The following is a 72089-nucleotide window of genomic DNA, read 5'->3' as shown; positions in this document are numbered from 1 at the left end:
CACCTCCTTGTGTGAGCAGGTTCTGGTCTCGGGCACCCTCTTTCCAGGTTTTTCACTCTTGTCCTCCATCAATTCTTCCAAGGTAGGAAACTCAATTTGAGACATGATTTTAATTGCAGTTTGGCAGGAGTGTTTCTTTCTTTTTTTTTTTTTACTCATTCATTCTTCACTGTCGATAACAGGGGTGTACACTACCGTCAGTCTCTGCAGCTTGGCCTGACTCCAACCCCTAACCACTAAACCACAGAACAGACTCAGGGATGTCAAAGTCTGGGCCACACTGTATTGTACTGCACCATGATGTGCAAAGAGAAACATTGTATGTGGAGCCCAGAGCCTTCATTTTTCTCATAATGTATTTTGATAACAGCTGCTTTTTTTAAAAAAAAAAGATTTATTTATGCATACAAGAGCTGGGGCACAGACCAGAGATGTGGGTGTGTGTGTGAGGACTCACCAGAGAGAGAGTGGGGAACAGACCAGGCAGACCGACTGACGTACACTGTTGAGGGGAGCAGTGGGTGAGTCAGGAGAGGTCTGTTGCACCGTGTGGGATGCTCCTTGGCCAGCCAGGTGATGGAACTCTTGCAGCAGTCTGCGGATTGCTTCATAGTGCGGTGCTTAACCCCTGTGCCACCAAGGAGGCCCAATAACAGCTGCTTTTTAATGTTTGCAATAGGATCCATTTCAGGATCTGCAGGTAAATGACATATAGTTGTGATTTATTTTATTTTAATTTTTACAGATTGATTTACTTATTAATACAAGAGCTGGGGTGCAGGCCAGAGGTGCGGGGGTGGGGTCAGGGGATTCACCAGAGACAGAGCCGGGAACAGAACAGGTGGACTGAGGGGAGCAGCGGGGAGACAGGAGAGGTCTGTGGCGTCCTGTGGGTCACCTTCCTGGCTGGGGATGGAACTGGGGCTCCAGAGGCTATGGATGGCTTCACAGTGCGGTGCTTAACCCCTGCACCCCAGGATGGCCCCTAGTCATGCTGTTATGTTAGCTTCAGGTAAGGGGATTTTCAATAATGATTTTAAAAAAAATCTTTCCCAGAAAATCCAGCAACCTTGTTTGCCGTTTCAGTGACAAGGTTGCCGTTTCAGCAACCTTGTTTGCTGTTTCGGGACTGCGAGGGCTCCCTGCCAGTCCTGGGCCTCCCTCCCTGCGGGCCTGTGCGTTTCCATCCCGCGGGCTACAGTGCAGTTTGGGGAATGGGGTTTCCACTTTCCCGGGGCCCATCCCCCTCCACCCCAGGTTCAGCAGGCAGAAGGCCGAGCCGCGTCCAGTCTCCCGGGTGCAGGCTCTGACCAGCGGGCTGCGTGGGCCTGGGGCTCTGCTTTTCTCTCGGGGTCTGGGGCGCTGCCCCTGCCTGGGCCCACGTCTGAGGGCTGAGGTGTCACTTCCCTGTCGCGCAGCTGAGGTGGCTGTTCAGAGCCTGGAAGGGGCTTTCACACCTGGAAACTGCCTCAGGAGGCGACTTTTTTTTTTTTAAAGATTTATTTATGCATACAAGAACTGGGGCACAGACCAGTGGTATGGGGGGTGAAGATTACTAGAGACAGAGCGGGGAACAGAGCAGGCAGACTGACTGAAGTCCACTGCTGAGAGGAGCCGCTGGCGAGTCAGGAGGGGTCTGCAGCACCATGTGGGTAGCTCCCTGGCTGCCTGGGCATCAAACACAGGCTGCAGATGCTGCAGATTGCTTCATAGGTTGCTTCTTAACCCCTTGTGCCACCAGGGGAGGCCCTAGATCTTAATCTGTCTCTTCTGTCCTTCTCACATGCCACAGGACCTTCGTGGACACCCGGCTTGGATGGATACTGAAACCATGAAGGCTGTGCAGGCAGTTTCAGACCCATCCCGCCCCGAGGCTGCTGCTGCAGCCAGTTCCGAGTGTCAGCGAGTGGCGGGTACTGGTGTGATCCCGTCATGACACCCTTGTGATTCATGTCCATACTCTCTTCTTAGGAATATACTTTCTTTGCCTTAGAATACAGGAGACAAACTTGTCAAATGCAAGAGGCCGGGATGCTCATCTTGGGCCGGGGGCGGGGGGGTGGGAGGCGCCAAGAGAGACCTATCCCTGCACCAGTCTGGGGTCCTATCTGCATTCAAGTGCTCTATGCGTGAATAGTATCAGTATTTTTCACATACTGTCTTTTATTCCCGTCTTCATTTTCACTTAACTTTTTTAAAAATAGCACATACACGTCTAAGTACTAACCTCTGTATGCACTTAATACAAATATAGCCACGCCCCCCCACCCCTGTCTCAGACTCTAGAGAGTCTGTGGCCTGAGAAGGTCAGAATGAATGACCTCTGACTATGAACGCACTCCTTGTGACACACCATGGGGGCACTGGGATCCCGGATTCTGGTCGGGGTGGGTAGGTGCTCAGGTGAGAGTAGCTTTTAGATTTCCTGTGGAGGAGCCTCTGTTCTGTGTAGCAGGATGGGGGTACACACTGGACAGTGAGCAGGAGCGCCCAGAGACCCATCATTGTGAAAACGAATTAGGAAGAGCAGCTGGGACACTGCTAACTAAACACTAGCTGAAGAATCAGAGATTCAATCACAGAACTTGGGAACACAGGTGCCTTCAATGTAAATAAATTATGTCTTCTCCAGAGTAGCTTTGCACCATAGTGTAACCTCGACAGGCAGACTCCCCAGCTGGGGTGCGAGTCCTCTGTGCAGATCAGCTCTGCTGTTCCTTTGTCCTGATACAGCACAAGTGACCCTCATCCATAGTTCCCGTGCATTCCATGGGGGCTCCCTGGCAACACCAGGAATTCCCCACTTAGCAATGATGGGGGCTGAGGATTGTCACACACTAGGAGGTGTGACAAATCCATCAGGTTATATTTGGAAAAAAATTATTTTTTGGTTTCCCATTCAATTTAAATAATGTAGACTCAGGCCTCCCTGGTGGCATAAGGGGTTAAGCATCAGCACTAAGAAGCAATCTGCAGCTACTACAGCATGAGTTTGTTCCCCGACCAGGGAGGTGACCCACATGGCACAGCAGACCTCTCCTGTCTCACCCGCTGCTCCCCTCAGCAGTGGACTTCGTCAGTCTGCCTGCTCTGCTCTCCCCTCTGGCTCTGGTGAATTCTCTCACCTTCCCGCGCTTCTGACTGTACTCAGTGCTTGCATAAATAAATAAATAAATAAATCTTTAAAGAAAAAAAAAGATATAAATTATAGCACAGCAGAAAGGATAAATAAAACAAAAATTTTCAAAGAAAAATCAGCTCCAAAATACAGCTCTCTCTTTTCTTAAATCATATTTTCAGAGTGCGTTTAGGAAAAAAGAAATCCCCAGAAATGATCTATAACCATCACACACTTGAATATACCCTGATTCCAGTAAGATAATGACAGACCATCCGTCAATTTCAGTGTATCTGTGGCATCCAATTCCTAATTCCTAATCCAATTCCTAACCCTAACCCAAATCCTAAACATAACATTAACCCTAAACCAAACCCTAACCCTAACCCAAAACCCAACACTAACCCTAACAATTACCCTAACCCTAACTCAAATCCTAAACCTAATCCTTACCCTAACCCTAACCTGAACCCTAACCCAAATCCTAACATTAACCCTAACCCTAACACAAATCCTAACCTTCACCCTAAACCTAACCCTAACACAAAATCTAACCCTAACCCTAACTCTAATTCTAACCCTAACCCTAAAGTTAAACCTAACACCAACCCTAACCATAACCCAAAACCTAACACTAACACTAACATTAACCCTAACACTAACCCTAACACAAATCCTAACCCTATCCCAAACCCTACCTAACCCAAACCTAACCCTTACCCTAACTCTAACCTAACCATAACCCAAATCCTAAACCTCACCCTAACCCTAACCCAAATCCTAACCCTAAACCTAACCCTAACCCAAAAACTAACACTAACCGTAACTCTAACCCTAACCCTAACGCTAAACCTAAACTAACACTAACCATTACCCATAACCTAACACAAGCCCTAACTCTAACTCTAACTCTAACCCTAACCCAAACCCAATCCTATCCCTAACCCGAACCCTAAACCTAACCCAAATCCTAACCGTAACCCTAATGCTAAACCTAATATTAAACCTAACCATTTCCCATAACCTAACACTACCCCTGAATCTAACCCTAAACCTAACCCTAACCCAAATCCTGAACCTAACCTTAACCCTAACCCAATCCTAACCCTAAATCTAACCCTAACACAAATCCTAACCCTAAACCTAACCCAAAACCTAACCCTAACCCTAACCTAAAACTTAACACTAACTCTAACCCTAATACTAACCCGAACCCAAATCCTAAACCTTACCCTAACCATAACCCTGACCATAACCCAAATACTAACCCTAACACTAACCCGAACCCTAACCCAAATCCTAACTCTTACCCTAACCCTAACCCTAACCCTAACTCTAACCATAATCATAACACAAATCCTAATGCTAATGCAAACCCAAACACTAACCCTTACCCTAACCCAAATCCAAACCCTAACGCTAACCAAAATCATAAACCTAACCCTAAACCTAACCCAAAACCTAACCCTAACCTGAACCCAAATCCTAACCCTGACACTAAACTTAACCCTAATCCAAATCCCAAACCTAACCCTAACACTAACCCAAATCCTAACCTTAACCCGAACCCTAACCCTAAACCAAATCCTAAACCTGACTAACCCTAACCCAAAACCTAACACTAACCCTAACTCTAACCCTAACCCAAACCCTAATCCAAATCCTAACCCTAAACCAAACACTAATCCAAACCCAAATCCTAACCTTAACCCTAACACTAAACCTAACCCTAACCCAAAACTTAACACTAACCCTAACTCTAACCCTAACCCAAACCCTAACCCGAAACCTAACCCTAACCTAAAACCTAACCATAACCCTAACCATACCCACATCCTAAAACTAACCCTAACCCTAATCCTACACCTAACCCTATCCATCACCCTAAGGCTAAACCTAACACTAACCCTAAGCATAACCCAAATCCTCACACTAACCCTAAACCTAACCCTAACCCTAACCTGAACCCAAATCCTAAACCTAACCCTAACCCTAAACCTAACCCTAACCCAAATCATAACCCTAACCCTAAACCTAACCCAAATCCTAACCTGAACCCTAACCCAAAACCTAACCCTAACATTAACCCATATCCTAACCCTAACACTAACCCTAACCCAAATCCTAACCCTAACACAAATCCTAACCCTAACCCTAACACAAATCCTAACCCTAACCCTAACCCAAAACCTCACCCTAAACCTACCTCTAACCCTAACCCGAACACTAAACCTTACCCTAACCCTAACCTAACCCAAACCTAACACGAACCCTAACCCTAACCAAAATCCAAACCCTAACCATAACCTTTACCTTAACCCTATCCCAAATCCTAACCCTAACCCTAACCCAAAACCCAACACTAACCCTAACTCTAACCCTAACCCAAAACCTAAACCTAACCCTAACACTAACCCTAACCCAAAACCTAACACTAACTCATACCCAAATCCTAACACCAACCCTAACCCGAACCCTAAACCTAAAACTAACGTTAAAACTAATACTGACCCTAAACATAAGCCAAAACCTAACACTAACCCTAACTCTAACCCTAACCCTAACACAAATCCTAACCCTAAACCTAAACCAAAACATAACACTAACCCTAACTCTAACCCTAACTCAAACTGTAACCCAAATCTTACCCCTAACCCGAACCCAAACCCTAACCTAAATCCTAGCCATAAACCTAATCCTAACCCATACCCAAATCCTAACACTAACCCTCACCCTAACCCTAAACCTAACCCTAACCCTAACAATAACGATAAACCTAACACTACCCTAAACATAACCCACACCTAACACTAACACTAACTCAAACCCTAAACCTAACCCTAAACCAAATCCTAACCCTAACCCTTACCCAAATCCTCACCCTAAACCTAAACCTTACCCAAATCATAACCCCAACCCACACCCTAACCCTAACTTAAATCCCAACCCTAACCCAAATGCAAACCCTAACCCTAACTCTAACCCAAATTCTAACCGTAACCCTAAAACATACCCAAAATCCAACACTAACCCTAACACTAACCCTAACCCTAACCTTAATCCAAAACTAACTCTAACCCTAACCCAATCCGAACCGAAATCCGAACCGAAAACCTAACTCAAATCCTAACCCTAACACTAACTGTAACCGATACCCAAATCCTAACACTAACCCTAACCCTAAAAATAACCTAATCCTAAACCTAATGCTAAACCTAACACTAACCCTAACCATAACCTATAACCTAACACTAAACCTAAATCTAGCCCTAACACTAAACCTAATCCAAATCCTAATCCTAACACTATCCCTAACCCTAACCCAAATCCTAAGCATTACCTAACCCTAACCCAATTCCTAACCATAAACCTAACACTAACCCTAACCCAAATCCTAACCCTAACACTAACCCTAACCCTATCCCAAATCAAATCCCTTACCCTAACCCTAACCCTATCCAAACACTAACCCTAACCCTAACCCAAAACCCAACACTAACCCTAACTCTAACCGAAAAGCTAACCCTAACCCAAATCCTAACCCTAACCCTAACACAAATCCTAAACCTTACCATAACCCGCACCCTAACCACAACCATAACCCAAATTCTAACCCTAACCCTATCCCGAAATCTAACCCGAATCCAAACCCTATCCCTAACCCTAAACATATCCCAAAACCTAACACTAACCCTAACTCTAACCCTAACCCAAATCCAAACCCTAACCCTAACCCAAATCCTAACCTACCACTAACCCTAACCCAAATACTAACCCTAACCCTAACCCAAATACTATCCCTAACCCTAACCCAAATCCTAAACCTTACCCTAACCCTCACTCTAACCATAACCATAACCCATATCCTAACCCTAACCCTATCCCGAAACCTAACCCGAATCCTAACCCTAACCCTAACCATATCACAAAACCTAACACTAACCCTAACTCTAACCCTAACCCAAATCCTAACCCAAACCCTAACCCAAATCCAAACCCTAACCCTAACCCAAATCCTAACCTAACACTAACCCTAACCCAAATTCTAACCCTAACCCAAATACTAACCCTAACCCTAACCCATACCCAAATCATAACACTAACCCTAACCCTAACCATAAACCTAATCCGAACACTAACCCTAACGCAAAACCTAACACTAACCCTAAACATAACCCAAAACCTAAAACTAACCCTAACTCTAACCTTAAACCTAACCCTAACCGAAACCCTAACCGTATCCCTGACCCTAACCCTAACCAAATCCTAACCCTATCATAAATCATAAACATAACCCTAATCCTAAAGCTAACCCAAAACCTAACCCTAACCCTAAAGCAAATCCTAACCGTAACACTAACCCTAACCCTAACCCTAAACCAAATCCTATCCCTAACACTAACCCTAACCCAAATCCGAACCCTAACCCTAACCCTAACCCTAACGCTAAACCTAAAACTAACCCTAACCATAACCCAAAATCTAACACTAACCCTAACACTAACCAAAACCCTAAACTTAACCCAAATCCTAACCTTAACCCTAACCCTAAACCTAACCCTAATCCTAACTCTAACCCTAACCCTAACACAAATCCTAACCCTAACCCTAAACCAAAACCTAACCCTAACACTAATTCTAACCCTAATCCTAACCCTAATGCTAAACCTAACCCTTACCCTAACCCAAATCCTAACCTAACCCTAACCATAAACCTAAACCAAAACCTAACACTAAACCTAACTATAATACTAACCCTAATACTAACCCTAACCCTAACCCAAATCCTAACCCAAACCCTAAAATGAACCCTCCCCCTCCCCCTCCTCCTCTTCTTCTTCTTCTTGCATTTTTTCTTCTTCTTGCCCTTCTTTTTCTTCTTCTATCCATAACCCTAACCCTAACTCAAACACTAACCCTAACCCAAACCCCAACCCTAAGCATAACCATAACCCAAATCGTAACACTAACGCTAACCCTAACCCTAACACTAACCCTACCCCTAAACCTAACTCTATCTCCAACCCTGAACCTGACCCAAATCCAAACCCTAACCCTAACCCTAACCCAAATCCTAACCCTAACCCTAACCCCAAACCCAACAGCAACACTAACTCTATCCCTAATCCTAACCCTAACCCAAATCCTAAACCTAACCCTAACCCTACCCGAACATAAACCAACATCCAACAGCAACACTAACTCTACCCCTAATCGAACCCTAACCCAAATCCTAAACCTAACCCCAACCCTAACCATAACCATAACCCAAATCCAAACCCTAATCTAACCCGAACCCAATCCCAAATCCTATCCCAAAGCATAACTCTAATACTAACCTTTACCCTAACCCTAACCCTAAGCCAAAAATAACACTAACCCAAACTCTAAGCCAAACCCAAACACTAAACCAAATCCTAACCCTAACACGAAGCCTAACCCTAACCAAATACTAACCCTACCTCTAACCCTAACCCATACCCAAATCCTAACACTAACCCTAATCCTAACACTAACCCTAACCCAAAACATAACACTAACCCTAATTCTAAACCTAACACAAAAACTAACCCAAATCCTAACACTATACCTAAACCTAACCCTAACCCAAATCCCAACACAAACCCTAACCCTAACCCTAACCAAAAATTTAACACTAACCCTAACCATAAACCAAATCGTAACCCTAACCCTAAACCTAACCCTAACCCAAAATCTAACACTAACCCTAACTCTTACCCTAACCCTAAGGCAAATCCTAACCTTAATACTAACCCTAACCCTAAACGTAAACCTAACCAAAACCCTAACGCTAAATCTAACCCTAACCCAAAACCTAACACTAACCTTAACTATAACCCTAACCCAAACCCTAATCCAAATTCTAACCCTAACCGTAACCCTAACCCAAACCCAAATCCTAACGCTAACACTAAACCTAAACCTAACCCAAATCCTAACCCTAACCCTAATACGCTAAACCTAACCATAACCCTAACACTAAACCAAAACCTAACACTAACCCTAACCCAAACCCTAAACCAAATCCTAACCCTGTCCCAAACCCTAACGCTAAAACTAACACTAAACCTAAACATAACACAAAAACTAACACTAACCCTAACTCTAACCCTAACCCTAACCCAATCCTAACCCTAACTCTAACCCTAAACCTAACCCAAATCCTAACACTAAACATAACCCTAACCCTTACCCAAATCCTGACCCTAACCCTAATGCTAGCCCTAACCCAAAACCGAACACTAACCCTAACTATAACCCTAACCCAAACCTTAATCCAAATCCTAACCCTAACCCTAAACCAAAAACAAATCCTAACCCTAACACTAAACCTAAACCTAACCCTAACCCAAATCCTAACCCTAACCCTCACCCTAACCCAAATCCTAACCCTAACCATAATCCAAAACCTTCCGCTAACCCTAACCCAAATCCTAATCCTAACACTAACCCTAACCCAACCCTAACCCAAATCCAAACACTAACCCACACCCTACCCCTATCTTAACCCTAACCCTAACACTGACACAAAACACAAAACTAACCCTAATTCTAACCCTAACCCTAACTTATACCCAAAACCTAACCCTAACCCTAACCATAACCCAAATCCTAGCCATAAACCGAAACCGAACCCTAAACCAATTCCTAACCCTAAAACTAAGCCTAACCCTAATCCAAAACCTAATAAACCTAACTCTAACCCTAACCCAAACCCTAATTGAAATCCTAACCCAAACCCAAACACTAATCCTAACCCAAATCCTAACAATAACCCTAACCCATACCTAAATCCTAAAAATAACCCTAACCCTAACCCTAAACCTAATGCTAAACCTAACACTAACCACAATCATAACCCAAAACCTAACATTAACACTAACTCTAACCCTAACCCTAACACTAACCCAAATCTTAACACTAACCCTAACCCTAACCAAAACCTAAACCTTACCCTAACCCTCACCCAAATTCTAACCATAACCCTAACCCGAACCCTAACCCAAATCCTAACCGTAACTCTAACCAAAACCTAACACTAATCCTAACTCTAACCCTAAAACAAAAACTAATCCAAATCCTAACCGTAACCCGAAACCGAAACCTAACCCAAATCCTAACCCTGACCCTAAACCTAACCCATAACCAAATCCTAACCCTAACACTAACCCTAAACCTAACCCTAAACCAAACCCTAACCAAAACCTAACACTAACGCTAACCCTAAACCTAACCCTAACCATTACACAAAACCTAACACTAACCCTAAATCTAACCCTATCCCTAACCAAAATCCTAACTCTAACCTAATCCTAACCCTAACTCTCACCCTAACCCTAAACCAAAACCTAACCCTACCCCTAACTCAAATTTTAACCCTAAACCTATATGCTAAACCTAACCCTACACTAACCCTAGCCCAAAACCTAACACTAACCCTAACTCTAACACTAACCCAAACCCTGACCCAAATCCTAAACCTAACCCTAACCCACAACCTAACACTAACCCTAACTATAACCCTAACCCAAAACCTTATCAAAATCCTAACCCTAACCCGAACCCTAACCATAACCCAAATCCTAACCTTTCCCTAACCCTAACCATACACAAATCCTAACACGAACCCTAACCCTAAACTTAAACCTAACCCTAACCATAATGCTGAACATAACACTAACCCTAAACATAGCCCAAAACCTAACACTAAACCTATCTCTAACCCTAACCATAACCCTAACCCAAATCCTAACCCTAACCCTATCCCTAACCATATCCCAAATCCTAACCCTAACCCAAAACCTACCACTAACCCTAACCCAAAACCTAATCCTAACACTAATCCTAACCCTAACCCTAACCCAAATGCAAACACTAACCCTAACCCTAACCGTAACCCAAATCCTAACCCTAACCCTAACACAAAACCCAAAACTAACGCTAACCCTAACCTAAACCCTAAACCTAACCCTAAAGGGAATCCGAACCCTAACCCAAATCCTAACCCTAACCCTAAAACTAACTCTAACTCTAATCCAAAACCTAACACTAAAGCTAACTCTAACCCTAACCCAAACCCGAATCGAAATCCTAACCCAAAACGAACCCTAATGTTAACCCAAATCCTAACAATAACCCTAACCCTAATCCATATCCAAATCTGAACAATAATCCCAACCATAACCCTAAACCTAACACTAACCCTAACCCTAACCCAAATCTTAACACTAACCCTAACACTAACCCTAACCCTTAACCAAACCCTAACACTTACCCTAACCCTAACGCTAACCATAATCCAAATCCTAACACTAACCCTAACCCGAACCCTAACCCAAATCCTAACCAAAACCCTAACCCTAACCCAAAACCTAACACTAACCCTAACTCTAACCTTAACAAAAAAACAAACCCAAATCCTAACACTAACCCTAACCCTAACCCAAATCCTAACCCTGATCCTAAACCTAACCCATAACCAAACACTAAACTAACCCTAACCCTAACCTAAAACCTAACACTAACCCTAACCCAAATCCTAACCCTAACCCAAAATCGAACAGTAACCCTAACTATAACCCAAATCCTAACCCTAACACTAAGCCTAAACCTAACCCTAAACCTAACACTAACCCTAAACCTAGCCCTAACGCTAAACCTAACACTAACCCTAACCATAAAACAAAACCTAACTCTAACCCAAACTCTAACCCTAACGCTAACCCTAACCCAAAACCTAACACTAACCCTAACTCTAACACTAACCCAAACGCTAACCCAAATCCTAACCCTAACCCTAACCCAAATCCTAAACCTAACCCTAAACCTACCCATACTCAAATCCTAACACTAACCCTAACCCTAAACGTAATCCTAAACATAAACCTAACACTAAACCTAACACTAACTCTAAACACAAACCAAAAACTAACACTAACCCTAACTCTAACCTTAACCCTAACCCAAACCCCAATCCTAACCCTAATCCTAACCCTAACCCTAAACCAAAACCTAACCCTAACTCTAATTCTAAAAATAAATCTAACCCTAACTCTAAACCTAACCAGAACCCTAACCCACATCCTAACACTAACCCTAAACCTAAACCTAACCCAAAACCCAAAACTAACCCTAACTCTAACCCGAAACATAACGGTAACCCAAATCCTCAATCTAAACTTAACCCTATTGCTAAACATAACCCAAATCCTAACACTAACCCTAAACCTAACCCTAACCTAAATCCGAACCCTAACCCTAACCCAAATCCTAACCCTAACACAAACCCTAACCCTAAACCAAATCCAAACCCTAACCTAAAACCTAATCCAAAACCCAACACTAACAGTAACTCTAACCCTAAACCTAACCCTAACTCTAACCTAACCATAACCCAAATCCTAGCCGAACCCTAACCCGAACCCTAACCCAAATCCCAACCCTAAATTTAACCCTAACCCAAATCCTAATCCAAATCCTAACCCTAACCCGAATCCTAACCCTAACCCAAATCCTAACCCATATCAAATCCTAACACTAATACTAACCCTAACCCTAACCCTAAACATAACCCAAAACCTAACACTAACACTAACACTAACTCTAACCCTAACCCGAACCCTAACTAAAATCCTAACCCTAACCCTATCCCAAATCCTAACCCTAAACCTAACCCTAAACCTATCCCAAATCCTAACCCTAACCCTAAACCTAACCCAAAACCTAACCCTAACCCAAATCCTAACCCTAAACCAAATCCTAAACCTAACACTAACCATAACACTAACCATAATCCAAATCCTAAACCTAACCCTAACCCGAACCCTAACCCAAATCCTAACCCTAACCCTACACCTAAACCTAACCCAAAACCTAACACTAACCGTAACTCTAACTCTAATCAAAACCCTAAGCAAATCCTAACCCTAACCCGAATCTTAAACCTAACCCAAATCCAAACCCTAACTCTAACCCATACCCAAATCCTAACACTAACCCTAACTCTAACCCTAAACCTAACCCTAACCCTAACGCTAAACTAACACTAATCCTAACCATAACCCAAAACCTAACACTAACCCTAACTCTAACCCTAACACTAAAGCTAACCCAAAACCTAACCCTAACCCAATCCTAACCAGAACACTAACCCTAAACCGAACCATAACCGAAATCCTAACCCCAAATCTAACCCTAACCCACACCCTAACCCTAAGCCTAACCCTAACCCAAAACCCAAATCTAACCCTAACTCTAAACGTAACCCTAACCCTAACCCAAATACTAAACCTAAACCTAATCCTAATTCTAACCATAACCCAAATACTAACCCTAAACCGAACCCTAACCCAAATCTAACCCTAACCCAAACCTAACCCTAAATCTAATCCTAACCATAACCCAAACCCTAGCCTAACCCTAACCCGAACCTTAACCCAAATACTAACCTTAATTTTAAACCTAACACAAATCCTAAACCAACTCCTAACCCTAACCCGAAACCTAACCCTAACCCAAATCCTAAACCTAAACCTAACCCTAACCCATACCCAAATCCTAACACTAACCCTAACCCTAAACCAAAACCTTACCCTAAGCATAACCCTAAACCTAACGCTAAACTTAACACTAACACAAAACATAACCCAAAACCTAACACTAACACTAACTCTAACCCTAACCCTAACCCAACCCAAATCCTAATCCTAACCCAAACCCTAAACCTAACCCTAACCCAAAACCTAACCCTAACCCTAAGCCTAACCCTAACCCAAAACCTAACACTAAACCTAACCCAAATCCTAACCAGAACACTAACCCCAAACCTAACCCTAACCGAAATCCTAACCATAACCCTAACCCTAACCCAAATCCTAAACCTAACCCTAAACCTAACCCTAACCCAAAACCCAAAACTAATCCTAAATCTAACCGTAACCCTAAACCAAATCCTAAACCTAAACCTAACCATAATGCTAAACATAACCCAAATCCTAACCCTAACCCTAATCCGAACCCTAACCCAAATCCTAACCCTAACCTTAACCCTAACCCTAAACCAAAACCTAACCATAACCCTAACCCTAACCCAAATCCTAAACCTAACCCTAACCCTAACCCTAAACCTACACTAACACAAATCCTAACCCTAACCGTAACCCTAACCCAAACCCTAACCCTAAATCTAACCCAAAACCTAACCCTAACCCAAATCCTAACCATAACATTAACCCTAACCCTAACCCAAATCCTAACCCTAACCCAAACCCGAAAAATAACCCTATCCAAATCCTAAAATAAACACTAACGCTAACCCTAACCCAAATCCAAACCCAACCCTAACCCTAACACTAACCCTAAACCAAATCCTAAACCTAACCGTAACCCTAACCCAAATCCTAACCCTAAAACTAACTCTAACCCTAACCCTAAACCAAATCCTAAACCTAACCCTAAACCTAACCCAAATCTGAACCCTAACCCAAACCCTACCCCTAAACCAAATCCTAAAACGAACCCTAACCCTAACTCAAATCCTAACCCTAAACCTAACACAAATCCTAACCCTAACCCTAAATCAAAACCTAAACCTAACCCTAACTCTAATTCTAACCTAAAATCTAACCCTAACGCTAAACCTAACCCTAACACTAACCCAAAACCTAACCCTAACCCTAAACCTACCACTAACCCTAACGCTAACCCTAACCTTAACCCAAATCCTAACCCTAACCCTAAACCTAACCATAAACCAAAACATAGTTTTCTTACACACCTGACACGGGTAGCGCTTCACTCCCGTTTGAGACTGTGGATGTAAAGTGAGGGCAGTCTTCCATGAGTAAGTTTTCACATAATCGTTGGGGCCAAACAGCTTCACTGCAGTGAGATTTCTCTGGTATCCCCTCTGTAAGGAAATCTCAGCGGTGCCCCCACACTCATCAGGTTGATCGCCTGCTTGTGTTTTCTGATGTTCAGTCAGAACAGAGGTTTTAGAGGCCGCTTCACCATATCTCTTATATCCCAAATTATTCTTTCCTATCTGGGTACTCTCACGCGGATAGGCATGAAATGTGTTGCTGAGACTGGCCCCACTTTCATAACATTCCTTCTGCTCATGTTCAACATACCTAGGAGGATTCAAATGCACTGGAGTCATCTCCGCAGCTCTCCCCTTTTCATTACAACTGCAGCGAGTCTGTCCTCCTTGGGTTCTCTCTCGGACAACGAAAGGTACCTCATCACGGGTGTCCCTGCACTCATTGCACTTACGGACAATCCCTTCCAGAAGGGCTCCTCCAGGTGTAAATACTGTTTCTTCACTCACGACTTTTCCTTGTTCACGAAATTCAAAAGGCTGTTGAAAGTTCTGAATCACCTGGTGAGTAAGGTGCTCAGGATACTTGATGGGTTTCCTCATTCTACTAAAGACCTCCTCGTTCTCTCCAGCATGCCCTTCATGAGGCTCACCAGGGATCATCATGGTCCTATGTATAGTAAAGTTCTCAGGCATCATTGCTGAATTGTTTTCATTTTTGATACTATGGTTCAAACAATGACTTGAGTGCAAATTGCTTTTTTCCATTAAGTCAGTTCTCTCGTTGGATGGAATTTTGCTGCTGGTGGTAAGAACTTGCCACACATGTCTGCCCTGATTTGCAGGGCTGTCCTGAGTCAGGTGATCCACAGTATGGACATCTAAAGTGAGATAAAAATGACCATGTCTCTAAAAAGGAAGCATTCTGAGTGAATACTACTAAGCGGCATGAAAGTTCCTATATTACAACATAATTTACAGGTATTGATTTTCTGATTCATGCTTTTTGCCCGTAGTAAATTATGGGGAGAATAGATTTTTTGGTATTTTTTACTTTAGCATAGGAGATCTGGGGTGTAGGCCAGAGGTGCAGGAGTGGGGGTGCTGTAGGGGAGCGTGCTGTAGGGGAGTGTGTTGACCAGAACAGGCGGACTGACTGAAATACACTGTTGAGGGGAGTTGCGGGTGAGACAGGAGAGGTTTGCTGTGCCAAAGTCGGTGAACTCCTTCACTGTGGATCAAACTCAGGCCATAATAGTGAGAGCTAAGAGACTTAATCCCTAGGCCTCCAGGGAGGCCCCAATTAACAGATTTTCTAATGCCAAACCAGGATAACAAAGCAGTAAATCTAATTTTACAATGGTTTTATAAAATCATAAATATTTGGTAAATATAGTCTTTTAACTATAGTTGTCGATTTTAACCAGAAGCATTTCACCCAACATAGATCCTACACACTTTCTTTCTTAGACTGACCCTGTGCAACTCTTGAGGGTACTTTCTGAATTACCAAGCCCTGCAGAGGCCATGGCTTTCCCAGAAACCTGTGGACTGAGAGACCCAGTCATTGCCCAGGCACTTTAAGCAAGAGGCCTGCTGAGACACAAGGACTCTGCTTCTCCATTTCCTTAGTTCTTCCTTCGACCCCAGCCCGGGCCACGGTCACCTGCAGAGGTTCTCAGAGTTATGCGCTTCCCTCCACGGCAGAGACAAGTCAGTTCATATTTAAATATCATATCACATAAGGCTCAGAATCCTAATACATGCAGCAAACTCCGCCTCATCATTGTGTCCCACATTCCTGCTAAGCGATAGGAAAAAAGTTCTGCATCCATCCTGTGCTATCAGCGTTAAAGTCTTTTCTCACATCCTTCTGAGAGCAACACCCTGGTGTTCTCAACGCACTCCCTGAAACCTGTGTTTCTGCTTTGTTCATAGCAGCTCCAGTTTCTATGTCATGTGTGACTCAGCTACATCACACTGTCGTCGATTCCTTTACTTTCCTCCCAACGATTCCCACGAGAAGGTGGAATTGCACAGGTCACACTGCTCCCCAAGGTATGAGCCCCCAACCTGAAACTCTTGGTGCCATGGCTTTAGAAACCACCACCTCAGGTTCCCCCTCCCATGTCACAGAACATCCCTTCCAATGCTGAACAATTCTGGGTCCTCCTCAGCCTCACAATTACTATGAGAGTGGTCACAAGGCTTGCCCCTGAAACACTACTCATGTTCTAAATAACTCTCCAGTCAACGCCTCTCTATCTCTTTTGAGTTAGTCAATGGCTCAGTGACATCTCCAATAGCAATACATAGCCTCTATCCCAGACTGCGGAGGGAAGTATAGATATGACATGTCAGTGCAACCCATTCACCTCACCTGAGCTCTGAAAGAAAAGAATTAATCTCTATAATGATGCGTATGGAGCACACACAAAAACAACATCCTCCACTTTGTTTCACTCATGCTGGTCAAAGATCCTCTGTGGCTTTACCTCTCTATTAATAAATGTATTTATTACATATTCTTTCCTCACAGAGTATATAACTTCAGAATGTAAAGATCATTTCTGTGAGTACTGTTGCTCTCCCCTCTCAGAAAATTTACCACTGGCTAAACTTCCCATAATCATACAGAAAGAATAAAAAAATTCCTCAACAGGAACCTAAAGAAAACAGTCTATGAGAATACACTAAGAAAGAGAATAGAGATATGTGATTACTGCAGAATCATCCCCATGTATCAGAGACTGCATACTGGTTTAAGAACATAGACAACCATCATTAAAAGAGCAGGACGAAATTCACAAGAGAGTAATATTTGGAAACTGAATAAAGAATCATTTTGATATATGCAGACACACCTTCCAAGGTTGGACACTGGAAAAGCACCTCAGTGTGGCCAATATCACTGGCCACACTCCCAGCCTCCTCTCAGCCTCCCGGCCTGGCAAGCACTGACTGACCTGAGAGGTCCTGGTTTGGGGGATCGTCCACAGTCCACGGCTGTAATCCCTGCTCCGACCTGATGCTCTCCTCAGGATCGGTAACACAGTGCCCTGTGATGAGAAACAGTGTTGGTCTTCGATCAAGTTCAACTTCAGTCTTTGAAAACTAACAAATGCAGTGTGAAGAGCTGTGCAAAAGAGGCCAATCTGAATCTTTCCAAACGAAAACCGAAACACCCACAATGTACACTGCCTGCCATGTTCAACCTCACCAACACTCAGTTTCATAAGCAAGTGCACACTTATCAGTGCAGAAGACAGCATTGTACTAGTGTTACACTGGAGCTTCCTCACCTAGGGACAGTAGGTGATTGCAGGTCTCCAGCATCACATCCCGGTATAGGGTCCTCTGAGCTTCACTCAGGTACCACCACTCCTGCCACGTGAAGTTCACAGCCACATCTTCATATGACACCGTCCCTTCTGAGGGATCATTTCTCATCTCAGGGCCGGCAGCCTGGGTCAGACAGAGCAAGTGCAAACACATCTTATTTTGTGGGTCTTCAGTCCTGTATAGAATTTGCAGTTGAAAGAGCCTCGCCTATACATTCAACCCTTTGGTCCTACAAGTAGAACTATAGCTTACCTTATATATTTGGAAGTGTCTATGATTCTAAGAATAAAAGGATGAATAAAATTGGCTCCTTGAGGAGCTGATAGCCTGGCTGGCAGGTGTAACAGACATACACCCGGAATCATGTGCTAAAGGAGCTTCATAACAAATGAAAAGCATGTGCAACTTTGTGCCAATATTTTACTCCCGTGACCTCAAAGCCTGGTATCTCCAACTCACAGTAAACAAAAACTGAACCCGAAACCAGGATGTTCAAGCAATGAGGTGGGAAAAAGAAAAGGTAAGAGATGTTCAACTACAAGCAAGTATAAACCAGAGATGCACTAAGGGGGGTGGAGGGATCAGGGTTAAAATAAGGAGGGTGGGATGTATGGGGACTATAACCAAGATGAAAATGCATAACTCGTGCAGAAATAAAAAAATGATGTAAAATACATATAAAATAAAATTTTAAGAAAAGATGTTCAGCTGACAGAGTCAGAAGAAGACAGAACAGGTCATCACTTCTGAAATGGAAGGACAAAGGGGAGGAGAACTTGGTAATAACTTGGTGGCTGAGGTACGAGGAATGTTTTCCTAATATGCTGTCTGCATGACGGTCTGGTAGACACTGGAATTCCACACGCAACTGGACATGTGTCTGATAGATCAGGAAGTCTAAGCTGAGAACAGAAATTTGGGAATCAGGGCCTCCCTGGTGGCACAAGAGTTTAAGTCTCAGCACTATAAAGCTATCGGCAGCTGCTGCAGCACGAATTTGATCCCCAACCAGGGAGCTATCCACAAGGCACAGCAGATATCTCCTATCTCCCCACTGCTCCCCTCAGCAGTGTATTTCAGTCAGTCTGCCTGTTCTGTTCCCCGCTCTGTCTCTGGTGAATCCTCTCACCCCCTGCACCTGTGGCCTACACCCGAGTGTTTATATGCATACATAAAATAAATATTAAAGAAAAGAAAGAATTTGGGAATCTCCAGGATATTATTGATAGTTTTCATCACCGTAGGGGAGAACACAGTGACCAGAACAAAAGGTATCGAAAGAAGCGGAAAAACAACTAGAAGAGACAAATATTTCTTTTGGAGAAAGAAATGAAAGAGTTTTGAAAAATAAGATACACGATATAAGAAAACAAATATCTTAAGAAATCCGTAAATTTATTACATCATTTCCTTTCCTGTGTAGTAAATCCTGTGCACCTCTACATACATATAGAATAGGAACACATTACAATAAATTTCCATTTGTATTAGCTAAAAAAGGATTCAGAGGATTTTTCCTCAACACAAAACAAGTCCTTGACAGCCACAGGCGACATCAACATTCCCAGTGAGAGAAGGACTAACAAAGACGCTCAGTGTCCCCTAATCACAATGGGTTTGGGTGATGCTACGTAACAACAACAACAGAAAGACAACATACATAAAAATGGTCATAACTAGTTATAATTCATTCTTGGAAAACTAATGAAAGCCACAGTAAAGCGACTCTGGAAAGGAAAACCCAGCGAGCAGACTATGAGTATAACACACACCCGTGTTCACACACACAGGAGCTCCTGTACGCTGCCAGTGAAATGACAAAACAGTAAGCAATGCATGTAGCGGAACCAAGGGCAGAGACTCGCTGGAATAAAGAAACCCGGAGGGTTAAACAATGAATTAAACAAACGCAAAGACACAACAGCATCCAGGACACGATGAGCATGCTGCACTGACAGCAACTCTTGCAAGGTAACCCGGCACATCCCAGTTCTAGGAAAACAAAAATGCATTTATTTACAGGCTCATTGATTAAAACACTAATACGAGAAATAAAACAACAGCAGAGAGATGGTGGATGGCTCATTTCTGTGCAGAGAAACTCACAGGGACCTCCCAGCAGGCGTGGGCTTCAGGATGCCATAAAAGGACCGTATGACGAAATGGGACAATACAATCCCCTTGTGCTTTCGACCCTGTTCAAAATGGAAATGCGCAGCTATGAGTAAAGGACTGGAATACACAGCTCTGCAAATCACATACCCAAGCGGGTCCTAACACATGAACGTTCTCAGTACGATCAGTCACGAAGGAAAAATGAATCAGAAGTACAAGAGATGAGAGTTTACATCCGCTGGGATCACAATGATTTAAAAAGAAAAGAAAAGAACAAGTACTGGCAAAAATTGGGACCTGGCTCCCTTGCGCACTGTTGGGGCAAATATAAATGATGCAGCCAGGAGGGAAGACAGGAAGGTGATTCTTGGGAAAAGGAAACTCAGAATGACAGGAGGACCCACCCCCACCCCGGGGTGTTCACCAATAGCAGGGACAGCAGGAACTGGCAGAGACGTTTGCTCACCTACGGTCACTGCACCACCAGTCATTACAGCCCAAAGCAAAATCAACCCAAGCCCCAGGTGATGGATTAATGGATAAATAAGACTGGAAAATACACATAAGAGATTATTAATGAGCCTCACAATGGTACTAAACAATGACACACACTACAATATGAATGCACTCCTGTACGATATACCTATGAAATGACAAAACAGTTAACAATGCAATAAAATAAGAGATTCACCAAGAAAACAAGGTGTAATAAGACTCCATTCATACAGGTCTGAGTTGTCAAACTTTTGAAAACAGAAAGCAAATGGTGGACACAGGGGCTGAGGGACAGAGCAGTTGGGAGCAAGAGGTTAATGAGTACAGTATTTTATTACTGGGAAATGAAAAAATCTGGAAGGTGGTGATGGCTGTATAACACTGTCAGATACTAAAAGCCAAAGAACACCACATGCAATAACAGCGAAAGGAGACTTTTTATTTTACATATAAATAAAGGGTCAGGGGCTTTCCTGGTGGCTCAAAGGTAGACACTACCTATGGAGCTGTCCCGCGGCCACCGCAGCATGAGTTCAATCCCCAGCCAGAGAGCTACCCACATGGCGTGGCAGACCTCTCCTGACTCGCCCACTGCTCCCCTCAGCAGTGTATTTCAATAGATTTGCCTGTTCTGCTCCCCACTCTGTCTCTGGAGAATCCTCGCCCCTCCCACACCTCTGGCCCATATCCCAGTTTTTGTATGCATAAATAAGTTCATCTTTTAAAATATGAATGCATGAATGAATGAATAAATGGAGGGCCACGTTTTCTAGGAAAAGGAGAAAAAGAAGCAACAGTCATGCTGGGCAGAAGAGCAGCCAGTGCTGCTCCCCACAGTACAAAGTTTTATAAAATGAAACACTTGCATGGTCACAGGTGACAGAAGAGCTGGTAAAATTAGGTTGCAAAATATATTCATTCTATCAATATTCTATAAACATCTATCAAAATTAAAAAAATCTACCATTAACCGTAACTTCAGCAAGAATCACACGTATGACAAATGCAAACACACCTACTATACTCCAGACTCGATGACAGAAACCTGAAGCTCTTTATTAAAAACTACATTGAGCATCACTGACATAAACTCCCAACAACCAAAGGTCAAATGATGAACATCCGCGCTACCTGGTTTTACTCAGCAAGTGTCTGTGTCATGACCCTTGTTCAAACGTGTCCCACTGACCCCTGAGTACTTTCTCCCCCTGAACTCTGAGGTGTCACCACACCCTGGCCAGTTGGAGGCAGAAAAGGGAGCAACCTCATCACTGAGAAAACGCATCCATCAGGTTTGGCCAAGAGTGAGAACTGTAATGTGAAAGAAAGTGAACACACGCACACACGCACGCACGCACGGCGGTGCTGTTGTTAGCAACCATTAAGATATCAGGTAATATTGAAGAGTAACTTGCATTGGGTGAGACTAAACTCTGGAACAGAGAAATCCCTTTCTGGTGGTGGGACGCCTGGGCTGAGAAGGATCTAATTCCACACGGGAGGGCACAACACAGGACGAGGTTTGCATGTTGCATGAGCGGCAGGTGCCATCGGGATGTCTACCGACGCAGTCAGGTGGGAGCCGAGCCTGTGGTACTAGGCCTGCGCAGGAGGCCCACACTCAAGTGTAACCGGCAGAAATGGCAAAACACAGTTGACTGACTCACTCAGGAGAAGTGCAGACTGACGACGGGAGACCAGATCGGAACACAGGGACTAGCTACATTCAGGAGCACAAGATACTCAAGCATTCAGGGACACAGAAAAGAAATCATCAGAGAGACCATGACAGAAGCAAACACAAAGAAATTTGCATCTTCCAAAACACTGAAGACCGAGGAAAACTCACCAACACATACGACGAGGTCAACATTGCCCTGATCCCCCCCAAAAAAAGAGACAGCATAAAAGGGAAAAATAGACCAACACCACCAAAGAACAGAGAAGCGAAAATCCTCAACAAATTCCAACCGAGTTAATACAGCAACATGGAGTCTCCCTGGTGAAGCAAGGAGTTAAGGCAAAGCACTATGAAGCTATCCACAGCCCCTGCAGCATGAGTTCGATCCCCAGTCAGGGAACTCACCCACAAGGCACACCTGACCTCTCCTGTCTCCTTGCTGTTCCCCTTAGTAGTGTATTTCACCAGATCTGCCTGTTTCGTTCCCCACTCTGTCTCTGGTCAATCCTCTCACCCACCACATGTCTGGCCTGTACCCCAGCTCTTATATGGATAAATAAATCAATCTATAAAATTCCAAATGGATTAAATATTTGGTGATGTACTTGACAGAAAATATAGGGACACACTAAGGACAGTTGCCCCAAAGTGCACTAGGGAACACAACCCCAACACCCAGGGAAACAAAAGCAAAAATCAACAAGTGGGACACCACTAATCCTAACAGCTTTCATACCTTAAAAGAAACCAGCCCAAAAACTGAAAGGCAGTCTACGGAACAGAGAAAGAATCTGTATGCCACACATATGACAAGGGGTTCATTCCAAAATTTATAACATCCCCAAACAATGTGAGAAACCAACTGATGACTCAACTAAAAATGAACAAAGGGGGGCCTCCCTGGTGACACAAGGGGTTGGGACGCAGCCTATGAAGCTCTTCACAGCCTCTGCAGCACGAGTTCGATCCCTGGCCGGCAGGGAGCAACCTGCATGGCGCAGCAGACCTCTCCTGACTCCCCACTGCTCCCCTCAGCAGTGTGTTTCAGTAAGTCTGCCTGTTCTGCTCCCTACTCTGTCTCTGGCGAATCCTCTCACCCTCTGCACCTCTCGCCTGTACCCCAGTTCTTGTATGCATAAATGAATAAATCTTAATTAAAAAATGGACAAAGGAACTATATACACTCTTCTCTAGAGAGGGAATTCTGACATCCTACAGACAATTGGAATGTTCACCTTAACTTATTTTAAGAGAAATGTAAATTAAAAGCACACTTAGATGCCACCTCACCCCTTGAGAAGGCCCAAATGAAAACGAATGGATTTATACAAAATGGGGGGTGAGGGGTGAGAATTTTATGGGGACAACAACGAAGATGTAAATGATTACACTGTGCAAAAATTAAAATGATGTAAAAATATGTAAAATAGTATTTAAAAAAGTGAAACACTAAAAAAAAAAATATGGAATGAACAACGCTGGAGAGGGCACAGAGAAAAGGGAGCTCTCACCCACGGCTGGTGGCCATGACAGTCGGAACAGACCCTGTGGATGAGGGTGCAGAGGTTTCTTAAGGAAATAAAAATGGAAATTCCATATCATCTGCAATACTTCTACACATTATCCTCATGGGAAAACTCAAACACAAAAAGATTTATCCCATCCATGAGCAGAGCAGCTGTGTTTCCAACTGCCCCGTCATGGCCCAATCTACATCCCTTTGGCAGAGGCAGGGCAGGAAGGGTGGAGCACACGCAGGGGAGCACTGCAGGGCTGTGAGGAAGGAGCAAAGGGCCACACTGAGGATAAAATGGGTGGGCAAGGAGGTGATATTGTTCTTTTTTTAAAAAAAAAAGGTTTATTTATTTATGCATACAGGAGCTGGGGTACAGGCCAGAGGTGCAGGGGAGGAAGGTGAGAGGATTCACCAGAGACAGAGCAGGGAACAGAACAGGCAGATAGACCGAAATACACTGCCAAGGGACGCAGCAGGCCAGTCAGGTCTGCTGCGCCATGTGGGTAGCTCCCTGGCTGGCCAGAGGATGGAACTTGTGCTGCAGAGACTATAGACAGCCCCATCGGTTGCATCTCAACCCCTTGTGCCACCAGGGAGGCCCCAGGAGGTGCTATTCTTGAGTGAAATAAGCCAAAAAGTAAAGACACATATGAGATGGCTTCACTCATCTGTGGAAAATAAATACCCGAAAAACATTTACAGCCAAAATACTTGAATAAAACTTGAACAGGGTCATTTGAAGGTAAAGATGACCACCAGAGGGAACAGGGGAATGGGTGGAGAAGTTAGGGAGGGAGGCAGACAGGGGACTGGCCAGAGTGGTTTGGAAGAAGGGAAACAAGGGGTAGGGCAAGACCCATTAGGACTGTAGGAAAAAAACTGGCAACTATTTCAGCAGAAGGCTTTTAGTGCTACACATGTCAATGACAGATCAAGGAGGGAAAATAAGTAAAAGAATAAGAAAAAAGTATAAGAAGCTTTAAAACAATTAAAAAAATGAAATTTCCCAAAGGTCACACATGGTGTTCTCAAACATGGCAGGAAATTTTGGAGAGTGTAACTGGACTGGAGAGCAACTTAGGGTGTAGTGAGTGTCACTAGAAATGCATTGAGACCACACCAAGGAGAAATGCGCAGGAGCAGTGGAAACAACGGCCAGAAAAAAAGACTCTGAAGAGTCTACTGGGCACCTTCGGTTTGCAGGCCACCTGAGAGAAAGGCAGGGGCAGGTGTGTAAGGATCCCCAACTGGACTCAACGGCACACATGCCAAGACTGATACCTGCATGAAAGTCTCCGCGAGTTGTGTAGGACACGGTATATGATTTTAGCTACTGCACAGAAAACTTAAAAATTCAGTTGGGGCCTCCTGGGGGGAGCAAGGGGTTGAGCGTTGGGTTGTGAAGCTGCCCGCAGCCTCTGCAGCGCCAGTTCGATCGCCAGCGAGGGTCCGACATGGCGCGCAGACCTCTCCTGCCGCCCGCTGCTCCCCTCAGCAGTGTACTTCGGTCCTTCTGCCTGCTCTGCACCCGGCTCTGGCGAATTCTCTCACCCTCCTGCGCTTCTGACTGTACCCAGTGCATGTATAAATAAATAAACAAATCTTGAAAAAAAAAATCAGTTGTCCTTTTTAAAAGACATGTGGCTCCTTCACCCCCATTCTGCACTCAGGTCCTCAGGCCCCATCCTCCCCCTCCTCCTTCACCCCGCACCTGACCAGCGCAGAGCTGGGAAGTGTTTCTGTCCAGCGGGGTGGAGAGCCACAGTCCACACCTTCAGCGTCATCAACCGCGACCCAGGTACAGACTCTGACTCAGCGCTGCGTGAGCACCAGGGCAGAGCCCCATCTTCACGCATGCTGGACATGTGAAGTGCCTGGATCTACGCCACACCTTTCTCTGGTGAGGAATGTGTCCCTGGAGAAAACTATGTTTCTAATTTACGTGTCCGTTGATGTACTCACATAAAGTCAATGCACCGCGAGCTGAAGCAAACACAGCACTCACCAGAGATTGACCCATTGTCGCTGCTCTCACAGACGCGCCAGGGCTCGGGAGGTGGCGCTGGGAGGGGCGATGGGGTCCAGCACAGAGGACGGAGGCAGCTGCACGGGGTCCCGGAGTCTCCTGTCCAGAGCCCGCCACACGCTGCCTGGAGACACCAGAGAGTCACTGCGGGTGACGGCCGTGTGACACTTCTAGCAGGGGCAGGAGAGGCCCGCGAGTCCATTAGTGGCAGAACTTGGGTTTAGGGTTCACCATAACTTAACAAAAGGTGACACTGCCCACTGCCTGGTCAACAGTCACGCCAAGAACAACAGTCTCAAAGCTGAGGAGTCACTTCAGAGTGTGGCCACGATTTCCAACGAGACAACGCCCCGAACGCACTGTTCTGCCCGGACACCCCGGCAGTGGCTCCACGCGGCTTCCCGCCCTCCTCTCCATGGACACCTGGACAGTGACTTGGTTCCCCCCCTCCCCCTGGGGTGCGCACTTCCAGGCAGGAGGCCAGAATGCAGCAGCCAGCAGGACGCCGCCTGGGGGCAGGAATGCAAAGCGCACCCGGAAATTCAGACAACAAGCCTCTAACACCCCAGGAACTCCCCCCAAACCCACCCCCAAGCCCTGCCATCCCAGTTTCCCGCCGACCTCCCCACCCCCACAGGGGCCGCCTCCCCCTGGCAACCCGCGATGTCACCCGCCCACCTTGGGTCCTTGAATCTGGCCCCCGGCGCAATACCCCCCCCCAGAAACGGAGCCTGGCTCTCCTCTCCCTCACACCCCGACTTTTGGGGGGCCCAGAGGAGTCAGCGCACATGCGCACAGGCAGACCCGCGCTTCCCCAGGGCCCCCGCCTCGGGGACCCCGTCCCCCCGCCCCGGGAAGACCCCGGGCAGCGTCCGGGGTCAGGGCCGGGCGGCCGCGCCAGGGACACCCCGGAAATGCCGGGACGTTCTCCCCAATGGCCCTGCCCCGCCCCCACGCGCGCTCCGGGGGAAATCGGCTCCAAAGCGCCCGACTCCACGCGGCCGGGGCCCCCGCTAGCCCACGCTCCCCGCCCCCCAACCCCCCGGCGTCTCCGCTCACCCGAGCCCGGCCTCCCGGGACAAAACCGCGCTCACCTCGGGGCGCCCCAGCGCTCGCGGAGGCGCCAGAAGGTTCGGGTGGACGGGGGCGGGGCCGCGCCTGCGCAGATCGCGGAAGCCCCGCCCAGAAACCTCTGCGGGAACCACAGGGGCTGGAGACTACATTTCCCACAACCCCTTGCGCAGCCCGTGGGGCCGTCGTCGGGGTGGGGCTGCGGCCTGGAAGCCGAGTGGAGGTTGAGGAGAACCGAGTGGAAGGAGGAGTGGAGGTTGAGGAGAACTGGCAGGTGGGCGAGGCCCGTGAAAACTGCGGGGCCCATGATGGGTTCAGGGCTCTGAGGGAAGAGAGCTCAACAGGGCCGCCCTGGGGCTGAAGGGGTTAAGCACCGCGCTGACTGACAAGCTATTTGCCCCCTCCACAGCAGGGAGCCTCCCACAGGGCATGGCAGACCTCTCCCTTCTTGCCCACTGCTCCCCTCAGTAGTGTATTTCAGTCAGTCGGCCTGTGCTATGCCCCACTCTGTCTCTGGTGAATCCTCTCTCTCTCTCTCTCACACACACACACACACACACACACACACACACCCCTTTGGCCTGCACCCCAGCTCTTGTATGAATAAATTTTAAAAATATACATAAGAAGTTTACATACAGTCTAAATAAGACATTCAGATACCAAGACACATTTCATCAAAATCAACATTCAGGTATTTAAGAAGCATCTTGACCTTCTGATACCTGGATCACAGAGTCGGTGTTCAACATAAAGATGCTTTGCTTAGCTAATGTGAATGCACAAGAATTCTACGCTTTTATGAAAAGCTCACCTGCTCTTTCATCACATGCTTGTGAAGATTTCTTTTGGCAACAACGTCCAGTAATATTCATGGCTCCATTACTACCATGAAGAAACATGAGGATATTAATAAACTGTTAGTGTATTCCCTGAAGGAGAAAATGATGAAATGAGTTGAACTTGAGCATGTTTCCGTGTCTAACTTTTATGCCCACAATGAAGTCCACGACTCCTCTGGGTGATTTAGATCAATCTTTTCAGTCAGACACAAACAGCATATCCATTTAGATTTTCTTCATCCATGATGCATGACACCATCATAAATGTACCCAAGCAATTAAGATGTAAAGAAACTCATCAACTGCAGAGGGTCCCTTAGATGTTTGACACACGAAAGTCAAATACATGACTCCACCTACATACCAGGAGAAAGCCATCGAGTGAAGTGATTTAGGGCTGAATTATATTCATCAGGTCTCTTCACAATATCTCAAGTATGGTTTATTAAAAAAAGGACAAAGAAAATAACTATACAGGGCCCCAAACCATCGTCTTGAACTCTTATTTATTTTTTGAAAGATTGATTTTATTTATTTATGCATACAAGAACAGAGGGGTAGGCCAGAAGTGTACGGGGTGAGAGGATTCCCCAAAGACAGAGTGCAGAGCAGAACAAGCAGATTGACTGAAACACACTGCTGAGGGGAGCAGCAGATAAGTCAGGAGAGGTCTGCTGTTTCATGTGGTCAGCTCCCTGGCCAGGGACCAAACGATAGCTTCATAGTGCTGTGACTTAACCCTCTGCACCACCAGGAAGGCCCTCAGACTTTTCAGTTATGCTAATATTTAGTGTTTTAATGTGGCTTATGCTCCATAACAATTTTCTGATTTAAGGAATGTAAAGTGTTTCTCACTTCCTACTGTATTGCAATATCTTAATATGAATCTAAATTGCATTATAAATTACTTAATCATATTTTCACTTCTTTCAAGTTTCCAGTATGAAAACCTGGTGGCTTCAAATTTCATATTTGGACAAACCACTCATCACTTTCCATTTACAGTTTCTCTTGGTTTGCACTCTCTGATGTTTAGAATGATCTGACTTCTGGTTAATCACTTTGACACTTCTGGACTTTTTTTCAAAACTTAAAACTTCTGGACTTCTGGTAAAGACACCAAAGTTGGGACCTCACTGGTGGCACAAGGGGTTAAGACACAACCTATGTAGCTATACACAGCCACTGCAGTACGAGTTGGATTCCAGGTCAGGGAGCTAACCACATGGTGCAGCAGACCCCTACTGTCTCGCCTGCTGCTCCCCTCAGCAGTGTATTTCAGTCAATCCGCCTGTTCTGTTCCCCACTCTGCCTATGATGAATCCTCTCACACACCCCCACCTCTGGAAGATACCCCAGTTCTTGTACGCATAATAAAATAAATCTTGAAAAAAAGAGACTAAAGTAAAAAAATTGACTTCACAATTTTAACATTTCTCTCTGATGTGAATTCTCTAATGTAGAGTAACACTTGACTTGCGGTGAAAGGCTTTGCCACATTCTTCACATTTGTAAAGTTTCTCCCCAGTATGAAATCTGTGATGTTGACTTAAATGTGATGGATGGTAGAAGGCTTTGCCTACATTCTTCACATCTGGAAGGTTTCTCCCCTGTATGAATTCTATGTTGTCGAGTAAAACATGACTTATTGTTAAAGGCTTTGCCACATCCTTCACAATTGTAAGGTTTTCCCTCAGTATGAATTCTGTGATGCTAAGATAGTTAAAGGCTGACAGTTGGTTAAAGGCTTTCCCACATTCCTCACATCTGTAAGGTTTCTCCCCAGTATGAACTCTCCGATGTCAGGAAAGGTGACACAGCACAGGAAGGTGTTACCACAATCAGGACGTGTGTAGGCTTTTCTCCAGCATGAATCCTTAGATGGTTAGTCAGCTGTGGATGCCAATACAAGGCTTTACCATGCTCTTCACACTTGTGAGGTTTCTCTCTGTGATGTTCAGTAAGTCTTGGGCACCATTTGGTAGCTTTGCCATATCCTTTACAATTGTAGAGTTTCTCATGAAGTACATGATGCTGGAAAAGTATTGAGGACTCCTCAATAGGATCCTGTGTAGATTTTTTATCTTCCTTTATAATTCTCTGATGTTGAGAATGACATGACTGAAAGTTTAAATCTATCCCACATTGACAGTGTTTTGAATAATCATTTGCATTATGGACTAGGGACTTCCCATATGTTCCAACATTCTTCTCAGAGATTGTGTCTTGTTAAAAATGTCACATGGATCTTTGCTAACAGAAACATATTTATCTCTACCTGCAACAGACGTAAAATGGAGTTTTACCCAGCATGGTTTACACGCAGGATCACTTTGTACAGGAGGAATTGTGTTATGGATAAATGTCCCTTATTGGGAATCTTCATTGCAACAACTGTTGTGCCCTTCACATGTCTCTTGACATGTCTGGTCTATCAATAATTGTAAATTCTCAAAGGTGCCAATTCCATCTCCTCCCGGCCCCACATTTAGCAACAAATCTTCTGTGCCTGACTGTGGCATGGAGACCTGGTTGTCTTGAGAAGACAGGGCAGGAAGACAATGAGGAATAACTACCCCACGCACAGCACTCAAGACAAAATACTTTAAATATTTAAGACATGAAATTATTACCATATAAAGACCCCTGACATGATGTTTGGATAGGTAACATCAGCACTAGACAGCAACACACATGCTTATGAGTAGGTAACGTCCTTAGGGAAAGGTAAATACATAGCAAATACAGATATAACCCTATAGTAAAAATATTGTTTCTGCTTCCGAATTTGGAAATATGGCACAAAAAAATCATAGATTCATGTTATAGAATACAAATATCATGAGATATAATTTGTGAAGTCAGTAGGGGTAAAATGTTAAAGAGTGGAGTTTTGGTATGCAGCTGAATTTACATGGTTTTCACTTTAGAAAAGACTGCCATAACTATTCAACATGCTATGGAATGCCCAAGAGAAAAAAGATACCGTAAAATACATGGAAAAGAAATGAAAACAGAGACTGATGTTATGTGTACATAGGTTGGATGACAATGCTTTACAATGTTTGTAAATAATATTACAAACCAATATACCTCCATTAACATCAAAATGTGTGAAAGTGGAGGGAAATCACCAACAAGAAAGGAGAGAGGAATTAAAGCATATAAGAAAAGGTCAAAAAATATACAGTGATGCAGTAGGTTGGAAATGGGGTATAAAATGACTGAGAATACTGCATCCACAGTGGCACAGCGGTTGAGCGCTGGGTCATGAAGCTGCCCGCAGCCTCTGCAGTGCTGGTTAGATCTCTGGCCACCAGCAAGGGTCCCACATGTTGCGCAGACCTCTCATGCCGCCCAGTGCTCCCCTCAGCAGTGTACTTTGTCAGTCTGCTTGTTCTGTTCTCCGCTCTGGTTCTGGTGAATTCTCTCACCCTCCCGTGCTTCTGACTGCACCCCGTGCTTGAATAAATAATAAATAAATCTTAAAAAAATTTAAAAAATAAAATGTCTGAGAATAGAGGAACCATTCTTTAATAAAGTTAACGCCTCCCTTTAAGTAATAATTTGGTGTAAATAAAAGCCCACAATACAATGACAAATGTGTCTGAATGAATTAAAAATAACACCAATTGAATGTTACCTATATGACACTCAACATAGCCTTCAGCGCACTATTTGGAATGTAAGGATGGAACTAGATTCTATGAAGACTAATCATGAAAATGGAGCCGTGTGGATCACTCTAATGATATGATCTGAGTCTAAAGCATCACAGAATGAAAAGAATGACCCCAGAAAATAACAGAAAACTACCTGTATTGAGAAGTCATTGTAATATTACCTATATACTAAGATGAGGTCCTGAATGTGTGCCACAAACAAAGACAGAACTCAATGCAGAACATGAAAAGAATAAAATCAAGGAGAGGTTCAAGGCCTAATTTCAATTGGAAGGAAAATAATGTTATAAATTCAGGAATCAGAGTTGACAAATGGGTGAAAAATAAGTCAAAAAGAAAGATGTGGTATATAGACAGGATGAAACACTACTGAGCTATGAAAAAGGATAAATCTGGCCATGTGCAACAACAACAATGGAATGCTGGGGGAGGATTATGCTCAGTGAAAAGAATCAGAAGGAGAAAGACTTACTGGATGAATTCACTCCTATTTGGACTTTGGAAAAACAAGGCAAAGAAACTGACATTACAAACCAAAATAAACTCTAGAAATAGGACTGCAGAATGAGGGTACAAAGAGGGAAGGACAGTGGGTGTGGGTACAAAAGTGGCAGGGGATTCAAAGATTTATGGAGAAGCCCACAATGCACTGGTGGTGGGTATGGTGGTGACAGACATCTGAGGATATGAGAATCTATTCCCTGAATCACAAAGAGTGAGGTAAACCCCTGGTTCCTTGATTCCAAAAAACTAAGCAATACTGAGAAAACATTGCAACAAAGCAAACTCCCCAAAACTTGTGATTCAGAAAACAATACTAAGAGGTAAATTTAAAGCATTAAACAATTACACTAGCAATAAGAGAGATCTCAGTTGAGCAATGTAACTTCACACCTCCAGGAATTAGAAAAAGAACAATTTTAGCTCCATATTGGCAGAAAGGAGGGCATTGAAAAAAAAATGAGAAATACATAAATAGAACATTATGACCAAAAAGCAGGTGCTTCTCTATGAAAGGAAGTCTGGATTTTGAAAGATCAACAAAATGGACAAAACCTAAGTTCAATTCAGTAAGAAGGAAAGACAGAGGACTCAAGTGTCAGAGAGGAGACGCCCCTAGGGAGAGCAAGACTAAGACTTCTCTTCACATCCCAGGGCTCCATTTTTTTGCTCTAACAAGATGACCAGCTCGGGCATAGACACAGCAAGACCTATTATTAGGACAGGTGATATGAGATGGCCTGAAGATTCTCAAATCCCCAATACAGTATTGTGTTCAGTAGAGGGGACAGTATAGAAGGTTCTGGAAAAGGATCACTGCAAATACTTTTTCTGACAGCACCTTTACCAGAAATCATTGAAATTTTCATATCCTAAGAACCATTTCTACACCTCTGAGTCCTAGCAATGTGATAGAGAAGCTGGGATTTTGCTTGTAGCAATAACACTTAAGTTACATATTTTCTTGAATGAGCACTCATACAGAGAGCAGGTTGCAGATCATCCTAAGACAGGAGAAATTTAAGCCATGATGAAACATCATGAGACTTTCCAACAAACCCACACTGTTTTTCTTTAAAATAGGGACCTAAAAGTATCCGACAATCCTGGGCATCCCTGGAGCACATCCACACACGGTACAGGAAACACTGAGGGCAGATGAGGAAATCTAGAGGGATATTCTCCCCACCCAAGGACACCACATTTCTGTAGGTCTCTAGCACCATGTCCCTGTACAATTTCCACTGTAGCTGGTCCAGGCCTCCTGCTCCTTGTGTGAGAATTTGATGGCCACATCTCTGAAGGTCAAGGGTTCCTGAAATCAAATTACACAGTTACTACATGGCCACCAACAGAACTCTAAATAGGACACAAGGTGAAAAGAGAGTTGTGAGGGGCCCCATGGTGGCACAAGGGGTTCAGTCTCAGCACTATGAAGCTATGACAACCACTTAAGTACAAGTTTGATCCCTGGCCAGGGAGCTGACTCACATGGTGCAGCAGACCTCTCCCGTCTAGTCCGCTGCTCCCCTCAGCAGTTTATTTCGGTAGATCTGCCTGTTCTGCTCCCCACTCTGTCTCTGGTGAATCCTCTCACCCCCCCAAACCCTCACCTTTGGCCCATACCTCACCAATTTATGTATAAGTAAATAAAATAAATATTTTTAAAAAAGGGGGAGACCTGGTTCTGAGAAAGAAGAATGCCCTTATGCAGTGACATCCATGTTTACACAGCAACAGTCTAATGCACCCACTGAGCCCAGAGGATCACATATGCCCACGAACCACCATGGACACTATAATTTCAGTGACGTCAAATCTGACCCAGGTCACATATCTGTACAAGGAGGCAGGGCAATTGAAAAATTCATAGTATAAACGGAGATGAAAGACTGAAAGGAAATTGTAGGTAATGATCAAATACTAAGCAAAGCGACAACAACAAAAACGATCCTTTTTAAAGATTTTTTTTTTATTCATGTATACAACAACTGGGGTACAGGTCAGAGGTGCGGGAGGTGAGAGGAGTCACCAGAGACAAAGTGGGGTGCAGAACAGGCAGACTGACCAAAGTACACTGCTGAGGAGAGTAGCAGACGAGACAGGAAAGGTCTGCTGCGCCACGTGGGCGGCCTCCTGGCCTGCCAGGGATAGAACTCATGCTGCAGAGGCTGTGGACAGCTTCACAGTGCTGTGTTTAGCCTTTGCCCACCAGGGAGACCCCATTCCCACAGCTTTCATTAGACTCATGTATGAACCAGATATAATTCTCTGAGCTTTTAATATACTTTATCTTTTATGTGACCATTTCCTCAAACACCCACGATATTACAGACCAGGGTTTTCCCTAGAGATCTGAGCTAAAATGAATCAGAGAGGACCCTAAATGAATGAGCACAGCAGGTTTTATAGCTGACAAGAATGGTTTGGTTAAAAAAGGGAAAGACACAGGACACAGTATATAATGTTATGTTTCAATTAATAAAAATGGGACCACATACACACTACATGGATGAATGTAGTCTTGTCAACGAATTCAAGATTATTCAAATACTATGAAGGAAATCGAGCTGTGGGTGATACTATGTGCATACTCCAAACCCACTATGTAGACATACAATGTGGAATCCATTATAATAAAAGCTACTGTTTTTGAGTGTAATTTCTCAAAAAAATGTTACATTATATAGGTTCAACTATTTTAAAATTTTACTACAATTCAATACATGATAACATTTTTGGTTCATTTCTCTGGAAGTATAAACAAGCTATGAGAGAGAACGTGTGTGAAATGACTGGCATTTCCATTGACATTCACACCGAAAGGAATGAAATAACTGTGACTGTATCATTCAAGTGAAAGAAGGAGGTGAGGGACCTGAACCCTGAAAATTAAAAAAAAAAAAAACTCTATTAAAGGAAATAAAAGACACAGAGAAATACAAAGATGTCCCATCCTTCTAGGTGGGGAGAATTAACATCATAAATGGTCTTATTGTCTAGAGCAATTTACAAACTTATGCAGTACCTACCAAATACCAAGGACATTTTTTATAAGGAAATAAAACAATCCCCACATTTATATGAACCCACAGAAGGTCACAAATAGCAAAAAAAACTTGGGAGAAAAGAAGAAAATGTAAGTATCACATTTCCTGACTTCAAAATATATATAACGCCAACAGTAATCACAACATTAATTTACTGGAACAAAACCAGAACTCAGAGCAATGGAAGGCAACTAAAAACCCAGAGAGCAAATGATATAAGTATGAAGAGTTCAATCTTGGACAAAGGAGCTAAAATCATACCATTCAGACAAGACAGCCTCTTTAATAAATAGTACTGGGATGGGCCCCCTGGCGGCCTAGGGGTTAAGAGTCAGTGCTATCACAGCTATTCCAGGCCAGAGAGCTGACCCACATGTGGCACAGCCGACCTCACCTGTCCCTCTCACTGATTCCCCGAGCAGTGTATTTCAGTGGATCTGCCTGTTCTGCTCCATACTGTGTTTCTGGTAAATCTTCTCAAACCCTGAACATCTGCTCTACACCCCAGTTCTTCTATGCATAAATAAATAAATACATATTTTTAAAAAATGGTGCAGGGAAACATGAATAATGACTTGCATAAATAAGAACCAAGACCCATTCAAAACTCCATACAGGGTCTCCCTGGTGGCACAACATACGAAGGTATCCATAGCCACTGCTGCATGAGTTCGATCCCCAGGTAGGGAGCTATCCATATGGTGCAGCAGACCTCTCCTGACTCGCCCGCTGCTCCCCTCACCAGTGTATTTCAGTCAGTATGCCTGTTCTGTTCCTCACTCTGTCCCTGGTTGTGATACATATTGAATCCTCTCACCCCCCACACCTCCGGCCTGTACCCCAGTTCTTGTATGCATAAATAAATAAAGCTTTAAAAGAAAAACTCCATACAGAAAACTAATTCCAAATGGATGAAAAGTTTGGACATAAGAGCCCAAAGCATGAAGCACTGAAAGAAAATAAAAGGGTACACCACGGGATAGCTGCTGCAAAATGTACGAGGGAACACAACCCCAACGCCAAGGGAAACAAAAGCAAGTTTCACAAGTGGGACAACACCAAATCTAAAAGCTTTTACAACTCAAAAGAAACCAGCACAGAAACAGAAATGCATCCTACAGTATAGAACACATGCAACACATCTGATAAGGGGTTCATTCCAAAATTTGTAATGTTCCCACCCAGTGCGAAAAACTAACCAATGAGTCAATTGAAAAGGGCAAAGGAAATAAACACTTTGCTAAAGAGGAAATTCTGAGGTCCAACGGACATAGGAATGTTCACCTTAATTTATTGTAAGAGAAATGTCAAATAAAACCACACTGAGATGCCACCTCAACACTTGAGAATGGTCCAAATAAAAAAGAGTGAAATGAACAATGCTGGAGAGGGTGGAGAGAAAATGGAGCTCTCACCCACAGCTGGTGGCCATGAGAGTTGGACAGTCCCTGCAGATAATGGGGCAGAGATTTCTTAAAGAAATAAAAATGGAAATTTCATATGTCAGCAATACTTCTACAAATTATTTATCCAGGGCCTCCCTGGTGGCGCAGGGGTTAACACGCAACCTGTGAAGCAATTCGCAGCTGCTGCAGCACGAGTTCGATTCCTGGCTGGCCAGGGAGCAACCCACATGGTGGGACAGACCTCCCCTGTCTTGCCTACTGCTCCCCTCAACAGTGTACTTCGGTCTGTCTGTCTGTTCTGTTCCTCACTCCGTCTTTAGTGAATATTCTTGCCCTCCTGTGCATCTGGACTGTACCCCGGTTCTTGAATAAATAAATAAATTTAAAAAATAAATAAAAATTTAAAAAAGAATGAATTAAATCTTTTGGAAAAAATCAATCGACTTTATTAAAACCTGCATTAGGTTCACATATAGTCTAAATCTTTAAATATCACCGTATGCTCCATGTTGAAAATAAAAATGCAGGCATTTAAGAAGCATTCTTGTTCTTTTGAAACCAGGATCCCTAAGTTGGTAGTCAACAGAGTCATTACTTAGCTACTCTGCATGCACAAATTCTATGCCCAGTACGGGACAGTCACCTGTTCTGTCATCATGTGTCTGTGAAGATTTCTTTTGGCAATGATATCAAATAATATTCATCTCTCTATTACTACCATAAAGAAACATCACAATTTTAATAAACTGTGCATTTCCTCAAGGAGTCCATCGTGATATGATTTGACATGTTCCTCTGTCTGACTTCAATGGCAACATTAAGGCCCAGAACTCTTCTTGGTGATTTAAATCAATGTTTTGAGTCAACCAGAAGCAGCATGTCCATTCATATGTTGCTGATGCATGGCACATTACTGTCCTAAATTTACCCTGCAAGTTAGATATGAACAAATCCATCAACTAGGACAGTCTCTCAGATGTTTGAGGCAGCAAAAAAAAAAAAAAATCAAACACCTGACTTCACATACACAAGGGGACAAAACCAGAGAATGAACTGATTTAGAGCTGAATTATATTCATCACCTCTTCATATTATCTCAAGCATGACTGACAAAAAGTACGTGGAATGTAATTATACTGGTCCCCAACACATCGTCTTGGACATTTAAATGATACTAATACATACTTAGTGCTTTAATGTTGGTTTATGCTCCATAAAAATATCTGATTTAAATATCAGTGAAGTTTTTGAATTATTATTGTACTGCAATTTTTAAATATATATTTAGAGTTGATTATTATATGACAACTTACTTTTCCATATCTTTACTTCTTCAAAGTATCATGCTAGCATGAAAACGGTGGTTGCAAAATATCTATTCGTACAAACCACTCATCACTTTACATTTGCAGGTTTCTCCCCAGTGTGCATTCTCTGATGTGCAGAGTGATTTGACTTCCGGTTAAACAGTTGGCCACATTCTTCACATTTTGAACATTTCACTCTTACATGAATTCTCTGATGTTCAGCAAGTTTTGCCTTCTGCTTAAAGGCTTTGCTGAATTCTTCATGTTTATAAGCTTTTTCTTTCACATTTGTCTGAATTCAGTGATGATGAGTAAGACTTGACTGCTGGTTAAAGGCTTTCCCAAATTCTTCACATCTGTACATTTTCTCAGCATTATGAACCCTCTGGTGTTCAGAAAGGTAACACAGGTAGAGAAAGGCTTTACCACAGTGTGGACATGTGTAAGCCTTTTCTCCAGTATGAATCCTTACATGTTTAGTGAGCTGTGGATGCCAACAAAAGGCTTTACCACACTCTTCACATTTGTGCCATTTCTCTCTCTGGTTTGAGTGAGTCTTGAGCACCATTTGTTAGCGTTGCCATATCCTTTACAGTTGCAGGGATTCTCCTGAAATGTGTGATGTTGGAGTAGTTTTGAGGACTCCTCAATATGATCCAAAGTAGATTTTTTATCTTCCCATTTGCATCTCTGATGTTGAGTACTATTTGACTCAAAGTCTACACCTGTCCCATATTCACAATGTACTGAATGATTATTGCATGATGGACAATGGGACTGCCTAAATGTTCCAACTGCCTTCTCAGAGAATATGTATTATTAAAAATCTGATAGAGTGCTTGCTTTGGCAGCACATATACTAAAATTGGAACGATACAGAGAAGATTAGCATGGCCCCTGCGCAAGGATGACACGCAAATTTGTGAAGCGTTCCATATTTTTAACACTCATTAACATATACTCACCAAACAAAGGAGTACCAAAATATATCAGACAACTGTTGTCCTCTCTGAAAACAGACATCAGAGAAAACACATACGTAGTGGGAGACTTCAACACACCACTATCAACAATGGATAGATCAACAAGACAAAAAATAAGTAAAGAAACCAAAGCTCTAAATAAGGACCTAGAGCAATTGGGCTTAACAGACATCTATAGAACACTAAACCCCAAAAAAACAGAGTACATATTTTTCTCAAGCGCACACGGATCATTCTCCAGGATCGATCACATACTGGGGCACAAGACAAACATCAACAGATACACCAAGATTGAAATCATATCAACCATCTTTTCTGACCATGAAGGCTTCAAACTAGAAATAAACCATAAAAAGAAGGCAAGGAACTTTCCTACCTCATGGAGATTAAAAACCACACTACTGGAAGACCACTGGACTAATGAGGAGATCAAAGAAGAAATTAAAAAATTCTTTGAATTGAACGACAAGGAGGACACCAATATCCTAAATGTATGGGATGCAGCAAAAGCAGTAATAAGAGGAAAATATATAGCAATAGAAGCTCACATCAAGAAACAAGAAAGAACTCAAAGAAACAACCTAATCTCGAAGCTCAAAGATCTAGAAAAAGAACAACAAAAAAACCCCAAAACCAGTAGAAGAAAAGAAATAATAAAAACCAAAGCAGAAATAAATGAAATTGAAACTAAAAAAACAATCCAAAAGATCAATGAAACCAAGAGCTGGTTCTTTGAAAAAATCAATAAAATAGACAAACCCCTAGGCAGGCTCACAAAGGAAAAAAGGGAGAAAGCACAAATAAACAGGATCATCAATGAAAGAGGAGAAATCACAACGGACACAGCAGAAATCAAAAGAATAATCAGTAACTACTATGAAGAGTTATATGGAAACAAGTTTAACAATCTAGAGGAGATGGACAAATTCCTACAACTCTACAATCACCCAAAGCTAGATAAAGAAGAAATAGAACACCTAAACAGACTAATTACAAGCAGCGAAATTGAAATGGTAATCAAAAACCTCCCCAATAACAAAAGCCCAGGACCTGATGGATTTACAAATGAATTCTACCAAACATTCAGAGACGAATTAGTGCCTATCCTTCACAAACTCTTCCAAAAAATTGAGAAGGAAGGGACAATACCAAACACGTTCTATGAAGCCAACATTACACTAATACCAAAACCGAACAAGGACAACACAAAAAAGGAAAACTACAGGCCAATCTCCCTAATGAACACTGATGCAAAAATCCTCAATAAAATTTTAGCTATCACAATCCAACAGTGTATCCATAAGATAATTCACCACGACCAAGTAGGCTTCATTCCAGGGACACAAGGATGGTTTAACATCCGAAAATCAATCAACGTTATCCAACACATCAACAAAAGGAAATATAAAAACCATATGATAATATCAATAGATGCTGAGAAAGCTTTCGACAAAGTGCAACACCCATTCATGATAAAAGCCCTTGAAATTCTTGGGATACAAGGAACATACCTCAACATCGTAAAGACCATCTATGACAAGCCAACAGCCAGTATCATTCTCAATGGTGAAAAGCTGAAAGCAATTCCATTAAGATCTGGAACAAGACAAGGATGTCCACTCTCACCACTGCTTTTCAATATAATACTGGAAGTTCTAGCCAGAGCAATAAGACAAGAGAAAGACATCCAAGGAATCCAAATAGGAAAAGAAGAAGTCAAACGATCACTATTTGCAGATGATATGATAATATACATAGAGAACCCCAAAAACTCCACAGAAAAACTAATTCAACTCATCAATCAGTTCAGTAAAGTGGCAGGATACAAAATCAACACGCAAAAGTCAGTAGCCTTCCTATACACAAACAATAAATCTGAAGAAATAGAAATAAAAAAAAATCCCTTTTTTTATTGAAACAAAAAAAATCAAATATTTGGGAATAAATCTAACAAAAGAAGTAAAGGACCTATACAAAGAAAACTATAAAACACTGTTAAAAGAAATAGAAGAAGACACAAAGAAATGGAAAGTCATCCCCTGCTCATGGATTGGAAGAATAAACATTATTAAAATGGCCATCCTTCCAAAAGCAATATACAGATTCAATGCTATTCCAATCAAAATTTCAATGTCATTCTTCAAAGAAATAGAACAATTATTGATGAAATTCATATGAAATCACAAAAAAACCCCGAATAGCCAAAGCTCTCCTGAAAAAAAAGAAGGGAATGGAGGCATCACACTCCCAGACTTCAAACTATACTACAAAGCCATAATCATCAAAACTGCATGGTATTGGAACAAGAACAGACATACAGACCAATGGAATCGAATAGAAAATCCAGAAATAAACCCACAGATTTATGGTCAACTAATCTTTGACAAAGGAGCAAAGACTATGCATTGGAGCAAAGAAAGTTTGTTCAATAAATGGTGCTGGGAAAACTGGGTCACTACATGTGAAAGAATGAAGCTTGACCACTACCTCACACCATACACAAAAATCAACTCAAAATGGATTAAAGAACTAGACATAAGACCTGAAACCATAAAATATATAGAAGGAAATATAGGCGAAACACTACGTGATTTGCACATCAAAGACATCTTTACAGACACATCACCCAAAGCAGTGATAGTGAAGGCAAAGATAAACAGCTGGGACTACATCAAATTAAAGAGCTTCTGCACAGCAAAAGAGACAATAACAAAAACAAAGAGAAACCCCACCAACTGGGAGAACATTTTTGCACCCAACACTAATGATAAAGGACTGATCACAAAAATCTGCAAAGAGCTGATAAGACTCAACAACAACAAAGAAAATAATCCAGTCAAAAAATGGGCAGAAGAGCTAAAAAGAAACTTCTCTGAAGAGGAAATGCAAATGGCCAACAGGCATATGAAAAAATGTTCAACATCACTTGTAATCAGGGAAATGCAAATCAAAACTACCATGAGATACCATTTTACACCAGTGAGAATGGCACATATTAAAAAAACTAGCAGCAACAAATGTTGGCGAGGGTGTGGAGAAAAAGGAACTCTCCTGCACTGTAGGTGGGAGTGCAAACTGGTCCAACCACTGTGGAGAGCTGTGTGGAGATTTCTGGACCTACTAAACATAGAGCTTCCATATGATCCAGCAATTCCACTCCTAGGTATTTACCCAAAGGACACAGAAACATCAATTCCAAAGAACACCTGCACCCCTATGTTTATAGCAGCACTGTTTACAATAGCTAAGCTTTGGAAACAACCCAAATGCCCAAAAATAGATGACTGGATCAAGAAGATGTGGTACATATATACCATGGAATATTACTCAGCATTCAAAAAAGATAAACACATGCAATTTGCAGCAACATGGATGGCGCTTGAAGGCATCATGCTCAGCGAAATAAGCCAAAAAGAAAAAGAAAAATACCGGATGGTCTCACTTATAGCAGGAATCTAGAAAACTTAAATAAGGAACCAGGAAAATGAATAACTATAAGAAAGTGAAAATCAAAATCAACAAAAATCTATGAACCAGAGACACTTTTAGGGGGGCAGGGGCGGGAGGGGAGGGATTAGGGTCAGAATGGGGGGGCTGCAATTGTATGGGGAATATAAAAATAAAATTTATTATTTAAAAAAAAGAAAGGAATAGATTCTACTCCTATATTTCTAATAAGCTTTCAGAATTCTTTTATTTAAGCTATTGATCTGAATTGATTTTGGTGCCCAGAAAAACAGTAACAAAAGTATACAAGCTAAAATAAAATATTCTGGGCTGTATCTGGTCATCGACCCATCTGCAAATGATGTTTCATAAAAACAGTATAAATAAATAAATAAATAAATAAAAAATAAAAATCTGATAGAGATCTCTGCTTACAGAAACACCCTTATCTATGCAAGGAACAGACATAAAATGAGGCTTGACCCAAGACATTTCACACACATGATCTCTTCTTGTGGGAAGAGTTGTATTTTGGGTCATTGTTCCAGCTTGGCTATCTTCATTGCAACAAATGTTCTGCCCTTCAATGGATCTTTGGCATGTCTGGTCTTCCACTAATTGTAAATTCTCAAAGTCACAGATTCCATCTCCTCCCAGTTCCATATCTGGAAGCAAATCTTCTGTGCCTGACTATGGCATGAGGACTTGGATGTCATGAGAAGAGATGACTGGAAGAAAGCAAGTGACTATTTACCACATTTACAGCACTCAAGACAAAATACATTAAATGCATAGTCTATAAAATTAATATCAAGTAAAGGACATAGGCATGATGTTAGAATAGGTAACACTATGACTTTGCTCCTCCTATAAAGCTAAAAGGATTCTAGACAGCAACACAAAAGTTTATGAAAAGGTACTGTCCTTAGGGAAAGGTAAATACAAAGAAAATATACAAAATTGCATGATACAGTCCTGTAGTAAAAATATTGATTCTGCTTGAGCATTTGGAAAGGCCACATCAAAAATACCCATGGAATTATGTTCTGGAATACACGATGTAGTGAGATGTTGTGATGGCAACAATGTTGGTGTAGGGTAGGAATGTTAAATAATTGATTTTCGTGTGTGCAATTGAAATTACATTCTTTTCAGTCTAAAAGGTTTCATAGCTTTTCAATATGGCACGTAATGCACATTATAACAATAAAGACACCAGGAGAACACATGGGAGGGAAATGAACACGGAGCATGATGTCCTGTGCACACAGGCTAGATGACAATACTGTACACAATAAATAGTATTATGAATCAATATACCTCACTAAGCATAAAAAATATGATGACATATTAGACAAAAATCACCAGACAAAAAAGGAGAAAGGAATAAAAGCATGTCACACAAAGTCAAAGAAACACAGAGATGCAATCGAGAGGAAATGAGGCATGAAAAAAGGCTGATCATAAAGGAAACATTTTTAAATAACAATACCTGGGCCTCCCTTTCTGTAATTAGTTTGTTCATAAATGAAAAAAATTCCACACTGAAATGACAATGTGTCTGAATGAATAAGAAAACAACACCAATACAATCTTATCCACATCACACCCACCAAAGATTTAAGTGCACCATGAGGAATGGAAGATGGAACTATATGCTGGGAAAAGTGATAATCAAATATGGAGCTGTGCTGAACACACTAATATCAGAATAATATAAACTGAGTCAAAACCATCACAGAATGTAAAGAAGATCACAACAATAGAAAATGACATATTTTGGGTAGTCATTAAAAATATTCCACATGCACTAACGTGAGGTCGCTGAATGTGTGCAGACCACACAGGCAGGACTGAATGCGGAAGATGAAGACAATACAATTCTAGGAAAGGCTCCAGCCCCAATTGTGATTAGAAGGAAAATAATAATGTAAGTTCAAGAAGGTGAGTTGACCAATAGGGCCAAATTTAAATCTGAAAGCAAGATGCAGTTCACATACACGATAGAGTAGAGAGAGCTAAGCTATAAAAAAGGATGAACTCAGGCTATTTGCAACAATAGGATGGAACATAGAAGGAGCATAGCTAATGTAGAAAATCAGGAGAAAGACATTTGCTGGATTGCTTCACTCCAATTTCAAATCTGGAGGGAAAAAGAAAGGAACCGACAAACCAGAACAAACTCTGGAAATATGACTGCAGAACTGGGGGTATTACAGAGGGATGGAGAGTGGGTGTGGGTACAGAGGTGGGAGGGTGTTCAAAGATCTATGGAGAAGGCCCACAAGTGCACTGGTGGTGAGTGTGGTGGTGGCAGACCTCTGAGAATATGAAACTCTATTCCCTAAATCAAATGTTACCTCGATTCAAAAAATTAAAGAATATATTGAAAATATGGAGATGAAACAAATTTCCCAAAAACTGTGGACTCAGAAAATGATAAGATGTAAATTTCAAGCACTGACACACTAACAATAACACGGATCTCAGAGGCTTAAATTAACTCCACAACTCAAGAAACTAGAAAAGGAACAATCTAAGCTCTAAATTTCCACGAAAAAGGACATTTCAAAATAAAGAAGAAATACATAAACATAACATGATGGCAAAAATGTTTGGGCTTCTCTATGAACAGAAGTCTGGAATTTGAAAAAAGCAATAAATTTAACAAAATGATAGTTCAATTCACAAGAAAGGAAAGGCAGAAGACCAAGAAAATCAGAAGTGAAACCCATAAAGATATTTTCTTAGTTTTTATGTCACCTCGGCACTGGCTACAGTCATCTGTAGACGTTTTCAAAGGCATGTACTTCTCTTCATGGCAGGCAGAGACCTTTCTGTCAATTCTTATTTAAATGTTATATCACGCGCTGCTCAGAATGACAGCATATGCAGCAAACTCTCCCTCATCTTTTGTCCAACTTTCTCCTGCTCATCGAAGGGAAAAAAGTTCTGCATCAAGCCTGCGGTCGTCACTGTGAAAGGCTTTCTGCACATCCTTCTGACATCAACACTCCTTGGCTGCTACTGGAGTCCCTGCAATACTTGGTACCTGTTTCTACGTAATTCATAGCAGCTCAAGTTTTTATCTATTATGTTAGTTGTACTATATCATCCTTTCACTGATGCTTTTGCTTTCTTCCAGATGATTCCCACAAGAAGTTGGAATTGCACAGATCAAACTCTTCCCATGGTATGAGCCCCCAACCTGAAACTCTTGGTTCCATGGCTTTAGAAACCACAACCTTAGATTTCCACTCCCATGTCAGAACATTCCGTCCCTCACTGAATGATTTCTGGGTTCTCCTCAGCCTCACAAAAGCTGACTGAAATCCACTGCTGAGGGGAGCAGCAGACCAGACAGTAGAGGTCTGCCGTGCCATGTGTATAGCTCCCTGGCTGGTCGGGGATGGAATTCATGCTGCAGAGGCCACAGATAGCTTCACAGTGCTGTGCTTAACCCCTTGCACCACCAGGGAGGCCCACATTTTCCTTTCTCACAGCATATCACTTCAAGAAAACAAAGAATACTTCCGTGATTACTGTTCTTATCCCCACTCATAGATAATTTATCACTGTCAAAAACTTCCCATGAACATACTGAGTGAAAAAAACAAAAGTCTGGGGCCTCCCCAGTGGCACAGTGGTTGAGCGCTGGGTTGCAAAGCTTCCCGCAGCCTCTGCAGCACTGGTTCAATCACCGGCTGCTACCCTGCCACTGGAGGAGGGTCTCATAAGGCGCGCAAACCTCTCCTGCCGCCCGCTGCTCCCCTCAGTGGTGTACTTTGGTCCTTCTGCCTGCTCTGCTCCCCGCTCTGGCTCTGGGAAATTCTCTCACCCTCCTGCACTTCTGACTGTACCCAGTGCTTGTATAAATTAATTAATTAATTAATTAAAAAATGCCTGAATATGTACCTTAAAGAAAACAGTCAGTGAGAATAAACTAATAGAGAGAACACAGAAAATGTGACTACTGCGGAATAATTTCCTGCAGTATCAGTGACTGCATACTGGTGAAATCCAACATTGACAACCGTTAAAAAAAAGAGCAGGAGTAAATCCAGGAGAGAGCTTATGTGGAAACTGAATAAAGAATCACTTCGATAAATGCAGATAAACTCAAAGGTTTGGACACTGGAAAAGTAGTGCAGTGTGGCCAATATCACTGGCCACTCTCCCAGCCTCCTGCTAGCCTCCTGCCAGGCAAGCACTGACTGACCTGAGAGGTTCTGGCTGGGGGCTTCCTCCACAGTCCACGGCTGTACTCCCTTCTCCAACCTGATGCTCTCCTCAGGATCGATAACACAATGCCCTGTGATGAGGAACAGTGTCGGTTTGGTCAAGTTAAACTTCAGTTTTGAAGACTAACGAAAGCAGTGTTAAGAGCTGTGCAACGAAGGTCACCTGGAACTTTTCAGAAATAGGGCGAACACCCACAATCTAGTCTGTTTGCCATGTTCAACCTCACCACCACCCAATTTCACAAGAAAGACCACACTTAATCAGTGTAGAAAACAGCACTTGCACTCATGTTACACTGGAGCTTCCTCACAGAGGGACACCAGGTGACTGCAGGTCTCCAGCATCACATCCTGGTACAGGGTCCTCTGAGCATCATTCAGGTCTTCCCACTCCTGCCAGGGGAAGTTCACAGCCACATCCTCCAATGACACCATCCCCTGTGAGGGAACATTTCTCCTCATTTCAGGGCCGTAAGCCTGGGTCACACAGCAACAGTGTAAATGCTCCTTCTTGTGCTCTTGTACAGGAGGCACCATCTTCCTACTCACACTGTGTTGTGAACAGAATTCTCAGGGGAAATAGTCTTACCTCTAGATTAACCCATTTTCTCCTAAAAGAACCACGATAGTTTACCATACAAATTTGGAAGAGTCTTTGAGTCTATGAATACAAGGATGAACAAAATCTTCTCCTTGAAGAGCTTATCACCTGGTTGGCAGGTAGAATAGACACATATGTGGAATAATGTGCTACGTAGCTGTGTGAAAAGTCTGCTGAATGCAGACATGGTACAAGAGAAGAAAAACCAACACTTTGTAGTGTTGGGTTACACGTCACTGAAGACTCAAATGCTTAGCTTTTCCTTGTAAATCACACTGTCATGAGGATGAGACAACAGCAGATGTCATAGAGTGAGAAAAAAAAAAAAAAACTCTCGCCATGATAACTGACCTGCAGAGAGCACGCTGCCAGGCAGAGTCCCCAGCAGTAAGGCAGGAGAGACAGTGAAAGTATTCTGGAACTGAAGTCAGTCAGCTTTTATGAACTGTGGGACATGTGAGCTGAATTCACCAGAATAGAAGGATATGTGGGGTCTCCCTGGTGGCGCAAGGAATGAAACACCTCGGATCTGCCTTTTCTGCTCCCCATTCTGTCTCTGATGAGTCCTCTCACCCCCGCAACTCTGGCTTGTACCCACCTCTTATATTCATACATAAATAAAAATGAATCTTTTAAATAAATCAAGCTTGAAGGGGAGTTAGGTATTTTGGGGAAATATACTCACTGGGCAGCAGGCTGAGCCACACAGCAGGACTGGAGCGGACAGGCCCGGCATAGGAAGGTGAGGGTCCAACGGCCTCCCCTCTTCACCAGGTGAGTATCATGGAGGACGAAAAAGACAGGGGGAGTTTATAGGTAAATTTCCATCTGGTAATTACCAAGAGGCTGAGCTGACCCAGCACGTGCATTAATCGGATGCAGGGGTGTGAGCCTGTGTGGACCCTGGGGAGGACATTCGCGGCTCTACAGGCGCCTCTGTGACAGGAGGATTACATTTACTGGGCACTCCTGGGAGCCAGACGGAGGGGCTCCGACAGGCGGGTGGAGGTTGCCCTTTTGTGAGACTCATTTCCACGAATAAGAGAACATCCCCGTGAGGAGGCGCCCAGGATCTCACGTTGGAAGGACTTGTCCAAATCTCTCCATCCCTTAGCAGAGGGGGAGGCGGCCCCTTAGGACCGCACCACCTGCACCCTTGTAGCTGGGCTTCCCACTGCCCCCCAGGGCTGACCCCCCATCCTCTGTCCTTTCTCTGGGGTTGAAGATGTCATTGCACAGGGGGCAGAGGCCATGTTGACGGGTCACTCAGTGTTCCTGGGTCTTCCCCAGGTGAGCGAGGAGGTGTCCGTGTGTACTCAAGTGTATTTTCTCCCACTGATGCCCTTTATTCCAGGAAAGTCTCCATGGAGAACCTGCAGGGTAGATGAGATGACATTTCCTCCTCCCAGTATCCCAGCGCAGACCCAGAGGAGTATACAGAAGGGGAGACAGGAGGTGCTTCAGGGCAAACCCGAAGGGAAGGGTTGACCCAGGTTGGGAGTCCTCAGCGCTTGCTGGGGAATCCAGGGCGAGGCCCCCCAGTGAGCAGAGAGAAAAGGGAGCTTAAAGGCATTACCCCAGGAGCGAGAGGAGGGAAAGCCAGGGGAGACAAGGAAAGGGAAGTCGCGTGGCAGCGGCAGGTGGCAGTGTCAGGGGCAGACCCAGAGGCACCCTGAGACCCCAGACCCTGCGCACCCTCCACCGGTGCTGCCATCTGCTGCATGTGGAGCAAACACCCCCTCACATGAAAGCCCTGCTGTGGAAAACAACAGGGTTGGAGTGCAAGGGAGAGGAGAAAGGACAGGGTTAAACAGTTTCCAAGGAACCAAAGCCTCCCGGGCCTGTGGGGTCAGTCCCATGACCCCCACAGTGATGACCCCAGCTTTGGGCACTGCCTGCCGCATCCTCTCTGCAAGTCCCCCCTCCAGGGGCTGTGGGGGGAGCGGACACACCTGACCTGTCCTCAGGCTCCTGAGTTTTCGGGGACTTGCTGTCGGGGTCTCTGCCGTCTCACATGTCTGTCCTGGAATGGACCTGCTCCAACAAGGGGCCTGAGCCACGAGGGGTCTCTGTCCCCCCCACCCCTGCCTCTTTCAGTCCTGCCCATGCTGCAGAGTGATTCCCAGACTCACTGCCGGGACATCCCTGGGGCAAACACCTGCCCAAGAGGGCGGCTTCTGCACGGGAGAATCCAGCTCGCCAGGGAGGTCCACGGGAATGTGGAAAGGGAGACCCCAGCAGGCGGCACCTCCGTGCACCCCTCCACCTGCAAGGGAGCAGAATAGCCCCCCCCACATGCCGCTGTGGCCCATGATTCAGTGCAGAACAGGCCGTTGAGAAAAAGCTGGGTAAAGAACACCGACCCCCACCCCCCTGAAAGCAGGAGCTGAATCTCCCCTGCCCAGGGCTGCCCCAGGGAGAGGGGAGCTCACAGGGATCTGCAGGTCCGTCTCCCCTACCTGGGGCTGGCGCCCCCGACCTTCCCCGGTTGCTGTCCCCCCAGAGGTTGCCCTGCCCCAAGGGCGGCGCCCACTGTGGTCCGAGGACCCGCCCGGAGTCTGCTTGTCTCTCCCTGGAGAAGAGATGTGTGTGGGGACGGGACACCTGACGCCCCCCACTATTCGAAATTCCTTCCCGGTTCGTGCACATCACAGGGTTGGGTGGAGGCTCCTCTGCACTTACCCAGCAATTTCTCTCCCACAAGATTTTCTTCTAACGCCGCTGAGAGCAGCACTTGGAGCCCCCACATCATCTTCTTGCCAAGACAGAGAGTAGCTGTTTGAACAATGAGAGCAAAGGATTGATATTTTTCCAGTTAACAGAAGTCACGGAACAGATTTGAAGACCCATTGCTCCTCCCAGCTGAACGAAGGTTTGCCCCAGTGGCCTGGCTGCTGCATGCGAGGTGGGTGAACTGCAGCGTGCCCTCAGCGAAGCGTCACCAGGCGGGTGGGGCTCAAAGGGCAGACTGAATTTTCAGGGCGCCCCTTCCTGCCCCCAGGGCTCTGATGGAAACTGTTTTTGAGCCACAGATCTTGGAAACAGTGAGAAGGATGGGACCAAGGCCAAAGTCGGAAAATGTCTTTAAAAATCATTTTATGGGGCCTCCCATGGCGCAGGCAGTTGAAGGCCGCACCATGAAGTAATCCGCAGCCTCTGCAGCACGGGTTCAATCCCTGCAAGTCAGGGAGAAACTCACATGGTGCAGCATACCTCTCCTGTCTCGTCCGCTGCTCCCCTCAGCAGTGTATTTCTGTCAATCTGCTGTTCTGTTCCCCACTCTCTCTGGCAGATCCTCTCACCCCCCACATCTCTGGCCTGTACCTCAGCTCTTGTATGCATAAATAAATATTAAAAAAATCATTTTATGGCGCCTCCCTGGTGGGGCAAGGGGTTGGGACGCAGGCTATGGGGCTGTCCACGGCCACTGCAGCCAGGTTGGATCCCCGGCCAGGGAGATACCCAGGTGTACAGCAGACCTCTCCTGTCTCCCCGATGCTCCCCTCAGCAGTGTATTTCAGTCAGTCTGCCTGTTCTGCTCCCCGCTCTGTCTCCGGTGAATCCTCTCACCCTCCCAAGCATCTGGCCTTTACCCCAGTTCTTGTATAAAAATAAATAAATATGTAAAGAATAAACAAATAGATAAACAAATAAATAAAAAGGTGGACTGAGGTCCTCACTCTAACTTAACTTTAAAGCTCACCCAACTGTCCTGAGAGTCTGACTAGCCTCCCAGTGATCATGCTCACAACACTGTCCCTAACTAAACTAAGAAACTAGTAGTTTTCACTGGCCTTGGGACTCTGCACACACAGCAAGCCAACCCTCCTGCAGAGTTCCTGGCAAAGTGCCTTACTCCAGCATTTCAGGGCTCCCCGGGTGGGTGTTGCCCTAACTAGGGACACATGGGATTTAGAACAGCTCCTCTGCTAGGAACAAATATCCCACCGACATTCTTTTTAGTCTAACCACACTCTAAAAATGGGTTGCTTCCCTGGTGAAATGTACTCTCATGTCACAACCCAAAACTTGCTAGGTATTTTATTACTGCTTGTCTTGTTACTAAGCCTACACTCAGTGGCTGGCCCCAATGACTTTGCTACAGGGCAGGGAGAGGAGCAGCCCAGACCCTGCAAACAGCCTGCTCTAAACAGGTTCTGCCTTCCTGCTTCCTTCCTTCCTCACTCTCCTCTGCAGCTTCTTCTCTCCCTGCTCAGCTCCACCCTCCCTTGGGTGGGGCAGGGAACCTGGAACCTCCCCCTTTCCTGGGACCCCCGTTACAACTTCACCTTTGACCGAGGGCCCTTAGCCGCTGCTGTACTTCTCATTCTCCTCTTTAAATCTTAACATACACAATCTCCTACTCAAATTTGTTTCTTCTAACCTAGGGGGAGTGCCTCGAGTTTAAACTCCTCCTCCCAACAAACAGCTCACCCATACAAGAGGAACAGCCTGTCCAGATGCCCCACCCTTGCACTCCAGATGCACCCCTCGCCTCCTTCCAGAACCACCAACAGACGGCTCAGGGACTCGTGTCAGGGAGACCATCTCCCGGGCCCTTGGAGGTAGGGCCAGCTCTACATGCCACTCCAGCAGGAAGCAGCTATGGAAAATGGACCTCCTCCCTTCAACTCCCCAAAAGATTTTGGGCTGGATATGGTCATGGGGGGATGATGGAGGACAATAATGGAAAGACTGGAAAGGATGTGCCCCAAGGCCAAAACCTGACTCACACAAGGAGGTGGGGGTCGAGGAAATGCACAGGACCCTTAACCCAGCTGTGGAGGACGGACCCTCAGGCTCCAGCACCTTGTCACGAGGCAGGAGAGGCGAGCAGGATCCGATGCTCTAGGGAGTGGGGCACAGGCCTGAGGGGAAGGATGTGGAGACTGGGCCTACCCCGGAATCCCTGGTCCCTTTCTAGCGCTGCCTGTTGCCCAACATCCGCAACAAGCAGCCGCTCCACGGAGGAGTGAGCCTCCCAAGGAGAAAGGGACTGTGGCAGGGCAGGCTCCGCACAGGCCCGGGGCAACCGTCCCCCTGCCCGCCCGTGACCACGCAGGAGCCTCTTCTCACCAGCTCTCACCTCTGCGGGGCCGCAGCCTCCTGGCTGGTGGCCTGTAACTGCCAGGACGTCTCCACTGATCTCCCTCAGTGGAGGCTGCTCTCCTCAAGGCCGCTCGCCTGCAACCATGCAGGCCTCTCTCAGCAAACCTGTCCCCTTCCCTTTCCCTGAGAAACCAGCCCTTTAAACACAACCAACGTCACCTGGGAAACTCCCGGGTGCTGCTGAAACAGGGACTGGGGAAACATTTCCCAGAGTGAAACCCAGGACCTCGCACTCCAAAAACCCCATCACCCCCACTCTATTCCCCCGAGGCCCACGGAAAAAACCCGCAGTTCTGGAAGGACACTAGGAAAGAACTCTGGCGCCACCTAGTGCCCAGAACAAAATCACCACCTTCCTGATAGTGGGAAGCCAGGGACCCCAAAACCATCCTCAGGCGCTGAGAGGGGCTGGGCCGCGCCTACAGGGTAAGAAGGGAAACCAGGCGTGGAGCAAGACCCCATTCTGGAGCTGAGAGCCAGGTGCAGGACCCCGGGTGTGGGCGCGCCCTACCAGTGGGCACTGCACAGGGTGACAGCTAGTGTTTTGGACCTGACAGCCCTGGAAATGAAACCTAGAGCGCAGCATTTCGTGGGTGGGATCCATACAACTGCGGGCACAGCGCCGGGTGAACAAGCGGCAGACACAGCACCCGGCTTGAACAACAGCCCCTGTGTTGAGGTGCCCCCCACCCTTTTCTCAGAGAACCACTGGGGAAAAGCGCAGGTCAGCAAGTGCAGGTCTCCGGCGCCACCCGGTGACCAGAACAAAGCCACCAACGAGCTGATTCCCTGCTGGAACTGAGTAAACACAGAGGGCGGGAACAGCAAGGGGCAGAGCCCAGGAACAGGGCATCAGTGCCCTGGTGGCATTTTGGCTCGCGGTGCTGGACTTGGTCTGGTGAACAGATGTCAGCAGGTTGATTCTGTGTTGAGGACTCTCTAGGCCAACTATATGGAACTTAAGCATCTGTGGACTTCTGCTATCTGCTGGGGATGTGGGGGTGTCATTCTTAAATCCAATTCCCCCAGATACCAAGGGATGACTATAAAGGTTCTGGGGGCTCAAAAGTCCTACATGGATTTTCCACCGCCCAGAATCAGCGCCCCAACCCCATGTTGCTTAAGGGCCAGTCAACTGTAAAAGCCAAACCAATCATGAGAGCTGAAAATACATGTGGTTCTGCTGGCAGGACAATCACAGACACTGCTACTACAACTGTAATTTGATGCCACCATTAAATAAAATGCTAAATTTCAGTTAGAATTAGGGAAAATCAAGATGCATTTTACCTCTTCCCTGATTCCATACTCCCATCCAATTGAAGGATAAAGGGCTGAGTTCAGTGAACAGGGAGTGTTCAAGGTGGGGAATCTGAGCAGGTTGGCGACCAGCTCCAGCTAGATGTTGTGTCAGGGATCTCAGCAGGAGAGGACCGCTTTGGTGAAGTTTTTCGGAGGGCTGAGGGGAAGTGGAGCCAGGTAGGAGTGAGGAAGACACAGACACTGTCTCTCGTGCAAGTATCTCCTCCTGAGGGTCTCAGCAGGTCTTTTTTTATACCTTAAGGCCAGCGGTGAGATGACATCAGCATAAGCATCAAAGCAGAACAGAGACCATCATTACCTATTTTCTCATGAACATACAAAGACCCTCTTGATCTCATACTACAAAAGGACACTTCCTTAATCTGATTAAGAAAATCTACAGGGATAGGGCCTCCCCGGTGGCGCAGCGGTTGAGCGCTGGGTTGCGAAGCTGCCCGCGGCCTCTGCGGCGCCGGTTCGATCCCCGGCTGCTCCCAGGCCACTGGAGGAGGGTCCCACATGGCGCGCAGACCTCTCCTGCCGCCCGCTGCTCCCCTCAGCAGTGTACTTCGGTCCTTCTGTCTGCTCTGCTCCCCGCTCTGGCTCTGGTGAATTCTCTCACCCTCCCGCGCTTCTGACTGTACCCAGTGCATGTATAAACAAAACAAAACAAACAAACCAGCAAACAAATAAAGCATGCCTCTATAAAAAAAAAAAAAAAGAAAATCTACAGGGATAATGACTCCCTTAGGTGCAACTCTTTTTCTAATGTAATCCATTGTCTAACACAGTACAATGTTCAGTAACAATCAATCACCGTCAAGGCTTCCTAATTTCCGAGTGGACATGAAAGTCCATTGTTATGCTATATTACTAAAATCAACCCATCCCCTAGTACTCAATTCCTCTAGCCCATTATCAATTACTTCAAAATGATCTAAAGTAACTCATCAATACTGTTTAGTTCTACAGAAATCTAACTTTCAACTAGAAATACCGAACGTCCACACAACCTGCACACTGTAAACTTTTTGCATACACCAGCAGATGTACTGTTGCTGCAAACAGGTACCCCCCAGGTTAGGCTATGGTTTCAAAGCACAGCTGGTTCAGGGCAGCTTGTTCTCCATATTTCTCGGGCCAAAACATTTCTTTCCTAACTATATCTTTAACAATTTTTACTTCCTTTGTGACAGTTCATGCGAAAGAACAATAAACCAATTGTCACCTGGGTCCAAATTAGGTTTTCACAGGCCAATGAATAACTAACTTCAGCATTAACTAGGAACAAAGAAGAGAGCTTTAGCAGGCTTTGCCATGGAGACTCCCTAGTTCAGAAGTGAACTCCCTAGTTCACTTCTTTGGGAAGTGCAAGAACTCCTGTCTCTGGAAAGTAAAACTTTCCCTCTTCAGGGGAGCACAGAGACTCCCCACTTTTCAAAGTCTCCCCTAATGCCCTGACGAAGTCAAGAGACAGCCTGAGTGGTGCAGCAGCCGCAGAGCAGGCTGGGAAGTATGAGACCAAGCGATAGAATAAAGAGGGCTGCCTTCACTTCCTCATGCAAAGAGGAGGATACCAATGTACAGAAATGTCCGGAAAAACAGGTCCGGAGGCCCATGTCCGAGGCCTCAGTTCCAATGAACAAAAGCAAGAAGTCATTGTAAACAGGTGGGGGAAACACTTGGAGGTCACAGGCCAGCTGATGAGAGAGAAAACCCAGGAGAGGTCTGAGGACAGAGCAGGGAGGCTCAGGACAGCTGAGAACAAAGACTGACACAGCTGAGGCAGGTCCACTCCTGCTGGGCTCTTCCCAGGGATGTCCTTCATAAATGCTCCGGAGCAGTGGCACGCGATGAAATGTTACTGTGATCAAGAAAGACAAACTCACGCCATCTGTGGTAACAAGGATGGAGCTGGAAGGCTACACTAGCCGATGTAAGTCAGAAGGAAGAAGTTAAATACCGGACAGTCTCACTGATATGTGGAATATAGAGAAACCAAGAAAAAAAAATCAAGAAAAAGACAAAACTAGCAAACTGACCACAGAGCTGAGGTACACAGCAAAGGAAGGAGAGTGAGGGGGGTGAGACAGGAGAGGAAAACACAGTGATGGTTCACTGGTGATGTGGTAGCGGGAGAGCTATGGGGACTACTAAAGGAAAAAGAAATGCTCTGGTGCTGAGTGAGGCCTGGAGGCAGGGCATCTGAGAGCTGAGAGGAGATAAGAGGCTGCCTACGCAGAAAAGCCTTCATGACTGATGCCTGAGGGGAAAGTGTGTGCAGGGGCCTGGGTTAGGAGACTGACAGAAAGGGTGACGTGGCAGGCAACGAATACTTGAAGACTGCAGGTTTGGGAAAATCACAACTGGAAAGCAACAAAAAGGGAGGATGTGATCCAAGGTCCACCCGGGGGGTGTGGCACTCCATATATGGTTGGTTTAAAATTCTTCTAGCAAATGCCAACAGCTTGATAGCTTTGATGAGCTCTAGAAGTGAATCAGCCAGACTTCTGAAAGTTCCTGTAAGAATTCCTCTCTCATTCCTTCTCATGTTCCATCCCCCTCATACAAGCTGTTCTCAGAACACAGATAAAGGCCCGTCAGCCAGAGAGGAGCCATATTCCAGACATCTCATGTAATGCTTACTTATCTCCAGAACCTTCCATGTCTTAGATGTGCCTTTCATCTGTCTCCCCCTTATCTATTTACCCTTGGCATGGACTCCAGGTTAGCTCCTTCCCTCTAGCACCCATGCTGCCTCCCATCACCTCCAGCGATCCTCTATTCTCATCCCTTCCCTCCCACTGCTTCTTCTCTAATGCATATAGTTCTAGCACTTCAGAGCCAGACTGATTCACAGCTGCTCTTCCCAGATACTCTTTGGTTCCTGAGGAAACCTAAATGTCAAGTCCAGATTCCTTAGCTCAGCACACTGAAGATTGACCGACTTCTCCAGGCTCCCCTGTGAACTCCCACATACCAGGTGAGCAGCCTCAGAAGACCTAGAAAGACTGGGTCACAGGACTTGTTCCCACCAATAATCTCATGAGCTACTGTTCCTTGATGGGGTCCCAAGTGATTCACCATGCCCAAGGCAGTCTCAAATAGCCCTTGTCTGATTTCCACCCCTCAGAGTGCTTTAAAAGGATATTAGAACTTGGGGGAATTCAAGACTGAGGACTGCTAAGCATCCGCAGGCTTTGTGGACATAGTCCCTATCAGCTGCTGTTATTAAGGACCCCTTGGCATTCTTGAAAATTGTCCAGTATATCCTTCTTCCAAAGCATTGATTGCCAGTGTGCACAGGTCAGAGACAATGGGACTGACATACATAGATGTTCTAGAACATAATTATGGAGTTGAACCCCCATCAAATTTGAGCACAAATATTGATCAAGAAATGAATTAGGGCCTCCCAGTGGTCCTCAATACTAAATAGGTTGTAAAAGGAAAAAACGATCTACTTTCCTGTTTCCCCAGGTTTTGTTATCCAGAGGTTGGAGAGAGGGATTCTGGGGAGTAAAGCTGGAAACCTCACACCCAGGGCATTCCCCCGAGTCTCCTCTCCTCTGAACCCTGCTTCTCTGAATCCTCACAGAGCATCTCACCACCAGGATGCCGCCCTCCAGGACTCCCAACTCTTCCCATTTCAGAACCAGCCGTGTCCTTGCAGCTCCACCAGAATCCGAAACACTCCACCAGAATAGGGAAACAGTCAGAAAACCCTTTTTATACCAGGGTTGCCCTGTAACAGTTTGGCTCAGTAAAGAAAGGGGGAGCCAAGCTAAACTTTCTCAAAGGAAGGGAAAATTCATTGCACCCCCGGGCGAGCTTCGGGGTCCCAAGAGGGGGGGGGTCCCTGAAGTCATGCCCGTTGTGGGGGGAGATGTCATTTTATAGGGTGAGGAGAGGTTAGGCAGGAAAACTGGGTTGGCGGGGGGGGGGGGCGGAAACAGGTTTAGGGGGAACAAAGTTTTTTTTTTTCGTAGAGCCGAATTGTTTTCTCCTGCTTATGGCTTCAGTTTCGGTTTGATGGAATCAGGGGTATTGGTGTCAGGACCATCTTGTTGTTTGTATGTGGGCTTCCTCATTCCTGGTCCCTGCATCAACCTTTCATACCAGCCTTTTGTTGAAAAGGGCCAATGGTTCTTTCTTTGGCTACTTTCTGTTGGACAGCGGCGAAGACCAGGGTGGGGGCTCAGGGCTGGTTATGAGATAGTCTTTGCAGGGACGCGAGGATATGGGTGGAGAAGGAGTTGGTTAAAGGTGGTATGGGACAGTTCTTGGATCCGGTGTTGGATGAAACAGAATAAGCATGGGGCAAAAAGAAAAAAATTAGGAGATTAGGACAAGAGGCCCTATGAGTGGTAATACTTTGCCCGAGGCTGTGTTGATCTGAAATTGCCAGGCATAGACAGAAGAAAGGGAAGTGGCTTGAAGAGATAGGATTAGAAACAGAGGGAGGAGAGGAGCCTCCCAGGTGGTGCAGCGGTGGATGGTTGAGCGCTGGATTGCCAAGCTGCCCGCAGCCTCTACAGCACCGGTTCAATTCCTGGCCTCAAGGTGAGGATCCCACAAGGCGGGCAGACCTCTCCTGCCGCCCACTGCTCCCCTCAGCAATGTGCTTCGTCAAGTCTGCCTGTTCAGCTTTTCGCTTTGTCTCTGGTGAGTTCTCTCACCCTCCTGTGCTTCTGACTGTACCCAGTGCTTGCATAAATAAATCTTAAAAAAAAAAAAACAGAGGAAGGTGAATCAGAGGGCCTCTACTTTATAGGCTGAGTGGGATGTGGACCAGGGGCGCAGTGATGTGTACCCGAGTTGGGCCCATGTGCTCGCATACATACTGCTTGTCCACAGGGACCGGTTTGACCCTGCAAAGCTGATGCCAAGACGTGTTGCCCAAGACCTTGACAGCCATTGGTGTAGTCAGGATGATCATGTGTGGACTCATCCACTTTGGCAGGAGTTGTTTTGGAGAGATGGCTTTCAGAAGAACCTGGTCTCCAGGGCACAGCAGGTTGACAGGTGCATCAGGGGACAGAAGCACAGGTTGTGGCAGACAACAGTCTGCGTATTCTTGGAGCAGCTGTCTGAGCAAAGAGAAGTATGAAAATATCCAGCCAATGTGTCGGTTGGATGGGGAGTTCATGGTTAGTAAGAAGAGGTCTGCCATACATCCGTTCAAGGTGGGATCAGGAACAAGGGGCCACAGGGAGTGGCTCGGAGGTGCTCTAAAGCCAGTGTGAGCAGCTCTACCCAGGATTTCCGCAGCTCAGTGGAGAGTTTGGTTAGGTGATCTCTGGTCAGACCATTCACCCGATCTACCTTACCAGAGGATTGCGGTCCGGAGGGAATGTGTAGTTTCCATGTGATGCCCGGGGAGGAGACCTGTGGAGTAATCTTTGAGATAAAGGTGGGTCCATTGTCTGACTGGTGATGGTGTCCACCATAGTAAGAAGTGAGTGTTATCTGCGTTAGGGAGTGGAATACCCTTGAGGCCTGGCATGATTGAGAGTTGAGGATTGGGAGAGGGAGATGAGATAAGAGGGTCTTTGACAAAGAGAGTAGAATCTAACAGACAAGAAGGTGATGGAGGGGAGAGAGCCTGTTGAATGAGCAGGTCCTTGAGCCTAGGTGGAGAACTAACGTTTACAGGTTGGCCCAGTGTGGGTTTTAAGGCCTGTCTAGCAAGACAAGCAGCTGCTACAAGTGCACGCAGGCAGGGCTGCCATTCTCTTACAGTGGGATCCATTTTTTTAGAGAAATAAGCAACTGTTTGCTGGACTGGCCCAGGTTGGTCCAGAATCCCTAGAGCAATGCCCTGTTGCTCATCTGTCAATAACAGGAATGGCTTTCCCGGGTCTGGGAGAGAGAAGGCTCATCCCAGAGAGCGTTGTATGGATAAAGCAGAAAAAACGGGGTGTAGAAACAAAGAAAAGCTTAATCATGATCACTGGGCCTACTAGGGGCAGCATCCATGGCAGTAAGGGAGAGCTTGTCCACGTTTGGTTGTACTGGCCCCAGCTTCAGCTGACAAAGTATTGATCAGAGGGGGCTTTGCTGTTCAGATGAGCAAGCCCATGAATGTGTTGAAAGAGGGGGAGACACCTGAGTACACACGGATTCTCACCAAAATCTCCCTCTCAGACATTCAACACTTTATTTTGCTTTCTTTCTTATGCCATTTCATTTTACTCATCCTGCTTTACATTATCTTAAGGCCCTTCAGAATATCCCTCTTCCATACATTTCTTTTTTCAAACACACATACCTCACCTCACTTGCATTTACCAGACTTAGCTAAACCTTAGTTTTAGAAGAGAATTGAACACCATCTAAACAATGATGAAAAAACACAAATTTAAGGTAGATAGCCCCTGTAGCTTTTCGTTCCTGTACCCAGTGATTTAATTGGCAGAGACTGGTGTCCCAAGCGTGCATCTGTTGGGTGATATTAATGTTTCCAATTTGGCTAAGGTCACACTGTGGGGTTTGAATCCAGGGAGGAGGAGGGGTGGGTGGCCATCTGGAGAGGATTTTTAAAAGGAGAAATTCCAGCTGGGCTGACACTGTGTAAGAATCCCAAGCTGCAAAATCCCTCCTGCACGTACTCCATGACAAGCTGCAGCTTCGGCCCAGGGGACACTGGACACCTAGGTGTGCTCGCTGGGGGACTGAGATTGATCATAGCCTAGGCTTCGAGGAGCAGGAAGATGTGCAAATTTTCCAGCTGAGCAGGTCGTGGTGGAGTAGGGCTGCTCTGTGAATAACCTCTGCCCACCTTGGAGAGTCCCATTTGGATTCTAATATACTGGTCCCCGAGTCTTTCATAAGGGGAGCTAGAGAGCCTCTCTATCTGCTACTTGCAATCTGCACGTTTTACCACCCGGGGCCAAGCCTTTGCAAGAGCTCCTGCATCCTCTGCACCATCCGTGTGCCCAGGGGTGAGCAGCAGGTCTCTCCTACCAAGGGGGCAGAACCTAGGATGGGCGAGAGAGGTCCAGGTTTCCCCGCCTCTGGCCCTGGGGCCACTGGAGCCTCTGCCCACACAGCCCCACACCCCTCTCCTGGTCCTGTACCTGCTCACCTCTCCCCAACCCTTCCACACCATACCCCTCACCTACTCTTCTCCCCTCCAGGTGCTTCACCAGTTTTGTTACCCGCCTGGCCCTTCACCTGCTCTGCTCCAGGGACGTCTGTGCTCCAGGGACATCTGTGCTGCCCAGACTTCTGTGCTGCTGTCCTGTGAGTCTCATGCTGCTCCTGGCCCCTCTGACTGGGCCCAGCCCCTGGGCCTCTCCAGAGCCTCAACCTTCCCTGGTGTACTCCTGTTCCCCATGGCCACTGAGTGGTAGTGCTTTGTGGGTGGGTGTCTTCTGCCAGGTATGGAGCTATTTTCAATCTTTGTTGCTCTCCAGTTCCAATGCTGCACAGCAGCAACAAAATTCCAGGATAATTTCTAATACTCTATATCTGGCCCTGATGATTGCTGAAGGGTCTACTGCACTGGAAGGCCAGCCACGTCTTGGGAGACATCTTAGGGTGTTGCTGCAGGGCTGGGGAGCTGGACAGATTGTGTTGGCCCTGCTTTCCTGGTCCCTCTCCAGCTGGGGGCCTGTCTCAGTGGTGCTGCTGTGCTCCCCAGCGTCCTCCAGCTGGAGGACTGACACCGAGGTGCTGCTGTGCTCCCCGGCATCCTCCTGCTGGGGTCCGGCCACAGAGGTGCTGGTGTCCCCCCAGGCGTCCTCCAGCTCTGGGCCTAGCACGGAGGGTCTGCCCTTTGGGGTGTCCTCTAGCAGGGGGCCTGGCCCTGTGGCAGTGGTGTGCTTCTGGGCGTCCTCCAGCTCAGGGACCTGGCGGAGATGACCCTGTTGCCCGGGGTGGCATCCTTTCCCCTCTTTTGGACTTCCAGCTTTCGCAGGATACCTGGCCTTCGGGCATTCCCCAAAACTTCAGGCTGCGGGAGGGGGGCGGGTGGGCATCCTTTCCGCTCTTTTGCACTGGGTGCTTTCACAGGATAACTGGCTTGGTGTATTCCCCGAAAACTCGGGTCACCAGGCTCTCGGAAGGTAACGCACTTCGGCACCTGGAAAGTGACGCGCCTCGGCCGCTCCCCCCCTCCTTCCTCACAGTCCTCCTCTCCCGCCTGCTTCCTGGAGCGGAGGATCAGGTAGGTGGTCATGACCTCATGGTACTTGTTAGCGTCAATGGCCTCCCGAATTTCCTGCCTCTGGTAGCCCAGGCGCTCCATACCTTTGGTTATGGCTGGGTCCTGGGGGCAGAGTGACGGCTCGCTGAAGGGCAGGAGTCCCTTGCTCGTTTCTGCTACCCAGTCGTGCTGCTGGATGCTCTCCAGGGGGCGGAGCCTCCAGGGGTCCCGTGCCAGCATTTTGGCCAGCAGGTCCCCACCCTGGACTGTGAGGTAGGAGGTCAGGTGGACGTTCCCACCCAGGACGCGCTCCCTGATCGCCCTGAGGCTGGGCCCCCTGAAGGGCAGTGTGCCGGTCACCATTTGGTAGGGCATGATGCCCAGGCTCCACACATCCACCTTGGGGCCTTTGTACCTCTGGCCAAGGTAGACCACGGGGTCCCTGTGTTCTGGGCGACAGCAGCATGTGCTCAGCGCCAGGTTGAAGCCCTGGACGCTGATTCTGAAGTCTGCCAGCCTGACTTTTCCCTCTCGGGTCAGCACTCACCAGCCCTGACTGTGCTCACTGCCCTTGTGCTACCTCCACTGACAACTGACTCTCCTACGATATTAATAAATGTATTAGTACTAATAGTACTCAATTATTCACTAAACCTCACTAAATACTGACAATGCTAACTTAACTCAACCAGTAATACTAACTTCACTCTCTTTACTAGCAATACTAACTACACTACAAATACTATGGGTATAAATTTTTATTTCTCTGTGTTTTCCTAATCTTAAAATCTGACTGTTTATTCTAAAAATTGCTAAGTTACTTTGGACTTCTAATAATCTATACAGGACACTTAATGGTTGAGAAAACTTCCAAATTGCTTATCGGGTCTGTGTAAAGTTTTGTTAAAACTACTTAGCCTGCTAAAACTATAGAGTGAAAATTCAGCTCTTGCGAGTTAAATTCCAAACCTAAGATTTCTTTTTATTTTAAAGATTTATTTATTTATTTATTTATACAAGCACTTGGTACAGTCAGAAGCGCAGGAGGGTGAGAGATTTCACCAGAGCCAGAGGGGAGAGCAGAGCAGGCAGACCAACCAAGTATACTGCTGAGGGGAGCAGCAGGTGGCAGGAGAGGTCTGAGTGCCATGTGGGGCCCTCGAACGGCAGCCGGGAATCAAACCAGCCAGCCACGCAACCCAGTGCTCAACTGCTGTGCCACCGGGGAGGCCCCAAAATCAGATTTCTAGTGAGAGTCCAGGAATAAGCGAACTATAAAATAAGATCTTAATGTGTCTCTTCTCCTGTATACCTCATGGTACATAAAAAAAAGTTAAAGCCAACAAGTCACTCTTAAAAATATAAATTTGAGGGCCTCCCCTAGTGGCCCAGTCGTTTGAGCGTAGTGTTGTGAAGCTGTCCACAGCCTCTGCAGTGCCTGTTCGATCCCGGCTGGCTAACGAGGGTCCCACGTGGCACTGCAGACCTCTCCTGTGGCGCCCGCTGCTCCCCTTAGCAGTGTAGTGGCAGGATAGGCACAGCACAGTGCAGGTTCTCTGATCTGGCAGACAGGGTAAAGGAGAGTCTTGGAGTCCTCAGTGGCTTTCTCAAGATTCTATTGAGCTTTACATGCATTGCAGCAACCAGGTACACGGCAGGCTGGGGTGCCAGGGGGCCAAGAGGCCGGCAGGCCTCCAAGCCCTAAGTCTTCACTCTGAGCTTCTCTGGCTTCTTTTCTCCTCTTCTCTCTCTCGCTGTCTCTTTGTCTCTCTCCTCTCTCCTGCTTCTGCTTCTCTTGGTGACTATCTCTCAGGACTCCTCTCATGGCCCACAGAAGTAAAGAAGACAGTTTGCTACAATGTAACAACTGCAGGTGCCCCATCAGGCAGGGCAGTCCTGATGGTGGGAGGGCAGAAAAGCCTGAAAACCATTTGGCCTACAATCAGTCTGCCACTCTGTCTCTGGTGAATCCTCTCACCCTCCCTGGCAACTGGTCTGTACCCTGGTTCATGTGTAAATAAATAGGAGGGCGGAGCAACATGGCGGCGAGGAGACGCTGCGAGTAAGATCTCCCATTAAAAAAAAAGTTAATAGGGAGGAAAAGCGGCAGGTCCCAATGAGAACTGGGGCACGGAAGATAAATGGACGACTCCAGCACACTACCCGAAGAAGAAAGTTGCCATGAAAGAGGACTAGAAGGGAGGAAAGCGCAGAACCCTGCCCCCCCCCCACCCACAAAGTCGGCACGCTCCAACCAACAGAGAGGAGGAAAAAAACAAACTAAAACAAACAACAAGAACAAACTACGCAGCAAGTGGGACTGGAAGTGGAAAGGAAATACTTCAGCCACCACACCCCGTGAACGGGAGCTGTGGAGAACCCTGCAGGATTCACCACGGTGGTGAGCGAATGGCTCCAGGCGCCATTAGAGAACAACAAAGACTCTGGAGACCTGCACACAGCCCCGGGCTGGCTGGTAAGCTTGCTCAGAAAAGCGGCGCCCTTGAAAAGCAAACGTGGATCAGGATCGCGGCTGCCCAGGTCCCCGCGCCTGTGACCTAGGCTTGCGGGGAGACACGCGGGGGCCCTCACTGAGGTGAAAGTCCCTTACTGAGTAATCAGGAACCAGGTGCCCAGGCATGGGAGCAGGGTGCAAAAGACGCCATTCCTGGGGCCACTGAACTGGGCTACAGCCCACGTCCTGGACCTGAGGGCTTTGGAACTGAGACCCGGGGCACGAAATTCGGGGCATGGGCCCTCCACGTCGGTGGGGCACAAGACAGACACAGCACCCCAAAGCCGTTGAGGTTTTCCCTACCATTCCCACTCTGTTCCCTGTCCCACGGGGTGAAAAACACAGCTCCCCAAGGGCTCTAGGAGAGATCTCTGGCGCCACATAGTGACCAGAAAAAAAGTCACTAACACCTTTCTTCAGAAAAGACTGCTTGACCAGCAGAAGGCTCCTGGAGGAGCCCGTGGCCAGCTGGGAAGTTAGCCCACCCCAGGCCCCTTCAGACCAGCAGTCTGAGCCCACAGGGGGAGCGGGCACCCACAGCCGGTGCAGACCGGGCATGCAGAAGTGTGCCTGAGACTGGACGCGCAGGGAGTGAGTCCCGCATCGCCATTTTAGAACAGGGACATTTCTTCAGTAAAGACTGCCTGCAGAAGGCTCCCTCAGGAGCCAGAGGTGAGTGGGGAAGCTCACCCATGCCAGGCCCCTTCTGGCCTGCAGTCCAAACCCAGAGGGGGAGCGGGAACCCACCGCCGGGGCAGACCAAGCGCACAGGGGAGTGTGTCCCCACATCGGCATTTTAGAACAGGCACCTTTCTTCAGTAAAGACTGCTTGAAACAGACAGATGGCTCCTGGAGGAGACAGAGGGGAGCGGAGAAGCTCACCCAAGATGCCGGCCAGTCCCAGCAACACAGTGTCCCAATGCATACGACAAATTAGAAAACAGACAGTAGGGAGTAGAAGAACCACACGCAACCTAACAAGCCCTCAGGAAAAAAGCACACCACAAAAAGAAAACCACCCCCCAGATTGCAACGACATTAATTTGGAAGAACTTCTGAGACTTCCAGAAAGAGAATGTAAAATTGCCGTGATTAAAAAAATGACAGAACTCATAAAGGAAAACAATGATCAGAAGTTGGAAATTGAGTCCTTAAAGAGGGAAAACAATGGTCAGAAGAATGAAATTGAGTCCCTAAAGAGGGAAGCAAAAGAAACGCAGGAGATCAAAGAATTAATGGAGGAACTAAAGAACTCTGGGAAAAGCAATGAAAGCAGAATAGATGAAATGGAAGAACGAATAAGTACTCTTGAAGAAACAGAAATAAAAAGAACCAAAACAGAAAAGGAAAGAGAAGTACGAAGGAAAAAGAACGAAGAAAGACTGCAGGAACTATCTGACTCCATGAAGAAACGAAATATAAGAGTTATAGGAATACCAGAAAGAGAGGAGAGAGATGTAGGAACAGAGAAAATATTCCAGGAGATAATTGAAGAGAACTTCCCAAATGTGAAGAAGGAGCTGAAAATTGATATACCAGAAGCAAGAGGAACACCAAACTTCCACGACAAAAGGAAAAATACAGCAAGACACATAATAGTAAAGCTCCCAAGAATCTAGGACAAGGAAAAAATAATGAAGCTGACAAGAGGGAATAAACAGATAACATTCAAAGGAAAAACCAATCAGGCTGACATCAGACTTCTCTGAAGAAACACTCCGGGCAAGGAGAGAATGGAGGGACATAGTCAACAGACGCCAAGAAAACAGATGCCAACCAAGAATACTCTATCCTGCAAAGCTCTCCTTCCTCTATGAAGAAAGAATAAGGACCTTCCCAGACAAACAGAAACTCCGGAATTTCATTATGACTAAACCCCCACTCCAAAAAATACTACAAGTAATCCTAAAGCCAGAACCTCAGAGGGACGAATAACAACAAAAGAAAGCCAAAAAAAAAAGTTATTAAAATAATAAATAAATAAAATCAAAGGAAAGACAAACACAATGGCAAATACAGATGCTAACATATCAATATTAACTCTAAATGTAAATGGACTAAACTCTTCAATAAAAAGATACAGAGTTGCAGCCTGGATTAAGAAACAAAACCCAACCTTTTGCTGTCTCCAGGAAACACATCTAGCTACAAAAGATAAAAATAGACTCAAAGTTAAAGGATGGAAAACAATCCTACAAGCAAATGGACCAAAACAGAAAGCAGGAACAGCTATACTTATATCAGATAAAACAGATTTCAAACTCCAAAAGATAAAAACAGACCTGAATGGTCACTACATTATGATCAAGGGGACAATACTTCAAGAAGAAATAACACTCATTAACATATACTCACCGAATGAAGGAGCACCAAAATATATTAAAAAAAAAAATAAAGGCAATCAAGGCAATTTGGTAAAAAAAAAAAAAAATTGCCCTCCCTGGCAATTGGCCTGTACCCTGGTTCATGTATAAATAAATAAATATTTTTAAAAATTTAAATAAAAAATATACAATTTTGAGAAATATTTTCTCTAAAGGAATTAGTAAAAACAGTTTCTATATTTCATCAATAAAAATGTCTCAGTATTTTCACAGATAGAATAACTACTTTTTTTTAAAAAAATAACTACTTTTTAAAACTAATGCACATGACCAACATTTTAAAAAAATAATCAAAAAATATCCATTTCTATCACTGTCTAATGCCTTAGGAGCATTAGTTATAAATGACACCTATATAAAGTCTAATAAAAAATCCCCAATTTTGAGATCAGGATTTAATATTTTGGTAATCAAAAACTAGATCAAAACTTAATGGCTGAATTTGAAGCATGCAAGCATTACATTTTTCATGTTGAGTATCAATATTTTATGTTGAAATGTCTTTATTTTCAAAAGGAAGCACATAGTATTCAGGAAAAAAAAGAGTAATTGACCTAGTCTACATCAAAAAAGATAAGTTTGCATTTTGATGATTAGACCTAAATCTCTTGATAAAATTATTTTCCAGAAAAATCCCAGATTGACTTCTTTCTTTCCCCTGGCCCTAGCAAAAATTAGCCTTGTGGGCAAGTTCCTTAGCAACACTGTGTTCCTCACAGGTATGTAGGAAATGTATATGATATTAAGTCTCTCTTATTTTTCTTGGTTTTCATCCATCTGTTTAGTACTTGCCTAAGAAAGAAATTTGTTTTTTTGGGATGTTAGAATTTGCAACTCTGAAATTAATTTAAAATTCCAGTCCTAAGAAAAACTAACAGTTACAATTGGTATCTCTCCCTTAAATTTTTTATTTTATCATTATTTAAATGGTGGCCAAATTTCATATAAAACTAAGGTCTTATTAAGTTTAAGAATGAGAATTTGTTAAACAATATCACTTTCTCTAAATATTGTTGAGCTTGCAGGTTTATATTTTGCTTCTTAGTATAAGAAAACTAAAATTTAAAGGCATCTCACCTAAACAAATTAAGACAGTTAAAATATGTGTTTCCGTACAGTTATCCATGATAATAGGGTGGTCCCCAGGTAAAGGGGAAGTTCCAGGTTCTCCGCCAACCCAAAGGAAGGGAGAGAAGGGAGCTGAGAAGGGAGAGAAGAAGCTGCAGTGGAGACTGAGAAGGAAAGAAGCAGGATGGAGCCAGAAGGAGACCTGGAGGAGGCACATGGAGCCGAGAGACACGTGCAGAAACTGCACTTGCCTTTTGGTCGTGGACTGGGTGACAACAGCATGGGCGAGAGACTGGTGGGGAGGTGACAATGGTGGTTTTTGTCTTGATTTTGATTTTGCTCTTTTCCTCCCAGACTTGTCTGGTTGTTTCTGATCCTTTTCTGTGGGTCCCCACTGGAAGGCGCTTTAGACTTGCGACAGGCTTTCAGGCCTTGCTCTAGGCCAATCCTGATTGGGTGGACTTTTCCCCACAAGGGGACAGGTAACTTTGGATGCTTGATTTAGAAACTATATTCTTTACCTTTCCTGCATTGTTTACTAATTGTATTAACGATCCTTTTCATTTAAGTCTCATATGTTTTCTGTTGATGCTGCGGATGGCAGAACCTAGTTAGAGCAGGCAGGTTTGTGGTGTCTGGGCTGCCCTTCTCCCTGACCTCTAACAGATTCTTTGTCTTTTCTGCATTGTTTACTAATTGTGGTAAAGTTCCTTTCCATTAAAGTCTTAAATGTTTTGTGTCGATGCGGCAGATGGCAGAAACTATTTAGAGCAAGCAGCTTTGGGGGTTCTGCGGTGCCCCTCTCCCTGCCCTGTAGGAGATTGACTAATGACACCTCCCGGATGACAAGTGATAGGGCCCAAGGACGTCACCAGGTCCCCAATGACATGGTCTCTGTGGTTAAGCCTAGGGTAACCCTGGATGTCACAGGTAAGATATTAATTTTCTGATTGCTATAGGAGCCACTTACTCTGTACTCACCCAGCATTCGAGACCCAACTTCCCCTCCTCACAAAATATAATAGGAATGCCTTAATGGCAGACAGAATAGAAAGACTGGAAAGGAGGTACCCTGACACCAGAACCTGACTCACAAGGAGGTAGGGATAGAGGGAAATAGCATGACCATTAACTCAGCTGTAGAGGTTGTGACCCTTAGGCACCAGGGCCTTATCACAAGGCATGAGACCCAAGCAGGATCAGATGTTCTAGGGAGTGGAGCACAGACCTGAGGGGAAAGATTTGGAGATTGGGCCCATCCTGGAATCTCCACTCCCCATCCTGGTATCTCCAGTCCTTCTTGGATTCTGCGTGGTTATCCAAAATCAGCAACCAACTGACGGCTCACAAGGAGTGACCCCACCAAACAGAAGAGGACTGTGTCGGTAAAGTCTCTGCAGTGGCTCAGGGCAGCACTCCCTCTACCCACCTGGGACTGTATAGGTTTCTCTTCTTACCAACTCTCTCCATCTGCAGGGCAGCAGCTTCCTGCCCGCCTATGACCTGTCAAGGCCGCCAGCCTGCAACCATGCAGGCCTCTCTCAGCAAAACCTGCCCCTTTCCCATTCCCTAATAAACCTGTTCTTTAAATATAACAACCGTCTCTGTCTCATGTTATAACTTGCCTGGGAAACTCGCCGCATGCCACTGACAGGGGAGCACTGACACCTTTCCCAGAGTGAATCCCAGGACCCCGCTGTAACGCAACCAAACCATTCCAGGTGGGTTTATGAATGGTTCTAGCAGCCACATGCTCCTCGCCCTTGTTTGTAGTCACCATTCTCCTCAGCATACTCCACTGCTCTCTTCCACCCTTGACACCTCACCCCACCCTACTCCAGGTGCCGCCATCAGGCCTGCGTTCAGGCCTGCAGGGATCCGTCATCTCTCCTAATGGCTGGAGGGCAGAAAAGCCTAATGCTTTTTAACTTACCCTACAATCCACCCCCTCAGGGTTTTCTGCCAGACCATCTACATAGATACAATTTTGTTTCTTATCAAACATAAACAATGCAACCATGGCCCACAAAAGTGAATAGTATACATCACACTATAACAAAATACAACAGAACACAAGTTAGTCCAGACGATGTATCAACCTAGTGGCAAAAGACATTCATTGGCACCAGCATTGGTGCCATTCATTGGCACCAGCAATTCATTGGCACCAGTAGATGATCCACCAAATCTGCTGCCTAAGGCACTGCAGCATGCAAGGTGGGAACTAGCTTATTTAACTCATGATAATCTACCCTCATGCGCCAAGAGCTTTCGGGCTTCTTCACTAGCCACATTGGTGAATTGTCGGGGCTGTAGAAAGTACTCACAATGCCCGCTTTCTCCAGTTCTGATATTGTGCCCGTAATTTCCTTGTAGCCTCCGGGCAACTGATATTGCTTGGTATTAGTCACTCGCCTAGGGACTGGCAGATGTGTGGGCAGATGCTTAGCGTGTCCGCTCACCACTGCCTTTACCACACACACTCTAAGGTGAAACTCTCTGGCTGTTGTCTCTAGCCATAAGCCACATGGTACTTCCACCCCCAGGATGTACTCCAGGATGGGCGATACATATACTTTATACTCTTTTGGGAGGTGATCGCCCAATACCCAGAGACAGTCTCACTGCTGTCACCTTGACACTCTGGCCTCCATAGCCATCAATACAAATAGACCCGTGAAATCTTTCTGGATTTCCATGGAGCAGAGTACATTCTGCTCCTGTGTCTGCCAGAGCTAAAACCCTTTGCATGTTAGTTGGGGACCAGTGGATGGCAAGCTCCACATGTGGCCTCCGGTCCCCCCCGCCCGTCCCCTGTGGACAGGTTCCTTGGCCCTCACCCTATTTGAAAGTGATCAGGCCATCACCCGAGGATAGGGTTGGCAGCAAGTATCTTCCAGGCTCAGGGTATATGCCTGAGGCCTGGAGCTTCCAGGCTCCCCCTGAGCAGCAGTCCTTCTCATGGTCATGAACCTGTGGTCTTCTTGCAGCTGCTTCCATAATTCCAACAAACATAGATTGGGCTGTGCATGTATTTTACTGCTATCTACACCTGCTCTCACTAAATCTGTCCACATTTGGTTATGGGTGACTTTAATAAGTTCTGTGATGCCAAGAGGCTTCCTTTCCCTCCTTGGCATTCCTTTTCACTTTTCAACAACTACCCATATTCCCTTCTGAGTTTGAGAGTGCCAGTTCTCAACTTCGCCCAAGCTGGCTATCATTGTTGTGACGTCATGTAGCTGACGACCCACACGGGGTGCTACAACTGCCATGAGGGATCCAAATGAGGATGAGGGGACATTTTTTAATACTAAGTCTCTCATCCCTGCTGTGAAACGCTCGTCATCAGGACCACGGGAATTCACATTAAACATGGCCTACCACATCCCCAATTCCCGAATGGCCTGTATCAGCTCGGCGTACGTCTCCCATCCACTTACTGTGTCCAGCACATCTCCTGCATCAGCCAGACTGTCCGTATGGCAGCCATTATCCATTCCCGGAGGGTGGGGTCGCCCTGCTCATACCGCTGGCTGTTCTGTAGCCTCTTTCGCAAGGATGGGTGTAAAGCCACGGAGGCCAGTATCTCCATCACTTGTGCTGCGCAAATAATCCCATCCAGCCCCAGGCCCCACAAATGTAGCAGTCAGGCTGCCAAGGGTTCCCCTGGATTCTGGTGGAAACTGTTTGCCCAAGTCCACCAGTTCCGCCTGGGTGTATGGTTGATAGGAAGAAAATTCTGTCATTTGTGGTGGTCCAGCAGCCTGACCGCCTCCCCCCAGCTGGGGCCATGGGTGGCTGCTGCTTTATTTCTGAGTCACTACTTGGTGGGCCCGGAGCATGTGACCAGCCTCCACCTCCTCTCCAGAGATGTCCGGCATCTCCAGGGTCGCAGTGTGGTTTGCCATCGCCGGTTGGGACTCGGGCAAGGGCCAGCCTCCCCCTCCTCCTGTCCTGAGGAGGGGTCTGGCATCTCTGGAGTCGCAGGTTGGTTTGCTACCACCGGCTGCGATTTGGGCAAAGGGCCAGCATCCCTCTCCTTCCTGTCTGAGCTGGAGTCTGGCATCTCCAGAATGGTGGGTTTGTTTCTCTGAACTTCCTCCTCCAGAATCCTCTAACATTGTTGCAGTTTTCGCCTCTCTTCCCGCATCTCATCCCATACTCGCTGGACTCTAGATTGCTCTTTCTGCCTGGACTGTCGCAGAGCTGTGAGAAACACCCACCCCACTGCTCCTGTTACCTCACGGGCACTGCACCCTTTCAGGGTTTCTTCTATTTCATACAGGGCCTGTTCC

This window comes from Talpa europaea, assembly GCF_964194135.1.
Source record: "Talpa europaea genome assembly, chromosome: 8".
NCBI lineage: Eukaryota > Metazoa > Chordata > Mammalia > Eulipotyphla > Talpidae > Talpa > Talpa europaea.
This window is presented reverse-complemented; position numbering follows the sequence as displayed.